This window comes from Hemicordylus capensis, chromosome 6 (assembly GCF_027244095.1).
Source record: "Hemicordylus capensis ecotype Gifberg chromosome 6, rHemCap1.1.pri, whole genome shotgun sequence".
NCBI lineage: Eukaryota > Metazoa > Chordata > Lepidosauria > Squamata > Cordylidae > Hemicordylus > Hemicordylus capensis.
Window position 1 is genome coordinate 118,041,263 of NC_069662.1, and position 71,819 is coordinate 118,113,081.

The 71,819-nt window shown below is 43.8% G+C and overlaps 3 protein-coding genes across 5 annotated transcripts in view; all 3 read left to right on the top strand.

Moving 5' to 3' along the window:
- Positions 1-17,920: 17,920 nt before the first annotated feature.
- NPVF (neuropeptide VF precursor) lies at positions 17,921-25,545 on the top strand. The gene is made up of 3 exons (XM_053262116.1): positions 17,921-18,072; positions 21,711-22,078; positions 25,314-25,545. Exons 1-3 carry the CDS (start codon positions 17,929-17,931, stop codon positions 25,405-25,407), a joined length of 606 nt encoding a protein of 201 aa, XP_053118091.1. The 5' UTR covers positions 17,921-17,928; the 3' UTR covers positions 25,408-25,545.
- A 5,447-nt stretch (positions 25,546-30,992) lies between these two features.
- C6H7orf31 (chromosome 6 C7orf31 homolog) lies at positions 30,993-55,678 on the top strand. Of its 3 annotated transcripts, XM_053262113.1 has the most exons (9): positions 31,081-31,122; positions 33,395-33,654; positions 37,754-37,924; positions 45,039-45,068; positions 46,515-46,627; positions 50,220-50,308; positions 51,713-51,878; positions 53,737-53,828; positions 54,813-55,678. In XM_053262113.1, the coding sequence occupies exons 2-9, from the start codon at positions 33,521-33,523 to the stop codon at positions 55,614-55,616; spliced, it is 1,599 nt and encodes a 532-aa protein (XP_053118088.1). In that variant the 5' UTR covers positions 31,081-31,122; positions 33,395-33,520; the 3' UTR covers positions 55,617-55,678. The 3 variants fall into 3 exon arrangements, with proteins under 3 accessions (XP_053118089.1, XP_053118088.1, XP_053118090.1); XM_053262114.1 differs by lacking the exon at positions 33,395-33,654 and having other exon boundaries at positions 30,993-31,122; XM_053262115.1 differs by lacking the exon at positions 31,081-31,122 and having other exon boundaries at positions 33,605-33,654; positions 37,735-37,924.
- Positions 55,679-64,174: 8,496 nt separating this feature from the next.
- Positions 64,175-71,819, top strand: part of LOC128330005 (cytochrome c, somatic) — a 9,584-nt gene continuing 1,939 nt past the window's right edge. Inside the window, exons 1-3 of the mRNA XM_053262117.1 lie at positions 64,175-64,332; positions 68,226-68,402; positions 69,308-71,819. The exon at positions 69,308-71,819 is cut by the window's right edge and continues 1,939 nt beyond it. Of these exons, the coding sequence (XP_053118092.1) occupies positions 68,234-68,402; positions 69,308-69,456 (318 nt within the window). The 5' untranslated portion in view covers positions 64,175-64,332; positions 68,226-68,233 and the 3' untranslated portion in view covers positions 69,457-71,819. The remainder of the gene's footprint in view (positions 64,333-68,225; positions 68,403-69,307) is intronic.

Here is a 71,819-nt window from a genome sequence, read left to right on the forward strand (position 1 = left end):
GTTAGGGCTACTACTCCATTTATGTTCTAGGATTGTTTTCAAGTGTTTAGGCTCTTTGGTGTCTAATAAACTTTCCTCATAATGAAGAGTCTAAAAATCCCTAAAATATAAACTGAGTATCCAGTTGCTTGGGGGTCGGGGGGGGGAGGTAGTTGGAACATGGGATGCCACTAATTCCCCATCCCCACCTGCAAAGCAGTGGAGTCAAAATTTCAGGCCCCAAAATGGAAAATGGAAAATTTCCATTTGGGGTATAATGAAATATAGGAACATAGCAACATAGGAAGCTGCCATATACTGAGTCAGACCATTGGTCTATCTAGCTCAGTATTGTCTTCACAGACTGGCAGGGGGGCAAGGAAGCTACCAGAATTTTTTCAAAGGATTTGGGCAGAGGGCTGATTTTTGGAGATTTGTTGAAGTTTATGGGTCTTTAAGGTTTTTCCCCATAAGGTGTAATGGAGGTTTCAGCAGCCCGATAACCGCACTTGGGGGGCGCTGGGGTGGCCCAGAGCAAGTGGCGGTGTAGTGAATAGAGGGTGCCAGCCACCCCCATAGGTTGCTAACCCATGGGGTACAGGGTTCTGTTGTTTCTGAGGTGTTCTGAGTGTAGATTCTCTGGTAGCAAATGAGAGTGGATTCATGGTTTGTATTGAAAATCTAATTTGCAGCAAGGAAGCTACCAGAATTTTTTCAAAGGATCTGGACAGAGGGCTGATTTTTGGTGATTTGTTGAAGTAAGATTTGGATTCAGATTCAGTTTGTTACCCCTCAACCAGCTTATAGTAATAATTTTAGGGAATAAATAACTTTATGGAATTTATGCCATTTTCTGGTGAGGTTGATATGGAAAAATAGATTTGGGTGTCATCGGCATATTGATAACTCCCTATACCAAATGATGATCTCTCATAGTTGTTTCATGTGGGTGTTAAAAAGCATTGGCAACAATATTGAGCCTGTGGAATTCCATACAATAACTCTTGCTTTGCAGAGCAACAGTCTCCAAGTGACACTACAGTATCTGGAATCTACCCAAGAATGGAACAACTGTAAAACAGTGACATCTAATCCCAACTCTCTCAGGTGACCCAGAAAAATACAATGGTTGATGGTATCGAAAGCCATCGAGAGATCCAAAAGGATGCGCAGAGTTGCATTCCCTCTGTCAATACCTAATTGGAGATCATTCATCGGGCTGACCAAGGCAGTCTCCACCCCATAGCCTATCCTGAAAGCTTGTTTGGAATGTATCTAGATAACGTATCTCCTCCAAGACTGCCTGGAGCTGAGAGGTCACCACCTGCTCAATAGGGATGTGCACAAAACCAGTTTGCCTGGTTCAATTTGAATACAAACCAGATCTGAACCAGCCATGTTCAGTTCCCCCTCCTCCGCCCCAATGGGCCCCTCGGTTCAGTTTTAATTCAAACCAGTTTAGCCACAGTTTGGGGGTGCCAGGTGCCATTAAATTTTGTTTTAAATAAGTTTGACTTACCTCAGCCAAGGGCTTAAGTAGCCTCAGTGCGTGCTGCTGAGACTGCAAGGGAGGATTCTGGCATTTCCCCCTTCCCCACTGGCCTCCCCCTGAGTCTCCAAGGCCGCTTTGGCCCATTTTGGGGGCATTTCAGCCCTATTTCTTGTTGTAAACCACCAAGAGATGTGAGTTTTGGGCAGTATAGAAATATGTTGAATAAATGAATAAATAACAATAATAAATATTTAAATGCAGGGTGACCATTTCTGGGCTGCCATGCATGAGCATGGGCCATTTGCATGACCAGATCATGACCCGGGTCATGCAAATGGCCCACATGCATGCATGGCACCCCCCAAATGGTCACCACACATGCAAACAGGGCTGAAACGGGCAGAACTGGCCCATGGAGACCCGGGGGAGGTTGGCGGAGAGCTGTTGGAGACCTCCCACGGCCACAGCAGCAACACCCCCCCCCCCCCGTGGCCACTGAAGTCCTTAGCAGTAAGTCAAACCTTTAAAAAATAAATAAATATTAATGGCACCTGGCACTCCTGAACCACTCCTGTACTGGGCCTGAACCAAAAACAACCTCTGAACTGGGGGCACTAGGATACTAAGTAAATTATCATTGTCTTGAAACTTTATTCAGAGCAACATTTTGCAAACCAAGAAAATATCAGGATGTAGTTCAGCAAGAATGCTGTACAATACGTAGACTGTGTAAAAAATGACCTGGCTAATTTTTCAATGAAAAAATGTATGCATTTTTAAATCATGCTATTTCAAAATGAACCATAAAATAGGTCATTACACACTAGGGCAAAATGAATATGTTATGAATTATTCAACTTTATGGAAATCCTTCTATACTTATTGGTGACATGAGTCATTTAACGTCTATCATTTTTGTGTGATGTGTTGTTAATAATGAATAAGGATTTATCATTATATTAGTATATGATATGCAACGAACAATATTAAAACTTGCTTTTCGGCTGGAAACAAGTGATTTATGACATAGCTGCTGATTTGCTTAGAAGACTGAGTTGTTCTTTTTATTACTACCGATCACATTTTCATGCCGTATAATACCAAAGCTTGTATTCTGTAGGCCAAAAGTTCACCATATCAAGTATGTTTCCTGCATGACTCTGTTAATAGCAACGGAACTTGCATGGGAACAGAGCACTATTATTCCCCAATGCAGCTGACATCATTAACCAGATCTCCATTTGCTGTACATAATCACAGTAGCCAAGTAGCCAAAAAGGCACAGGTATCACTGAAGGAAGAAGAATGTATTCAGTATTTTTCATATTTTGAACTAAGCAATCAGTCAATCTCTATTATGGTCTTAGACCAGCATAAAGTAAAAGGAGCATGTAACAGGTGGTATTGAAAGCAAATAAAATCAGTTAAATATGATAGAGCCTATGCGTATTAGCATAAAGACTGTGAGGTTACTATAAAATTACTATAAGATAGCTATAAGGCTTCTGTGAATGGCTGTAAAGAGGGGTCTTGTTTTTCTAAAAACATTTTCTATCCCGCTCTTCCTCCAAGGAGCCCAGAGCGGTGTACTACATACTTCAGTTTCTCCTCACAACAACCCTGTGAAGTAGGTTAGGCTGAGAGAAAAGTGACTGGCCCAGAGTCACCCAGCAAGTATCATGGCTGAATGGGGATTTGAACTCGGGTCTTCCCGGTCCTAGTCCAGCCCTCTAACCACTACACCACACTGGCTCAAACTATACTTAGGGCTAAAATATATAGGATACTGTTGAAAGTTACATGCAATAAAATTGCTGCAATGCTAGAATCAGTAAAACAATGTCTATTACATATTAAAAGATAAACTGAAACAGTAAAAGCAGTAGGGCTGAATAACTGAAGAATTAGTTTTTGCTGGTGGTCAGAACCCAGCGAATTCTGCATGCTGCTGCACAGAACCTGGCAACTTTGTATGCTAAGTGGGATTACAGTCTGAAAGTAATAGAGAGATATATGATTGGTCTGAGCATCCTGGCATCCTGTCAAGTAGTGGGAGAATAAGGGAATTGTAACCCAAGGAAAGTAGGTGGGAAGAGGAGAGTCCAAGTAAGGATAGTTTTGCAGATAGAAATGGCTTCCATGTGGATTGGAAGTCATCCACCAATATTGAGGGGGCTAGGCCCGTTGGAAGGAGGGATTGTCTTAGCCAGTAGTTGAGTATGGACAGCCAGACTCTGGCCTCTACTTTCACCAAGCCTGCTTCCAATCATAGACTGGCATTAAATTTGCAAAGGGAGGTGAAGTACTGCTCTTAGAAATTTGGACTGGACAATCTCTATAGGGGCAACACTGGGAAAAGGGCCAAGCTAAGCACCATATAGAAGTTGTGCCATTGAATTACCTTCAAAATGGCCCCTTTTTTATCAAAAGGATTTTAGGATAGCAGTGGCGCTTCTCTGGCTGATTGGGGCAACATAACTATCATGGGCCTTCCTAGACCCAGAAGGGTGGAAGACCACCCCCAAGTATTTGAAGCATGAGATGTCATCCCCGCTTAGTGTGTCCTTGGTGTCTTAGCGAAGACCATGATTTTGGTTTTATGGTAATTGATTTATAGTAGATCTTCCATGCAGTATTGTGCAAGGGCCCTCAGTGCTCTTTTAAGTCCTATGGGGGTCCTTGAGAGGATTGCTGCGACATCAGCATAGAGCAGGGTGGAGATATGTTTCTCTGCCAACTTAGGAGGGTGGAAATCTGGGTTGTTTAGGTGACTCACCATATCATCTATAGAAGTTGTTCCACCATGTCATTTATAGAAGTTGAAGAGGAGTAAGTGTGAAGCATTGTTTGATACCCTCATGGGTTGGGATGGTGTTAGATAAGTGTCCTTATATAAATTTCAGGGACGTTTCATCATGCAAAGTATGAATGAGAAATAGCAGGCGTCGGTCAATCTAGGAGACTTCCAGTTTTTCTCATAGTTTGGATTGTGAGATGGAGTCAAAAGCAGATTTGAGATCAATGAAGACTGCATACAGGGAGATTGAGTGAGTGGCGTATTGTTTTTTTTGAACTAAAATATTGTTAAATCTTGTATTTAATATAACACAATAAATTATATATCAGCAAAGAATCTTATGGAGCTTGCTTGATATCTCACAAATCAGTCCAAATAATAATAACAACAACAACAACAACAACAACAACCCCCAGTGAGGCACTACCTTGGCGTGGTTGTGGGGCTTGTGTGCTCTGAGGAAGGTGAGAGCTATGCCAGGGGTCTAACCATACTGGACAGGTCTCACCAGAGGAGCCAGTCAAAGAGTGCCTCTCCCATCAACAATATGGTGAGACGTAACTTTAATAAATCTATACCGGATTCGTCGTCGCCCGGATCAACAAGGACCGCGCCAGGTGCTATAGTCCCTGGACATCTGTTGGCAAGTGGGCAACAGGACTCAGGATCTTGAGTTGAGCAACCAGGGCTGAAGAAAGCAAAGTTACTGGAAGAAACGTCGCTTAACCGAAAAAAATATACGAAAAATGCCAACAAGGAAATAATGATCTGCTATTACAAGTCTAGTCCACTAGAAGAGGTTATTTAAAAAGAATGTACCAAATTGGAAAGAGAAGCATCGAGATACAGAAATAACAGAACAAAGGCTAGCAGACCAGAGAAGATACATAATAAGAAATAAAGTATTCACAGGAGTTGAGCTGGAAGAACTGCAAAGAGCAACACAGGCTCAAGATATGGAAGAACTACCACCAATTGAAGAAGCTGCTCAGGCGCAGGTGGAGGAGGTGTTGGAAATCGAGGATGCCACTGTTACTGAACTGTTTCAAAATCAAAACCAGGCAACCACCCCTTTGCCTTCACCTCAAAAAACCAAATGCCGTTTAACAGAAAAGCAACAAGAACTAAAGCAAAAAATAACTGAGCACATGAACCAAACAACCACCAGGGTTCGACTTCCAGCTCTAAAAACAGTTGCCAAAAAACAACTTGCTCAGGCATTAAAAGATGTCAATGCTGCACTTGCAGAAATAACAACAGATAATTTGCAAGAAACAAACCAACTAATGTACAGTGCAGCAACAATAACAACACAAGAGCTCGGATATAAGATCAGTGGACCTGTCAAAAAAGAAAGCAGTACATCACCTAAATGGAAGATTAGATTAGAAAATAAAATCTCCAGGCTTAGATCAGATGCTAGTAAATTGAAAGATATGAAAGACAAGAAGCTGAAGAATGAAAACACCAAACAGTATCTGATCCAAAAATACCACCTAGATTCAAGGAAAATTAGAGAAGTCCTGGAAATAATAAAGCAGCAAATAACAGCAGTGTCAAAGAAGATTAGCAGGTATGAAGACAGAATTACACAACACAGGCAGAATCTCCAATTCCAGTCGAATCAGAGACGTTTCTACCAAAGCATAGAAGGAGAAACTGCAAGAAACGTAGAAACACCAAATAAACAATAAACAGTGCAATTCTGTGGGAAATTATGGGACAATCCAATAGATTATAATAAAGAAGCAGGCTGGATTAAAGAGGTCAAAAATGTAACCAACAAATGCAAGATCTAATAATAACACCAGAATTAATAAGTGAAAGAGGAAAGAAAATTAAAAAATGGACTGCTCCAGGCGACGATGAACTGCATGGCTTTTGTCTTAAACACCTAACAAGCCTTCATAAACAACTATCAAAACAGTTCAATCACATTTTGCAAGGAGGTGATATTGAACAATGGCTAACAACTGGGAAAACTCATCTCATCATGAAAGACCCAGCAAAAGGTGCAGTTCCAAGTAATTATAGACCGATAACCTGCCTTCCAACCATGTTCAAATTATTAACTGGAATAATAGCAGATGAAGTCATGCAACACTTATTAACTAACAAACAGCTTCCAGTTGAACAGAAAGGAAATTGCCCGAATACCAGAGGCACAAAAGACCAGCTGCTGATTGACAATATGCTTTTAGAAAATTGCAAGAGAAGAAAAACCAATCTAAGTGTTGCATGGATTGATTACAAGAAAGCCTTCGATTCATTGCCTCACACATGGATACTAAAATGTTTAGAAACAACTGGTGTCAGCAAAAACATTCAGATGTTTATAAAAAAAGCAATGAGCATGTGGAGTACACAGTTAACAATCAATGGAGAGACACTTGGACAGGTTAGCATTAGAAGAAGCATTTTTCCAAGGGGACTCACTATCCCCTCTGTTGTTTGTAATCACCATGACCCCACTTTCACAAATACTAAACAAACAGGCCTCGGATACCAAACATCTAAAACATCCAGTAAAATCAACCATCTGCTGTACATGGACGATCTGAAGTTGTATGGAATTCCCAGTCAGAATTCGAATCACTGCTAAGCACTGTCCATATATTCAGTAGCGATATAGCAATGGAGTTTAGACTAGACAAGTGTGCTGCATTAATAATGAACAGAGGGGAAATAAGAAAAACAGAAGGAATAGAACTGCCCAATGGAAGCAAGATCAAGAACCTGGAAGAGAAAGAACATTACAAATACTTGGGCATTCTCCAGGCTGATAACATTGCACACCCTGAAGTTAAAAGAAAAATTGGAAGTGAATACATCAGGAGAGTTAGAAAAATCCTCAAGTCCAAACTCAATGGTGGGAACACCATACAAGCCATAAACACCTGGGCTATACCTGCTATCAGATATACTGCAGGAATAATAGACTGGACCCAGGCTGAGCTAGAGACGCTGGATCGTAACACCAGGAAAATCATGACCATCAATCATGCTCTGCACCCCCGCAGTGATGTAGATAGGCTATACTTCCCTCGCAGCTCTGGTGGAAGAGGACTGCTGCAAGTCCATCAAACCGTAGAGGAGGAGAAAAGAGGCCTTGAAGAATATATCAAGGACAGTGAAGAAGATGCACTTCAAATGGTCAATAACGCGAAACTATTCAACGCCAATGAAACAAAGCAGGCCTACAAGAAAGAACAAGTCAAGAACTGAGCAGAAAAATGGAAAAATAAGCCCCTGCATGGTCAATATTTGCACAATATAAGTGGAAAATCAGACATCACCAAGACCTGGCAATGGCTTAAGAATGGCAACTTGAAGAAAGAAACAGAGGGTTTAATACTGGCTGCGCAAGAACAGGCACTAAGAACAAATGCAATAAGAGCAAAAGTAGAAAAGTCAACAACAAACAGCAAGTGCCGCCTTTGTAAAGAAGCAGATGAAACAGATGACCACCTAATCGGCTGCTGTAAAAAGATTGCACAGACTGACTACAAACAAAGGCATGACAAGGTAGCAGGGATGATACACTGGAATATCTGCAAAAATTACAAGCTACCTGTAGCCAAACATTGGTGGAACCATAAAATTGAAAAAGTTGAAGAAAATGAAGATGTAAAAATATTATGGGACTTCCGACTACAAACAGACAAACATCTGCCACACAATACACTAGATATAACTGTAGTCGAGAAGAAAGAAAAACAAGTCAAAATAATTGACATAGCAATACCAGGGGATAGCAGAATAGAAGAAAAAGAAACAGAAAAAATCACCAAATACAAAGATCTACAAATTGAAATTGAAAGGCTGTGGCAGAAAAGGACCAAAATAATCCCAGTGGTCATTGGCGCCCTGGGTGCAGTTCCCAAAAACCTTGTAGAGCACCTCAACACCATAGGGGCCACAGAAATCACCAATTACAAAAAGCAGCTTTACTGGAAACAGCCTATATTCTGCGACGATACCTATAACAACAGCAACAACATTGACAATAAAATTCTGGCATCCCAGGTCCTTGGGAAGGACTCCATGTCTGGATAAAACAAACCAGTCAATAACACCTGTCTGACTGTGTAAAATAACAACAACAACAACAAACCAGTCAATAACACCTGTCTGACTGTGTAAAATAATAATAATAATTCGATTTCTATACCGCCCTTCCAAAAATGGCTCAGGGCGGTTTACAAAGAGAAATAACAAACAAATAAGATGGCTCCCTGTCCCCAAAGGGCTCACATTATAAAAAGAAACATAAGACACACACCAGCAACAGTCACTGGAAGTACTGTGCTGGGGGTGGATGGGGCCAGTTACTCTCCCCCTGCTAAATAAAGAGAATCACCACGGTAAAAGGTTACTCTTTGCCCAGTTAGCAGGGGTCATTAGTCATTACCGTTTACATTTTTGTTATCAAATTGATTGCTATTATTTTGCTATTTTTCAAGCTAGCAGTCTGCCTGAGAGATTCCCAAATTCAAAATGATTTTGTTCAGCAAAGTCCAGTTTTTGCTCAATTGTACCCATATGGAATATATATAACTTTTTTACTGGTTACTGGGTTGACTAAAAATCATTTGTGAAGAGTCACATGTATGTGTTTGTCCTAAAGTGGCAATCAAATATTCTAACTTTTCTCATCATTCTTTCTCTTTTGTTAACTGAGTACGCAGTTTAACAAATATTCCTCTAATATAGGAAATGTTATAAGTATCTAAAAGTATGAAAAATTAAACATCCTGAGTCATATTGGGATAATAAATCTAGTGTGGTTGTATAAGCTGACCCCAGTCTTCCATACTAAAAAATAAAGTTTTCAAATATAAAAACATATTATTCATCTGTGATGCTCCCTTTCACAGTCATGGGTGCATGGTTAGAAAAAGACTGAGTAGTTATTACACATTTTTCAAGTTACCTATAAAAATTATTAGAAAGAAAAATATAGTCACTTCAAGAATAAATATCACCCTCTTCTGACATTGTTAAAAAGGGACAATGTACTCATCCTAAGAGGGAAGGGAAGTCCCACCCCACATCATCCCCCTCATCCCCCACTTCCTGCATCACTCATGATTACATCATTCATCTGAAGAGGCTAATGCTCTGAGTATACAGCAGGGTGCTTCTGTGATCAGGGGGCATGATCTGGGGGCACAGTCAGCAGCAGAGCATGCGCTGACACTGGAGCAAGAGGCCCAGGAATCTTTGCCCCTCACACACGGTCCATGGTGGCTATGCCACTGATCTTTTAGCCTATTTGAATTCATTTTTTGCTTATTCTGAGCATAGAGAATAGTATTTGGACATTCGGTTTGTGTTTTGTTATAGTTGTAACTGGGTGGGATAAGAGGGTAATCCAGGCCAAGTTTTGCAAGGGGTCCACAGAATAAAACTAGGCCACTGCAGCCTGGTTTGTGTGGGTCTGAAATAAAAAAAGGTGTCTACCTTCGGACGTAGCATGAAACCTCGGGTAGACGAAACTGTGGTTAATCTGTGAGCCCATAAATCATCCCACAGACGGCTGCTGAGCTGTAGTCTCACAGCCTCCATCTTGTGGGCAGAGGGGCTCCTCCTTCTTCCTGGTCCACTGAAGCTGCATCCCAGCAAGCTTTACAGCGCTCACTTCGCCAGGCTGCAGGCAAGGTGGCAGGACATCAGTAGAGTGGCGACCATTGGCCATGATCTTCAGGGGAGTGTGCCCAGCACCATCATGCCTTTTTAGCATCCATCGCCCATCCTCAGCAGGAAAAGGGCATTTAAATCCATTCCTCACATTCACAAGGAGAACTACTGATATCAGGGGATGCAGAGGGGCTCTTACTCCTGGAAGGGGTCCTGATGACTTTCTAGGAGGGAGCATGTATATGAGTGTGGGCAAAGGATCTTGGGGTTTGGTCCACTGTGACAAAGGATGCTCTTGGAATGGTAGACCTTGGCCAAGTTGTCCAGGAAGCCCCAACATACTCCTGTTCCCTGTATCAGCTTGCCAGCCAGGAATTAGTCCTCTCATGAGAGGGCCAGCCCACTGGGAGGCCCAGAGTTTCCATGTGCTCTGCGTCTCTGTCAAACTGCACTCTCATGGGGTAGGCCATCCAACTAGGTCCACTGATGTGGGGCCCCTGGTATCTCTGTTTGACAACAGAACTCCTACTCCATACCTTCCTCTCTCCACTAAACCCTTATAGACCCCCAAGTAGTGCAAGGAGTGGACTCCATATGTCCAGGCAGTTCCGGGTGGGCAGAATGGCCTAACATCAGTGATGGCTTCTAGTGCAGATTCAAAATTCCTGGGCTGGGACCAGCACTGCAGGATATGTAGATTTGCCACCATGGGAAATCCCGGGTCAGGGGAACTGCCATTTTGAGTGATCCCTGCCAAGCCAGGTGGCTGTGCTGGGCAAAAAACCAAAAACAAACCATGCCTATGCATTAAAGGTTGTCCAGAATAGTGCTTTGTCTCCTGCTTCCCACCAGTCACCAGCACTAGGAATGTGCAAACAGGTTCAAATCCAAACTGGTTCAAATTTGAACTGGTTCATTTTGAAGGTTTGAGTTTGGACCAAATAGGGCATTGATGTGGCAATGCTGGTCCGAGTTTGAACCAAACAGAGCCTGGTTCTATTCAAAACATCCTGGAGAACTGGCATCCTATTGACCCTGGGGGAGGGACAATGGTAGGGGCTCCAAAGGAAGGAGATTCAACTTCTTCTTAAAGGCAAGCCCTGGCTACACAATCCCCTCAAGAACCACCTTCAGCCATATGGTGGTTCCATCCTTGTATGAAAAATGCAGGGAGCTCGTGTCAGCATTGCCTGGCACCAGCGTGCATTTCACCACTGATGTGTGGAACAGTGTGAGTGGAATGCACACTGCTTTCCTCTCCCACACTGCTCACAGGTGGGGGCCAGAGAGATAGGGGACCTCTGGTGCTGCCTCTAGCTCCAGCACATCCTACCCCACATTTTGGCTTAGGTAGGCCATCTTGCACGTGGAGACCTTGGATGTCAAGCACACCAAGGAGGAGATGGCAGCCGTCATCGACCGCCAAACTGAGGAGGGGATAGGTGGGTTGCCACACCTCAGACAGGGCTTCATTGTGACAGACAATGGCTCCAACATCACCGCAGCAATAAAGTCTGTGTTGGAGTGTATGAACATCCGGTGCATAGCACACACGGTCCATCTGGCTGTGAGGGACACCTTGGCCTCAAGGAGGCTAAGGCATCCAGGGACCAGGGCTGTCTGTTTTAGGGTGCTGTTGCTGCCACGGCTGCACTTGTGGACAAGGCCCACAAGATTGCAGCTCACTTCCACTGGAGTGAGAAGTTCAGGCACTTGCTCTGCGAGTGGCAGCGTAAGCATGTCCTTCCTCACCATCTCATCCCAAAAAATGTTGATACCCAGTGGAACTCTACCTTCCTCTTGCTCAAGTACCTGTTGGAGCAGGAGGTAGCCCTAGACTACCTGGCGAGGAACGAGGCCTTGGACATGTGTGACCTCTCCATCTTGGAGTATATGCTCATGTCCATGATGGTGTTGGCACTTCTTGCACAATCCAATGCCCAATACCTGGAGGAGCCTGTGGAGGAAGACCCAGAGATGGGCTGTGTGCAGTTCTGGGCAAGCAAGTCTGGCCAGATCTAGCGCTGGCTATTGTGCACCTCCTCTCCTGCCCACTAACCAGTGTCAAGAGTGAGCAGGTGTTTTCATGTGCTGGTGACATGGTAACACCTGCTCAGTCCCAGTTGGACCCTGTCTTGGCCGAGCAGCTGATTTTCCGCAAGGTTAACCACCCCGATCTGGAAGTTGAGCTGGGCAAGTGATTGGCCCATGGTTGACCCATGCTGTTGGTCACCTGCCTGGCAATAGCTTCCACTCATCCTAAGCCTCCCTTCTTTTTTCTTCAGCCGTGCCATCTCGCAACGTGCCTCTAGTGCTGTGACATGATATCTGGACACACACACAAACACACTGGCACCACTCATAATGCTGAACATCCCCTGGTTCTACCTAGCCAGCAGTACTCGGGGGGCTGTGGGCACACACATAAACTCTAGCCGGGGGTTGTGTCAGTGTGTGGCACTGTGTATGTTTGCAAATATGTAGATTTGGAAGTATGTAAATTTGTATATATGTAAATTTTTGAATGTGTACATAAGTGACTTGGGGGGAGACAGTGGGGACTGTAAAAATGTGGATTTGTAAAAATGAAAATCTGCAAATGTGTAGAATAAAAGTATAAAGATGTAAATGTGTAAAAGTGTAAAATATGTGAGTATGTAGAACTAGCTGCTGTACATGTGTATAAATGTTGTGCAGATATTGCGCAGGTGCATGCGTGCATGTGCGTGTGCGTGCGAGCGTGGAGGTTTTTGTTGTGTGGTTATGTGTGGTGGAGACCAGAGCTTTCTTCCTTTTGTGTATATAGTGTTTTGGAAGCTTTGGTTTGTGTAGATAGTTGGTGTGTAAATACTATAGCTGTACAGATGCATGTGTGTATATACTTGTATATAATGTATTTGTACAATGTGGCCTCCCTTTTCCCCCTCTTCAGTTTAGTTCTAGCACACACATGCACATGCACATGCACATGCACACACCAAACATGCATGCATTGCCAATGATGAGTAGGTGGTCTGGTGCCACCACATGTCTGGGGCCTGTGTGGCCTCCAGCAAAGATATGGTGGACCTGACAGTTTGAGGTGGATTTCCCTTTATTGTAGACGCATGGACAAAGAGAAGAGCAGGAAAAAAAACCTTAAGGTGTGCCATTTTACTGTAAGTTATCGTTCAATGTGGTGTGTTTGCCTCGCCCTCTTTCTTTGCAGTTTGTGTGCTGGGTTGGTTTTGCTGCCTTGAGCTGTAGTGTATATTGCTAGGTGTTTGTTTGTGACTGTAGTAGTCTTTGGATTTGGTTTGTTTTTCTTGGTTTTACAGATCTGTCTCTGGGGTTGTTGCGTTTTTGGTTTGCAGTTTGGTGTCTTTTTAGTTACGTCACTGCCTGTTGGATGGAGGTGTGCTAAGGGCACAAAACCGAGGTGGGTGGTAGGTACCCATGGGTGCCAACTACCACCAAACCCCAAAGCAATTGGGCATTCCTGTGATTTTTAATGATTTTTTAAAAAGATTTTTCAATTTTTCAATTCTTTTAATTTCTCCCATAGGGGACAATAGGGATTTGAGGTGACCTGGCTGGCCTTTTCCACCCCTTGTGGGGTACGTAGGTGCTCCAAAGTGGGTCTGGGGGTAAGGCACATTGGGAAACTACTCCCCCCTCAAACCCCGGGGTGGTGGGGTGCATGGGTTTGTTTGTTTTTTAAGGAATCTTTTAGTTTCTGGCCTGTTTGACAGTTCTATCAATGAATAGATGGATGGATGGATGGATGGATAGATAGATGAGGATTCATTAAATGAATGAATGTGGATTCTTGGTTGCTTTGTAACTTATTTTTTTCAATGGATTTATTGAGAGAACTGTCAAACAGGCCAGAAACTAACAAATTCCTTTAAAAACACCATACACCCCCCTGACATGGAGCTTGAGGGGGAAGTTTGGGCCTGATTTAACTTGCCCCCAAAACTACTTTGGGGTGCCCAGGCACCCCCCCAAGGAGGAATGGGGCCACCTCAAATCCCCATTATTCCCTATGGGAGTAATGTGAAAATTGGGAATATCTTCCAAAAAAAAAAAACCCCACACTAAAAATCACAGGAGTGTCCAAGTGCCTTAGGGTTTGGGTGGTAGTTGGCACCCATGGGTGCCTACCACCCACCTTGTTTTTGTGCCCCTAGGTGCTCTCCATAGGGAATCATGGGCCAATTCAAGTCCTCATTATACCCTATGTAGATCCTTTTAGAACTGGTTTGAGTTTGGCTCAAATTCAAACCGAACCGGGGGCAGGGGTGCATGTTTGAGCAAAATCAAAACTGAACCTACCCACCCTGGTTCGAGACTGGTTCAAATTTGAACAGAACCACCCAAACCGATTTTGTGCACACCCCTAACCAGGACCAGGAAAAGTGTTGCTGAGGTACCCTTCCCCGGGACTTGGAGGGATCTAGCAACCAGGCTGGGCAGCAACAGCCCTCCAGCCCTCATGCGTGCCTCTATGACATGTCACTCTCATGAGAGAGCAGTCCTTGGGAAGATGTCTAAGGTTTTATCATGACACTTGGCTTTATTGTCCAGTTAATGTAACCATAACCTAGGAGTAACCTAGGATGGTTCTTCTCATGAGGTATGGCCGATATGATATGCTTGCACCCTGGGGGAAGAGGCTGGGCCCCCTTTCCCACACAACGTGTACAAAAAATAGAACAGAACCACTCCAGAATTCCAGGGGCTGTCTTTTTACCCAGACTTTGCCATGACTCCATGTGCTTGTAAAAACACTTCTTCAGCCCTTGATTGCTGCAAACCAGTCCTGCTGTGCCCATCTAGTCATCCCATCCTTTTTGTGCAGGTTGACAAAAGGGGGCCATAAGACATAGCGGAAAGCGGGCTTCCCCCAATGTGGTTATCTGCCCTTACATGCATTGAAGCTTGGGACGTGGTGTGGCATCGCTGGGCAATGTCAGGAGGAGTGCGGGGACTGTGGAGGGCAGGGCAACTGATCAAAGAGGCAGCCAGTGAGAAGCAGGGCAGGCAAAGAGCTGACATGTTTCTGGGGGCAGCCACAGCAAGGAGCCCAGGTTACGACGGCAGCAGAATTCTCCTGGGTTAGACTTTAGCATGACCTTCACCAACTGCTGGGCTCCACTTTTAATCTTCACAGACTATTTCCCCCCAAAAAAACAATAAACTTTACTAGTACAATATGTCCCAGCAACAGTGTATGTTAAATTTACACAACATATCTATGAACATTTTAAATGCATGTGTCTCTTTTACAAATATCAGAATAAAGACTATTTAAGATATCTGCCTGATTTCCCTCAATGAGCAACTTCTCCCTAAACTCTTAGACAATTGTTTCCCCTTCTTGTCTGCTCAAGTACTATATGATGTCCATTGATCTTTTAGTGTTTAACTTATGTGAAAAGCTAACCCAATCCCTCATGTAGAAGTTATAAAAATCCAGTTTAAGTAAATTACATTCTAAAAAAGAATGTGTGTGTGCGTGTGTGTGTGCGCGTGCGTGTGTGTGTGTGTGCGTACCCTATCTTTAATTTTATATTTGCAATAAGGGCTGTATCAGCCTGCTGTATATTTTCTTGTGTATGGCAATGCAATTCTTAACTCTATCCCCTTTGTTTTCTTCTATATATTAAGTAAAAATCTTGTTAACATTTTGATACATCTCTGAATATTTCTGTTAAACAATTTTTTTAAAAATATACTGGATAAGATAAAATGTGTTTTTTTTGATCTTGCAAAATATTAAATGTTTGTTTGATTGTTTGTAATTTCGATGAAATTCTAACTACTTTCTAGATATCTGAGTTATCACCTTTCCCCCAATCTTAGATCTCCACTTCTTTCACCCTTGTCCAATAAATGGTGTTTCCTTCGCTAACCTCACTCTCAGTCTTTCTTCCATATTTCTTTAAAAAAATTATTGCTAGTTTCTGAACCAATTAGATCTTTAGGGGGAAACTCCTGATCCTAAGACATAATTTGCTTGTGATAAAGAATGCATTCATAGAAATTATTTCATTATTCCCATTATTAGCAGCCTTTTCACTGCTTCTATCCTTTTGGGAACAGTCATGTTGGGAAAAGGATTGGTCTGTTCACTCAGAATGTGCTACTCACGTCTGACTCCACCTCTTATTTTCTATTTGGGCATTCACTGTCACAAGCAAATCACTCCTCCGTTCAACAGAATCAACCATAGGGCAATTTCCCACAATTGCCCGACAGTCAGTAAGGTGAGAACTGGAGGTTCCCAGTGAGCATGTGCTGTTGGCAGGTTTGTCAAGTGGAGCTGCCAATCTCCAATCCCCACACTGCATTACTGAGATTTGTCTGATCTCAGATTTTCAGTTCTATATTGGGCATAAGTGATAAAGGAAGGTGCTGAAAGGCATCACCTCATATTGCATGAGAGGAGACAATGGTAAACCCCTCCTGTATTCTACCATGAAAACCACATGGATCTGTGGTCGCCAGGAGTCGACACTGACACAATAGCACAATCTTTCCATTTTAACTTCTCTTAACTCACTCAGTTTGGAGCAGTTCCTTTTGTTCATTCACATATTTTCCCTCCACTTAGGAATATGCAAATCAATTTGAATTGATTCGACTCAAATCTGGGTGATTTGAGTTATTTGAATTAGAATCAAATCACTCCTTAGATTTGAATTGAATTTTTAAATTCGATCCGAATTTGATTTGAGAGCCATTTGGCACCTTTTTTAAACCATTCAGGCCCCCTAATTGGTTAAAAAAGGTGCCAAACAGGGTTGAATTGATTCAAATTCAATTTTGACCTCCACTAGCTATAGATAAGCATATGTGCATTGTAAAACACTGCAAACAAGTAATGATTGTATCCAATTCTTTTTGGATGTTGAACAGACATGCATGTATACTTCTGCTCACTGATCACACACACTCACTCAGATACAATTGTACATACACCCTGTTAAATTGGAATTCAGGAATTATGGATCAGAGGGCAGAGTGAATCCACAGAACAAAAAAAAAAGAGCAGAAAAAAATGCTTTCATCCTGAGCCCCAGTTAATCAGCAACCTTTTTAGTGCTACGCATAAGAAACAGGATGTCTAGGTCTGCCCCCTGCCCACTGCCCAAAACATCAATCTGTATGTGGAGTGGAATCCAGAAGGTCAGTCCATTCATAGAACCTGTCTCTGCAATCAATTTGCACTTGCAAGATCAAAGAATATCTGTTGGTAATTTTGCATGTCTAAGAAGAAACTACCATACACTTAGGAACATAGGAAACTGCCATATACTGAGTCAGACCATTGGTCTATCTAGCTCAATATTGTCTTCACAGACTGGCATCAGCTTCTCCAAGGTTGCAGGCAGGAATCTCTCTCAGCCCTATCTTGGAGAAGCCAGAGAGGGAACTTGAAACCTTCTGCTTTTCCCAGAGGGGCTCCATGCCCTGAGGGGAATATCTTGCAGTGCTCACACATCAAGTCTCCCATTCATATGTAACCAGGGCAGACCCTGCTTAGCTATGGGGACAAGTCATGCTTGCTACCACAAGACCAGCTCTCCTCCTTCTACTATTTCATTCTTATATTAAAAAACGCTTTGACATTTTATTTCTAAACAATGATGACTGGAAGTGATGCAAGCAACAGAATAAGATGCTTTTGTTTAAAATGAAACATAAGACAATTGTGTTGGTCCAGATTATATTATAACCCTAATTAAAGCTCTTTAATAGGCAAGGCAAATAGTTGTAAAGTCATCAGCATTTCTCAGTGGGAAGCACTTTTGTTTAAACAAGTTCACAAAACAAATTCTCTACATTTTCCCCATATTTAATTAATGAAATATAATTCCACTCTATGCATTCAGGAAACATCTCTAATTCATATTAAAATGAAGGTTCGCGTCATGGTAAGAATTTTTTTGTTGTTGTCTAAGAGTATAAAAAGATGGTAGCTTTTTCTGCTGTCCAGATTTTGATCTTTTATGTAAATACTGTTTTAGGTGAAATGAAGATGATCTCAATGAAAAAATCAATCTTATTTACTTTAGCCACATGTCTTCTTTTAGCCTCAAAAACTACCTGCCTCGATGGATCAGTAATGACCAGCTTGCAGAGCAGAGAAGAATACAGTGATGATACCTATTCAGAGGTAAGATGCTAAGAAACTGCACTGCTATTGTCATATAAAGAGGTCCATTGAGAAAATATTGAAACACATCTATTGATCAAGTTATAAATTTGTGTCTGTAGTTCAATGAAGTAAAACCTGTTAATCTTAGTTCCCTGCTGACTGGACTCCAGTGCTGACTGGAGGCACCTTATTAAAGTGGTAATGTATTATTTAGCAGGGGGAGAGCAACTGGCCCTATCCACCCCCAGCACAGCCTACCTCCAGTGGCTGTTGCTGGTACCGATCTTATGTTTCTTTTTAGATTGTGAGTCCTTTGGGGACAGGGATCCATCCATCTTATTTAATTGAAATAATTCATCTATGTAAATCACTGTGGAAACTTTTGTTGAAAAGCAGCATATAATTTATTATTATTTATTTTATTTATTATTATTAATTATTATTATTAATTATTATTATTATTATTATTATTAATTTCTTGTTTACACAGGCAGACAGGTGTTATTGCACCCCTCAAGTGCTCTACTGCTCAGGGTGGCTCATAACAATAAAATAGATACAAGACACAATAAAAGTAATAAAATTAACCAAGTTGAACAAACAAGTTAAGGGTCAGGTTAAAACCACACTTATTATTAGGTTCGAATTACAAGTTATTTTAAAAGCTAAAAACTGAACATTATAAAAAGCTAAAGAACCTACCAGATATAACAAAAAATGGAGCATTAAAAGGCCTCTTTAAAAAGGTGTGTTTTAAGTATTTGTTGTAATGGCATTCTGGAGTAGCTTCATCATTTTTAATACATTTTGAAATTGTCATTTTGAAGGAGAGGTGTACCAATGTTCATTTTCAGGCTATTATATAATTCAGGCATCTCGAAGTATAAGAGTCTCACATTTCAGGGCATGGGAAAGTACCTTAACACATTTCAAAACCTTCAGTGAGGGCCAAGAACATTGCATTATGTAAATATTATTTATTTATTTATTTATTTCATGTATGACATTTATTACATTTATAAACCGCCTCATCCAGAAGCTCTGGATGGTGTACAACTACTTTAAAAAGACATAAAAACACACAATTCAAAACACAGTGCTAAAAACAATATAGAAACAATTCAAAAACAATTAAAACCATTTAAAACCAATTAAAATACATTTAAAAACAACAACACTTTACAAGCCTTGGAAGGCCAGGCCAAAAAGTTTTTAGGGCTCTCTTAAAGGCCAAACGCGAGCCTAAACTGCGGATATCTGCGAGGAATGCATTCCATAGACCAGGAGCAGCTACAGAAAAGGCCCAGTTCCGAGTCACCACCAGACACACCGGTGGTAACTGGAGATGGTCCTCTTCAGATGACCTCAATGAGCGATGGGGATCATACCAAAGAAGGCGCTCTCTAAGGTAGCCTGGACCCAAGCCTTTCAGAGCTTTAAAGGTAATAATCAGCACTTCGTATTTTGCCCGGAAACATATCGGCAGCCAGTGCAGCTGTTTTAAGACAGGGAATAATATGATCTTTCCGGGTTACCCAAGAGAACAATCTGGCTGCCGCATTTTGAACTAACTGAAGTTTCCAAACTATGTACAAAGGCAACCCCAGGTAGAGCACATTGCAGTAGTCGAGCCTGGAGGTTACCAGCTGATGCACCACTGTTTTGAGATTGTTCTCTTCAAGGAATGGACGCAGCTGTCAAATCAGACAAAGCTGATAGCGCTCCTGGCCATAGCCTCCACCTGAGATACCATGGTGAGGCCTGGATCCAAGAGCACTCCCAAGCTGCGTACCTGTTCCTTCTGGGGGAGTGTAACCCCATCCGGCACAGTAAGATCTAACTCATCCCTTAAATTCTGATCCCACACAATGAGCACCTCCGTCTTGCTTGGGTTCAGCTTCAATTTGTTATCCCTCATCCAGCCCATTATTGCCTGTAGGCAGGCATTTAGGGAGTGAATGCCATTTCCAGAGGAGGAGGAGGAGGAGGAGGAGAAATAGATTTCAGTGTCATCAGCATACTGATAACACCCTACACCAAATCTCCTGATGACCTCACCCAGCGGTTTCATGTAAATATTAAAAGCATTGGTGACAGACTGGAGCCCTGAGGGACTCCATACAATAGCTCCCATTTTAAAGGGGAACTATCACCAAGCCCCACCATCTGGAATATGCCTGAGAAATAGGAGCGGAACCACTGCAAAGTAGTGCCTACTATCCCTAATTCCCCCAGGCGATCCAGAAGGATACCATGGTCGATGGTATCAAACACCGCCAAGAGATCCAAAAGAACCAGCAGAGTTACACTCCCTCTGTCAATTCCCCAGTAAAAGTCATCCATCAGGCCGACCAAGGCAGACTCAACTCCATTGCCCGCTCTAAAGCCAGTTTGAAATGGGTCTAGATAATCAGTTTCCTCCAAAACCTCCTGGAGCTGGTTAGCCACCACTCTCTCAGTCACGTTACCCAACCATGAGAGATTGGAGACCAGCCTATAACGGTCCCTCACTGAGGGATCTAGGGAAGGCTTCTTAAGAAGTGGTCTAATAATTGCCTCCTTCAAACAAGGAGGCATCCTACCCTCCCTCGGCGATGAGTTAATGATATTAACTAAGCCATCCCCAACAATCTCCCTGCTAGATAGAAGCAGCCAAGTCGGGCAAGGATCCAGAGAACTAGTAGGAGGCCACACTGCCCCAAGCAGCTTGTCCACGTCATCAGGCATCACAGACTGAAACTGATCCAATCTAATACTGCAAGGGATTGCTGGACACCACCTTAATAGACTCTGCGAAAACAGTGGAGTCCAAGTCAGCCCGAATACAGGAAATTTTGTCCGCAAAGAACCCATTAAAAGCATCGCACTGTTTCCCCCACAAATCCAAGTCTAAAGAGGGAAAGGAACATGCCATCACCTTTGACTTAGAGAGCAAATTCGATTTTGGGCTAGATGCATTGTTAAAAGGTGTGCTTAGGAGCAGAACTGCCACTGAACTATCTGTGTCATTAGACTCAACTCATTGGAAAAGTCAAATAAAATAAAATAAAATAAAATAAAATAAAATAAAATAAAATAAAATAAAACATTATTGAAACAACAAGTAGATCTTACCTAAGGTCTGGAGATTCATTACTGTACTTACTGTGCATTTCCCCTGCAAACCGTTCCCTCCATCATTTGCGAAGCCCTACTGCTTAGCTTAGTATTCATCTAAAACATTTTAAAATGTTTAGCTCACTGTTGTCCAATAGTTGCTGGACCCTGGTAGTTGCTGGAACAACTACTGTCCAGTATGTCCTGTAGTTGCTGGAACGATCGCTGTGATATGCTATGATAATGAACTGGAGAAAGTATCTCCTCCCCCCGCAAAAAAAGCCCATTAAGATGTTTGCATTAATTACTTTTATGTTAATATTCTTTGTCTTATGTTTTTATTAGATTGTCAGCCTGTGGATGGTGTTTGTTCTTTTTTTTACTTAGCTACTACAAAATGCCTAGTGTCTTTAAGGTGTTCTATAGTTTTATCATTATTATCCAATGACAATTCTTTTCTGCAATGGCCACAACTGCAAAAGCCGAATCAGCATCTCAGAAAGGTAACATGTCACTAGTTTATCATCACCAAGAAATAATTTTCTTATTTTTACTTTTAGTCTACTGAAGACATTATAGAAGAAAAGCAGAAAAACCTGAACCTTGAAGACCTGAAGGACTGGGGATTGAAGAACATCATAAAGATGAGTCCAGCAGTGCACAAGGTGGCGAGCTCAGTTGCTAATTTGCCACTGAGGTTTGGCAGGAACTTTCAGGAAGCGAGAAGCATCAAACCAGCAGCCAACCTGCCTCTCAGATTTGGACGAGCACTTGCAGAAAACCTTTCAAGACAGGCCCTTCCTTTCTCACACAGGCTTGAGAGGGCTCCGGTGGTCCAGAGTGCCATCCATTCTCTTGCCAACCTGCCACAACGATTTGGAAGGTCGCTTATCTTCAGCCTACCTCAAGAGATCCAAGGCAATAATAGGTGAATAGTTTTTAATACTCTTGATTAAGTTATTACTGAATTCAATTATGGCATGTCTTAACTTAATGTTCATTTATTGAACATGAATCCTAAATTCATTGCTAAATCAGATTGGCATAATCTTCATACTTCTGAATTTGACAATACAAGGCAGACAAATAAAGAACATATTTCTGGAAGTCTAAAGCAGATCATCCAGGATTTGTTCAAGGACTGCCAGTCTGAACAAAAATAGGAGGATTCCAGAGATTATATTTTTAGAGTGATGAGGCTGTCCAGAAAGCATCTTTCCTACAGTCAGTCTATATGTACCTTTCTTCACTGGGGCTGAGGGGAAAAAACAGTTCTGCAAATCTGAAGCACAGGCTGGCTGTGCTCTTTAGTAACCTTTGAATGTGTTAACCTTTTAATTGCTGTTTAAACTTTTTTTAAAAAAAAAATTGCTGTAATCTCTGAATGTGTTAAATCTTTTAATTGTTGTTGTAATAGTTGGTTTTATTCTGTTTCTATTGTGTTTATTTTTGTGAACCGCCTAGAGCCTTTGGAGTCAGGTGATATATAAATTAAATAAATAAAAAAACAAACAACTGATTGGCTGGGCCCACTGGGTCATCAAGAAACCTGCCCGCCCCTCAAACTCTGGTACAGTTTTACACTCAAACTTGCCCTTTTTCTTAATTAATAAGGTGACATTCATTTATATACAGGACTTGTAAAAAAATTGAAAGATGGCTAACCTGCCTGAGGGATAAAACAAATGGCTTTCAGCATGTGATTATTTATTTATTTATTTTTACATTTATATCCTGCTCTTGCTCCAAGGAGCTCAGAAGAACATGCTTATTTTTATCCTTACAACAACCCTGTGAGGTAGGTTAGGCTAAGGGATACATGACTGGCCCAGGGTCACCCAGTGAGTTTCATGTGATAGGAACATAGGAAGCTGCCATATACTGAGTCAGACCATTGGTCTATCTAGCTCAGTATTGTCTTCACAGAACAACAGCGGCTTCTCTACGTTGCAGGAAGGAATCTCTCTCAGCCCTATCCTGGAGAAGCAAGGGAGGGAACTTGGAACCTAGATACTCTTTCCAGAGTGGCTCCATCCCCTGAGGGGAATATCTTGCAGTGCTCACACTTCTAGTCTCCCATTCATATACAGCCAGGGTGGACCCTGCTTAGCTAAGGGGGCAAGTCAAACTTGCTACCACAAGACTAGCTCTCTTCTCCAAAAATAAATTAGCTTCACACACATAGGAACATAGGGAGCTGCCATATACTGAGTTAGAACATAGGTCCATCTACCTCAGTATTGTCTACACAGACTGGCAGCGGCTTCTCCAAGGCTGCAGGCAGGAATCTCTCTCAGCCCTATTTTGGAGATGCCAGGAAAGGAACTTGGAACCTAGATGCTCTTTCCAGAGTGGCTCCATCCCCTGAGGGGAATATCTTGCAGTGTTCAGACCTCTAGTCTCCCATTCATATACAGCCAGGGTAGACCCTGCTTAGCTAAAGGGGCAAGTCATACTTGCTACCACAAGACCAGCTCTCTTCCCTCTAGACCAGCATGTTTCCTGCCCTCACCCCACCAAACAAAGAATTTATCCCTCACCCAACCTCTCCATCATCAATACTGGAGCGCTGGCTGAATCATAAACTTAAAGTTAAAGTGAGGCTGTGGTCCAAAGCACACTTGCTTAAAAGTATGCTCAATCGAAACTAATACGTTGGTGGTAGTATGCTTAGGATAGAAGCAATGCAAGAATATGTCATTTTTTCTTCTTACAGAAATCTATCATGTGGAACAAAGCCTTCCCACCACCACCTCAATGTATTTGGTCCATTTGGTCCCTCCCCCCTCCCCATTTTTTCTGATACTGCTGCTACAAAAAACAGGTAACTAAGGTAGGCAGCTGGGCAAGGGCAGGAATGCTGAAAGAGGCAGATCTACTGCTTAGTCTTATGGTTCAGAAGCAGACAGAGAACCTCCTTCACCTAGGGATGTGTCTCAGGGTGTGTTTTGAGGAGAGGAGAGGAAGTGTTCAAGATTCTCCATCCAATAATTGCCCAAGAGTTCCCTGAAAAGCATAGCCAAAAAGGGCATGATGATCAGATCTAAACATGATGAGAGACTTGAAGGGGCAAACCTCTTTCCATACTAGACCACTGTTTTCATTGCAAGGCCCAGGTTTAGTGACAACTCCCATCAACCCTCAGTGTGTGCAGCTCTCTGACTAATTGTTTATTCGGTCTGTGTGAAGCTTTGGCTCAAGCTGAATATTCCACACAGGTCCCTCCACCACATGGGCATGACCCTTCCCACTGAGCAGCGCTCAGCTTTGTCCAGCATCAACTTGGAAGGCACACATGAGACACTGGAAGGTTTAGTCCTCCCCAGCCAGGGGCAGAGGGAGACCAGCGACGGCCTGCGTTCAGTTCACCACCACGGCCCTAGCCCCGCCCCCTGCATCAGACGCATCTGACAACAGACGCAGGGCACATGGCTAAGCCACACACCCTACATCTGACATCAGACACGGGGCGTAGCTTAGCTCACAAACGGGGCCCCACAGCCCTGTTTGCGAGCAAATTCCGACCAGCACTGCATCACAGCATGGCAGGAGTGGCTCTCCCTGCCTTTTTACTGTGAATGCGGCGCTGGCCAGATTTTGCTTGTAAACAGGGCTGCAGGGCCCCATTTGGAAGCAAAATAATGCCCCTGCATCTGATGTCAGATGCAGGGGCATGAACCCTTTCACACAATGGTGACTCCGCCCCTGTCCCCAGCACTTTCCCCTTAGAGTTCTATGGGTGAAATTCCTGGACTTGTAAACGAGAGATAGCAAGATTTTGACTGGAGGGAGCTCATGATACAAATTCCAACATTCAAAGCATACTGTTTTATTTCAAGTATGGTTCAGAACTCTTTAGCTAAGTCTGCTTCACCACTGGCCCTTACATGCCAGTCCCCAAACCTTCCCTATGCCCCCCAAAAGACCCTTGCTTTGGAGAAAGGGGAGGGGGTAATAGGAGGGCTCCCTTCCAGATGCCATACAAGGCCTCTCCTTAGCTGTAAATGAAACGTGTTCATGGGTAGTCATGGAGCTTGTCGTTTTCTTTTTCATGTGAAAGGCCCTGTTAATGTGAGGGCCAAGACAGAGGGAACACACATCTTCATCTTTGCAGCATGTGCCTAATTTGAAGCTGGTTTCACCCCACCCTTCCTTCCTTCCAGATTTGGCGATTTAAACAACCTTATGAAAAGGGAACCGGATGATGAAGAAGAAAGCCAAGATAACTGGAAGTTTTTGGCTCAATCTCCTTACTAAAAAGTTGAAGCAGAGAAACAGATAAAGGAAAGAGAAGAGCTCTGCCTTCAAATTATGATGTCAGTTGTCAAGCATTTGTCTTTATGCAAGCATTTGCAAGGCATTGGCGGTAATTGTTGTACTAATTTATTTCTGTATCTGAACAGCAGATGCTGCACAGTTATTGTCCAGTCATTTGTAAATACTATTCTGAAAAATAGTATACTGTGTAACTGAAAGTAGTGTAAGCAAAATTAAAAAATGCCACTACATGGTGTCTAACTTCCATATGACATACTGTAATAATCCTAGTTGTGACACTGAGTCGGTGTCGACTCTTGGCGACCACACAGCCATGTGGTTTTCTTTGGTAGAATACAGGAGGGGTTTACCATTGCCATCTCCTGTGCAGTATGTAATGAACCCTTTCAGCATCTTCCTATATTGCTGCTGCTTGATATAGCTGTTTCCCATAGTCTGGGAAACATACCAGCAAGATTCAAACCATCAATCTCTTGCTTCCTAGGCAAGTTACGTCCCCACTGTGCCATTACAGTTGTACACCAACTGTACCCAGTGAACCAAATTGGGTATAGTTGTAGAGACACATAGGGACACCTCAACAGTGTAGTTTGTGATGAAGTCATCCACCCCAGTTCAAGATGGTGGGCGTGTGAACATTTAAGGCTGAAGTGGCCCAACGTGAAGATGGTAATTATCAATTAAGTGTTCTCTGCTAACAAATTTCACTAGGTATGGCAGTGACTATAGCCTTTTTCAGACAACCAAAATCAGGGTGCGGGGAGTGTCCAGCCAGCCTCCAAGCCGTGTGTGCACTTTCAGTAAATTGTAGTGTGTTGGCAAAACAAAAGAGGAGGAGGAGGAGGGGAAGATGATTACCTGCTAGCTGCAATCTGGGTAGGATCTCTGGGGGACCTTACTTCATTGTGAAAACTGTCCATTTATTCCTTCCCTCTGCTTCCTGTCCTTCAACCAGTTACCAATCCACACATGCAGAGGGGCTCTTACCCCTGGACTTCGGAGCCGAAGACCAGGGCCTCCACACCTCCTGGGGGCCCCCAAATCCTCTTTAGTCTGTCCTGGGTGGTGTGGTTTCAAGACCCTACATGTTAAAAAATGATGCTTAAGTTGCTCCAAAGGCTGTTAGGTCCAGGCTCCAAAGTTACCTAGGTGTGCTTCTGCACACATGAAGCTGTCCCTTTATCCCATGACTACTAATTTTACTTAAGAGCCTTTGGTGGGGAACTTTGTCAAAACCTTTTTGGAAGTAATTCAGTAGTTATACAAGTGGCAAGCAAAGTCACTTGTACAGGCTTCACTTGCCCCAAAATGTATCCCAGTGCCTAACAAATCTAAACCCCTCCTCTTGGTACCACCGTCTCATACTCGCATTGGGACCCCTCAGCAATGCCTGTCTTGCTGACCCTGCACATGGAACAAGCAGCACTTCAGAGAACGCTACCATAAGCGTCCTAGATTTCAAAATGCTAGCTAGCAGCCTAAATTTGGCTTGCAGGACCTGCTGACTGCATTTCCTAACATCGTTGGTGCCAACCTGCACCATGACAGCTGACTCCTCCCCAGCACTGCCTAACAGCCTACTTAGATGCAGTGTGACATCTGCAACATTTGCACCAGGCAGGCAAGTCACTATATGGTCTACATGTGGGTCACAGACCCATATTTCTGTGCCCCTAATGATCAAATCACCCACTACAAGGAGTCCCCACACCCACCCACCCACCCTGGAGGAGTATCCTCTGTGCAAGAGGATATGGTTGCTTCACACAAGGAAGGGGTCCCTGCTAAGGAAACATCCCGCTCTTCCTCAGACTGAAGCCCTCCTTTTCTGAAACCTTCATTCTCCATGAAAGCAGAAGCACTGTCAGCCTGAGAGTGGGATGCCTCTACCACATCCCTGAACATCTCATCCACACCTCTCTGCCTTCCTAAGCTTCTCCAGGTCAGCCACCTTGGCTTTGAGCGAACGAACTTGTTCTCCAAGAACCAGGAACTCTTTGCACCCAGCACACCCTCAGGACTTCTGCCCCTCAGGCAGATAGTCATACATGAAACACTCTGCAATACACTGGGAAGCACTCCCTCCCCTGCTGGCATTCTACCTTCATATTGGCTATTTAGAATACATAGGTTTTGTTTACTTGAATAAATGACTTGGGTGCAGTTGTCAGCTAATTAACAGTTCTAAGCTATGTCCTCCAAATAAGTTACAGGAGTGGGGTAGTACTCACCTTCTCATCATGCTGCATGTCTACTCTATGATGAAAGGGGACCACTTGTGTGTCACCCCAACAGGTTCCCCGCCAAACCACCGCTAAACTCCTGCAAAACTCCTTTCATATCTGTTTGCAAATTTCTGTTCACAAATCTCTACTGGTCTGAGCCTTGTCTTCAAGAACTACTGGCAAACTGAGTAACTTCAGGAATGTGACCCCTCCCGAAAGCTGAGTCACTCACCTGGAGCTTAGCCCCCACTTAGACTAACTGCTTTGCTCTGTCAAAAAAAACACAAACCCACTTCCAGCCAGCCAGAAATCAAACCCTAAAAAATGCTAACCCTAACAAACTTAGCTTGTCCTTTCTTGTTGATTGATTGTTGATTGATTGTTTGTTGATTGATTGATTGATTGAGTGATTGATTGTTGATTGACTGACTGACTGATTGCCTTGCTACGCAATTCAGTTGTTATTTTAGTGAGATGATTTCATGATGTTCCCTGTAACAGCTTCTCCATCTCTAGCTGCCTTTAAAAAATCATTTAAGACACATCTGTGTTCTCAGGCCTTTTTATATTTTCATATAGATATAGATATAGATATAGATATAGATATATATAGAGAGAGAGAGATAAAATTTTTTATTAAGTTTGATTTCTTGTTTTAAATTGTGTACATTGCCTTGTGATCTAGGTGAGATCTAGGTTTATAAATGTAATACATAAATACATAAATAAATATTTGAAACAAACCGGAGTTTCTGCAAGATTAGCCTGTGACCACTAGAGTGCAGAAGCTGCCCATTTTCAACTGAAATAGATGGTAAAGGTGCCAGTTAAAAGGGTCATTTTCAAGCATTATGTTTTTGAGGGCATGGAAGCAATATCTGAATTTACAGGTAAATACTCTGCCTATATATTCAACATGATTCTCTGACAACACAACAGGCTCATGAAACCCCTGAACCAGTTCTGAAGCAACTCCACATGTTTTCAGGTATATAACACTGTTGTGTGTGTGTTTTTTTTAAAAAATCTCAATACATAAGTGACAATGACAGGAGTTCACAGACTTTTCGTATAGTTCGGAAACTAAGGTCAACTTTGAGCCCCCTTTTCTACAAGGGGAGGGTGTATAAGGGGCGGAGCCACCATTGAGCAGAAAGGTTCAAAAAACCCAGCTGGCTAAGAATGGTTCTCTGTCTCAGAATGACTTTTGGAGGGCTCGCATGGGCCCTCCAGAGACTGAGCCATGCCCCCATTGCACGTGATGTTCACAAACACTCTGTGAACTCCTGTCATTGTCACCACTGTGTTGAGATTTTTAAAAACAAGGGTATCATTGGCACGCATAGCTTCTGCATGGCAGGGACACCGAGCCTCCGTTCCCTGGCTCCTCCACTGGAGGGGTATGGAATCTTCCACAATTATTACAGGCAACACTACATTCTGCTCACCCAGCCAGGAGTCATTGGGGTCTTCTGCCTTTTCTCTGTGATGTCACTCCACAGCTAAGCCACCCATTGGCTTTCATTCAGGTTTGTGGTCAGGCATGGAGTGGGACCGCTGGTGGCCTGTGTGCGGCCGCAGCAGTGGCCCAGCTGACCCCGCCCCCCACTCCTGATGCCAGACGTTGGGCTAGCCATGTACCCACATCTGACGTTAGACGCGGCGGGCGTGGTCTGGCTCCTGAACAGAGCCTTGAGGCTCCATTCGGGAGTTGGAGTTTAACTTCCAAAGGGGCCATGCGGCCCCCGCTCAGGAGCGAAACTAGCACCCCCGTGCCTGACGTCAGACGCAGGGGGCGTGTCGGGGCCACAAGACACGGCCCCTGATTGGGCACAGCCCTGGTTCTTTGAACCCGTTGGCCCAATGGTGGCTCCGCCCCTGTTTGTGGTGCAACAGCCAACTACAGTCTTCTTCAAACTGTCCCCTTATCACTTACATACACACACCACCATGGCATTCTATAGTATGACACTATACTCCTTGTGGCAAGGATTTTGCTCCACACTGCCTCCCATGGTAATTCATCACATTGCAGCACCCATCCAGATTCCAGGCCCTATGCTGACCCACCCGTTGGAGCCAGCCATCCTTCCTGTGTGCAGGGAGGCCAATATGGGAGGCTTTCTCTCTGGAGCAAGTTGGCTCTTGGTCATCTACTCAGCTTGACCTTTGGCTTGTTCCTGATTTTCCCAGTCCCACCATTGGACTTGCACCTCATAGTAAGTGCTGCTCATGACTTAGCTTCTCTCTCACTCACACATTGCTGGTAGCAATCAGAAGGTCTGCACCTTAAGTTCTCAAAGAGGAAATGGGAACTTGAGAACTCAGGAAAGCAACAGAGACCTGGGTTTCACTATTGCAGGACTGGCTTCACAAACAAGCCTGGTTATATTCAGTTTATGCACCAAAAATATTAACACTGGTTTTGAAGAATTATGGGATGTTTTTATCATTCCGTTCATATATAAAAAGAGTACAAATCCAAGCAGCATTCAAGCCCTAATTGTGTTATATTCAACACTCATATGACAAGAATACAGTGTACACAGCTTCAGGTCTGTACACAAGTACAGTTATTCTCACATTACGCTGAACACAGGCAAGGGTGCAGCTATAATTGAGCTAAAGGGTTCAAAGAACCTGGGCCCCCAGTTCCTGAGGGCTCCACAGCCCCAGCCCCAGTGTTCCCTCTAACAGGGATTTCCAGATGTGGTTGACTACAACTCCCACAATCCCCAGCCAAAGGCCACTGCAGCTGGGGATCCTGGGAGTTGTAGTGAACCACATCTGGGAATCCCTGTTAGAGGGAACACTGTCCATCCCTCCCTATTTTCTTCATCATCTCCCTCACTCTGAGGGGCCGCCAGAGAGAGGTGTGGCCTCCTATCCCCTAGCTCCACTCCTGAACACAGGTACAGCAGTACACTTCCTAGCTGCACTGTGCATTTTAGGGCCATATACTCAAGTTCACTTTTAACATGAACACAAGTACGGACATTCGCACAAAAACATGTACCACCATACAGATATCTGTATACTCGTACAACATCTGAATAGGGCTTCACTGAAAATGAAAATATATTCATTACTCTTGGATCTCTCTCTCTGTTTCCATTGTGACAAGACAGAGGGACAAAAGTTGTGCCTGAAAACAAAATTAGATTAGATTTCCCTTCCTTTAGTTTAATTAACTTTCCTTCTTGTTAGGTTAGTCCTGATAGCATAAGTAAAGAATTTCTCTCTCCCCCCACCCCATCTACAGCAATACATTTCACTCTTCTGCAGCCATTGGTCTATAATACATTGTGCCAGATTAAACATGTCCGTTTCAATCTTGAAGGGTGAAAAGCAACTGCCAGTACAACATATTTCAGGAGGAGCCAATGACCAAGTCATTGTGATGTCAGACATTACTTGGAGGACAGGCCAGGAAACAACCACAGTACACTGGACTGCAATAAACTGAAAGGTAGGTTGGAGGCTTAAAGCTGGTTTCTCTCTTCTAGCCATTGTTTTGTACAGGAAGTCCGCAACTTGCAAACAGGTCGATTTCTAAAAGTTCGCTAGTAAATCAGATGTTCATAACTCAGAACACATATAGCTCCCAAGAGCACCAACTTGTTTGCATGTGCCGGTTGGCATTTTTAAGTTGGGGACTAGCTGTAATCTGTTTCTGTGTATGGGTGTTTATAAGTTGACTATTTGTAACTCAGGGAGTGCTTGTATGGACTTCACGACTGCACAGAATGAATGGAAGATGGGAAGAGAACTAATGATTTTTCACATGATGCGTGTTAGAAAATGTCACTAGTGATTTATGGGCACCAAGTGAACATATGACTATAAGCTGCCTTATATTGGATCAGAGCATTGTTCCACTTTGCCCAGTATCACCTACTGTGACTGGCAGCAGCGCTTCAGAGTTTCACGCAGAGGTTGTTTCCAGCACCTGATCTGGGATCCATTATCCAGAGATGCTGGGACCGTCTGCATGTAAAGCAGGTGTTCTACCACCGAGCTATGTATGGCACCTTGGGTCTCACTCAGAGCTGTGCTTCTATTCCAGGTTTTCAAGTTCTAGATTTAGGCTCAAACTAGAGCCCTATATCCAGCCATTATTACTAAGATGCTGTATGTGAGTACAGTATGTAATACAAGGCCAGAAGTCCCACTCCAACCCTGTCAGTCATTCATGGCAGCACACTGCTCCTAGTTAGAAGAGCTCCTGGTTAGAAGATCCATAAGATGCTCATGGATCTGAAGATGTGACTGGAATCGCCTGCCATCAAAGAAGTACCTGCCATTACAGCTATGGCATTCAACTCTTCAGAGGGACACCCTTCCAGCCATGAGCATCTCACTGCCACAAATGACCGATGGGGTCAGGGCAGGGATTACAGCCCCATCTTACAAACTGTACTTGTGTGCAGTGTCTTCCTGCACACAAGTACATCTGAATATAATATCTGAATAGGGTTTAGATCCTCCTTCTTCAATCACATCAGGAGCCCCATTGGCTTGCTTGCCTTTATTTCTGTAAATAGTACATGTGGGGACAATATGGATCAGGACCACAGCGGAGGAGAGCAGGTTTTAACCCCCATGCAATCACAATCTGGGTCGCCCCTTCCCTCTGTACATGCTATTTGCCCTAGGGGGACGCTTCCATTAGTTCCAGTGGGAGCTTTTTCCCCTAAGGGAAATAGCATGCACAGAAGTGAGCAATCCAGGTTGAGACCATAGTAGGGAGCAGGATTAAAGCATTCATCTCCACACACCATGGTCCTGATTCATACCCTGTATCCTGTGCATGCCGTTTATAATGAGGGGAAACAAGCATACTTGAGCCAATAATATGATTGAAATCACATCTACTTTGTCCCCAAGTATATAATAAAAAAGACACTAATACAATAGTGACATCCCTGTTAGCAATACTGGACAAACAAAACTTTTGAATGTGTGGGGCTACTACCACAACTATTTCTTAAGGAAAACAAAAGCAAGGACCAATGCTCATGCTATGGTCACCATAGCAAGATGGACAGTTCTCCCAACAGCAACTGTCTTCCATGCATATTCCATTTGGTACAAGTTGAAAGAGGTCTCCCCTCCGCAAGAACTTCATCCCTTCTAGGGCTGTGCATGGAACTGGCTGGCCCAGTTTGGTTCTAGTCTGGACCGGACCTGAACCAGACCGGACCAGTTTGGTCCGGCACCCCCTCGAAACACACACCCCCAGTTTGGTTTGGTCCAGTGGGATGTGTGTGTGTGTGTGTGTGTGTGTGTGTGTGTGTGTGTGTGTGAACTCACCCCCTCTGGGGGACTTGCTCTAGGTGGCTGGTGGAATCCGCAGGGGTTCCCCCTCCACCTGCCAGCCTCCTTGCTTCCCAAACTGGCCCATTCAGCCAGCTCTTTGGCCCATTCGGGCCTTCCCCCTCCAGCACAGCATGGAGCCTGCCACACCTGTGCAATTGGCCTCTGCATGGCCTAGGTCATGCCACTGAACCACCCAACGGGGTGGTTCGGTTCGACCCCAAACAGTTGAACTGAACCGGTTCAACATCAAACCTGTTTGCACGTATCTAGTCCCTTCTGTTATTGTTCATATATTCTCACTAATACCTTTGCAGAGCAATCAGGACCTTGCTTATTTGAAATGGTGCCATTTTATTTTAGAGGAGATTTCTGGGGAGGTGGTTATTAGTTTTAAGGTTTTCATTACTTTATTGTTGTTTCAGAAATGAAAGGAGTCAGGCACTGTTGCAAATTCAGTTCCAATTACCTATTCAAACAGCAATTATTTGTTCAGACTACACAAACGTAGAAGATTGTACATCTATAAATCCTCTCTGTAGCTATTAAAGATGGAGGTGCATCCAGGCATGTCATATTACAATAATGTACAAGATGGAACAGCCTTAGAGATAAAAACTTTAGAATCTACTCATCACCTGACTCCACTGCATATTCCTCCAGGCCCACCTATGCCAGCAGATAGGTAAGAAATAGCAACACATTGTTGGCTTCTCTTTCTTCCATCATTTGTGTCTAGCCAATTTTCTTTTGTCATTTAATACTTGTGATTACAATATGTACACTTACTTGAGCGTAGGCCTTTTGAATCTGGATTCATTGAAACTTACTTCTGAGTAAACCTAGGATTGGGCTATAAATGGCAACACATCAACTAGTAGACATTTAACATGTGCTTTTTATCAGTTTATGGATGTGTAGACTGCATCTTATGCACGGGCCAGAGTGTAAGACTGTCCTTGAAGGATGGAAAACATCTGGGTTTTCTCTGGCAATCCTTGTTCACACATAAATGTTGCATGAGGCAGACTATTCCACTGTCAAACAGTTTTTACTATTAGGAAATTCTTCCTAATGTCTAGCCTGAATCTACTTCCTTGTAATTTCAACTCACTGGTTCCAGTCCTGCTCTCAGGAGCAACAGAGAACAAGTCCACTCTTTCTATGTGACAGTTCTTAAGATATGCCCACTTAGTCTTCTCTTCTTCAGTCTAAATGCACCCAGCTCCTTCAACCATACTTCATAGCCTCTGTTTTCAGCCCAGCTGTATAACAACTAAATCTACAGAAGGAAAAAGGTATCTCTGCACCAGCACTAGGAGTATAGGTACCCATACACTTGTTAGATCTGCACAATAATGTTTAGGTTTGCCTGCCCGCATTCTCCACCAATAACTGTTACCAGTTTTTATAGCTGCATACACCTTCTCCACCAATAAATCTATTACCAGGCTGTGGTAGTTACCACTCTTCATGACTATGCTTTGGCTTAATATGGTGAATTAACTCAACTTAGTGAAAACTGCAAACAGCCAAATTATACACTGAGGTATCAGAAAAAGCTGACTGTGAACAATAATCCTTATCTGGAGTACTCAAAAGGGCACAATAGAGTACAAGCAGGTTTCTTACAAACAAAACTGAGTTTTATTAAAGAACAGAGATTTACAGGTGAAAGGCAGAAGTTAGCACCACAGCAGATTTGCTGACAGTGATATTCCCTTAGGGGGTTAATGTTCTGAGAATAGCATAGTGTTGCTGCTAATATACACTTACAGGCTAGCGCCGAGGGACAAGAGATACAGTTGTGGGCACTAGGAAATGGGAGCGAGAGAGAGGGACAGAAAAAGTGACAATAAAGAAATAGTTCTATAGCTACCTGTCTTCTAGCTTTGCTTTGTACTAAAGCAATGAGATGGGAGATTTGCCTGGCAAGGGAAAACTCCAGGCAGCTAGGTTCTCAGCTTGCAAGTTATTGAGGGGGCCCCAAAATAGTGATTTCAGCTCAGGCTGATTTCTCAGGCTTGGGACTAGGACGCATTCACAGTATGCACCCTCCCCCCCAGGCTTTCAGTGGGGTGGATGTTTGGATTAGTGAGAGATGGGCATCCTCAATCCTTGGGAACAGAATGATGTGAAGCTGGGTGAATCCTGTATCCAAGAACCGTACAAAGTACTCATTCTAAGAGGGTTTTTTTAAAAAAATATCCTAAAGACTGAGCTTTCGAGGTCAAGCAGAGGCGTATCTAGGGAAAATAGCACCTAGGGCAAGCACTGAAATTGCACCCCCTGTCCAAACATCTGACACCCATCTTTCAGATAACTTTACTATAATATCAGCTGAAAAATATAAGTCAAGCTCGTTAATCTTTTAAAATTTCAAAAACTATTTAGCAGTGGATGTAGCCAGACCAGAAAATGCTGGAAAACTACCAATTTCAGTATGCTGGGGCTCATGAAATACCCAAATACTATGTGGAGGTGTACTTGGAAAACTAAACAGAAGTGACTATCTAATTCTCTACTATGCATTGTAGCATCACTATTACATAAGTTTTAAAAATAAATGGAGAATTTGGCTTTTCCCAGATACTCTGTAAATTATTAAAGGATATGCAGAGTAAACTGTGTCACTGCTTGGAATATATTCTAGTATTTCAGAAAGATAGCTAAAATGAGAGAAAGAGAGCAAGAAACTCCCAGTGGACCTTAATACTAAGGATTTCACACTGATTCAAAGACAAACTCACCATTAATAGCCATATTATTAAGACACCACATTTAACTCACTTATCATAAGAAGCAAAGTAAGAGCAAATGAATACAATCTTAGCTCATAAGCTTCAGCTCAGTATTCACAAGCCCTGATTCTCTGTACATAGTGCTAAACTGAACATGTGTACAGTGACTTATATTATATTAAATTAATTTTTTTTTAACCTGTAGCCCCTTTGGGGCACTTCCTATAGGCTGTGGGCGGTGGGTGTCTGCAAAGGTTACCCCTCCCACCGCTGGCCTCTAGGACCTCACAGAGACCATTTGAGCATGTGCAGTGGCCATTTTTTAAAATAATTTTTTTAATGGCCACTGAAAACAAAATGGCCATCGTGCAAGCTCAAATGGCCTCTGTGAGGCCTGGCATGGCCTAGGGCCTCACAGAGGCCATTTGAGCATGTGCAGTGGCCATTTCGTTTTTGGTGGCCATTTTTTAAAAAAAAAATTAATATTAGGAATTTGCGTCCCCCCTTCAAGTGGCGCCCAGGGCACGTGCCCTGCCTGCCCTACCCTAGATATGTCCCTGGGGTCAAGCTTGAGAGGGCTCAGCACTTTCCACCTTGTAAAATTCTAATCTTGGTGTTGATGCCTTCCAGTGCTAGCTATTGTTTCTAAGGGAAACTCAGATAAACTGAATAGCCTGAAGGTGGATATCACTTTGGATGTTAGACTCAACCAGTGAGATTAATCTAATCATGAGGCTCTGGTCGTCAAGTCCAATCTAATCAGTAGTTGGAAAAATATTTTGTAGTTGGGAAATATATTTTACACTTTTGACAGGGAGTTTGCTCTGTTGAGGAATTGCTTTATTAATTATTGTCTTTGATTTCCTGGGGAGGCATCATAGTATATGCATACCAAACTTAGTTAATTTCCTATGGATGTTCTCTTAGACATTCCTCTTAAAACAAAAGGCTGAATAGGTGATCTCCCAAAGGTGAAAACTACATGGGGATGGTACCAATTTTCAGCATGACTCACTTGACTGAATTTAAAAGTCTTCTCTATGCAAGGGAATCTGTCCCTGGTTACTTGGTATGTCTGGGTGTTCGTTCATTAAGAGAAAGAAAATCTACATTTCAATCTCAGTGTTCCAAAGCTTTGTCTCTCTGGCACTATCTACATGCTCAGGGCAGTGGCTATCAGAGTGGTATTTCCTAGTCCCTTATGATTGCACTAATGACCTTGGGGCACTAAGAAGAACCTGGTCAGAAGGACTTATTTCCTTTCATTGAGTCTGGCAGCGGCTTCTCCAAGGTTGCAGGTAGGAATCTCCCCCAGCCCTATCTTGGAGATGGCAGGGAGGGAACTTCCTAAGAGGAATATTTTACAGTGCTCACATGTAGTATCCCATTCATATGCAACCAGGGTGGACCCTGCTTAGCTAAGGGGACAAGTCATGCTTGCTAGCACAAGACCAGCTCTCCTCCCATCATTACAGATATCCAAGATTCAATCTGGGGGTACAATGGAATGCAATGGGAAGAGGCAGGCATGGCAACAAGGTCGCTCTTTCAGCATAATAACCTGGAGGGAGAAGTCGCAGATGATTTATTAATATTTCCCTTGATTTCAGCCTACGCAGTATCATTGCCACAAAAAACACGATTGATCTTTTGAATTCTATTAATGTAAGGATTGTTTCAGGCCCACCTAGTCCAGCATTGTACTTCCAACCAGATTCAATAACAGAATAAATGAAACGGGAACTTTTAATGGGAACTTTTAATGGGAACTTTTAAAAGAAACCTAAAAACCTCAGATGTTAAAGTTCTGTTATTAAAATATTAAACGTTAAAAACATCAGATGTTAAAGTTCTGTCACAGAAACAATTTTCTTAATTGCCCAAAGACTGGCAATTTTAGTTTGCTGTGCAGGACATATTGCTTTGCCATAAGTTTTTGAACTAGGCTGATGGCAAAGTATTTTATATCTGCCCAATAACACTGTAAGAGTTTAGAGTGTAATTCCTGTACTTGCTCTTTCAAGAAGTTTGGACTGGTTTCAGATATGAAGAACTAAGGAATACATTCCAGTTGTGCAAGCCCGTCTTGAAAGCAGGACAAGAATCTGGAGGGAGTGAGCCCATGCTGCCAGAATCTCACAGGAACTATGAGCCACCTTATAAGTTTGATCATGAACACCTCTACTATGGCAGTACCAGGGATGCCCCAGTCAGGTAGGTTTTTATGTTCTGTGTCTTTCAACCATTTAATGTTTGTTTTTTTACAAGGTTAAAAAGTTCAAATGAGGAGCTTCTGGGAGAGCTCCAAAGGGTTCCACATACTCCAACCCTTTCAGTCACCTTTTTCACCATTACCTCTTTCATGATTCTGGGTGCTTTCCAGATTGGACACTACAACAGTGTCTCTATGTGTCCGTTAAGTCTTCTTCCGAACAGTCTGTGTTTTGACATCACAGTCACTGCACTGTCAGCAAGGTGCTCTTCACATTTCTGATGCCTTCTTTTGGATTTTATTGCTGCGTTGCAGTCCTATAACATTGCATGGGCAGCACAAAAAAGCTGTATTTTCCCATTGTGGAGTTTTCACAGGACTGCTCCCCCTGCTGGTGGTTTTGCACAACAGCCTTAATTTACAGTTTCAATGTGCTCTGACCACACTGAAGCATTTTACCGCTGTTGGGCGAGTAATCTGGAAAGCACCCAGGAGGCAGCAGCAATTGTGCTCCAGGCTGCTGTTAGGTGCCTTTTAAAAAATAATAAAAACCCACAAGACATCGGAGCAGGGCTGCACAACTTCAGCCTTCCATCTCTTTTTAGAATACAGCTCCTGTGATGAAATGCAGATCTCCATCTTAGCTCAATAGTGTCTTACACATACACTCCACTCTGAGTGCTCTGCATGGGGAACATCCCTCCCTTTTGAAGTGGGGCAGTTTCTTACTTTGTCATTGAAGGGACAAGGCCATCAAGGTACAGGCCTAAACCCTTATTCACAATAGGTAGCCGGCTCAAACCAGACCCACCTTTAGACATGTAAGTTTAGGCCCATTAAGTTGGAGGAGTCTCCGGTTTAGAGGGAAAATCTCAAATCCCAACTGGCCCCAAACCAGCATGACATCAGAGATATCAGAGGCACTCTTACCTGGACTTCCAGGCCCAAGTCCAGGGCCTCCACACCCACTGGGGGCCTCCAAATACTCTGTATTCTGTCCTGAGTTGTGCTGGCCAAGCATGACCTCTGCTTTAGAGACAGAGGGGGGAGTGGGGAAAGAAATATGTGGGATGTAAAGTAAAGTGTGCCGTCAAGTCAATTTTGACTCCTGGTGCCCACAGAGCCCTGTGGTTTTCTTTGGTAGAATAAAGAAGAGGTTTGCCATTGCCTCCTCCCGCGTAGTATGAGATGATGCCTTTCAGAATCTTCCTGTATCGCTGCTGAAATGTTTCTGCTGATGCATATTTGCATGAATATACCTGTTTTATATCCTTATATGCTTGTGAGTTCAGTTGCTGTTTGCATTTTCAAGAACCCACATGTTTAAAATCCTGTCCGGGGAGCAGGGGGGGTGTCTCCAAAGCAGGGTGGGGGCTCCAAAGGCCTTTAGGTGATCCAGGCTCCAAAATTACCTAGGTGCACCCCAGAGCTGTGTCAGGATTTCTCATTGGATCCAAGAGCTGTCTATCCTGGGAAGAGGAAGACAACCTTTCCCCTCCCTAATGTCTATAAAAAGAGATGGCAAGGGCCTGGCCAGTGTTCACCATTTTCCATCTGCCAACGGGTGTTCCAGGGGAGAGGCTGCAGATATTAACCCTCTCTCAGCCAAGGACCTGCCTACTGTTGGACCAAGGTAAAACTCGGTCCGAGTTAGTTAATGTTTTAAGGGGACAACTTAACTTAGCTGTAACTGAATTTTATTATCATTTGATACAGTGCCACTAAGTTACTGTTTTGATTTTGTTATATTATGTTGACTTATGCTTTGTGTGTATTTTGACTGGTCGTGGACCATAATAAACTATTACTTACTAATGTTTTTGTATTTTCTTTTGAATTCCCATGTGCCTTTCTTTACTTCCATTTCCCCCTATTTTCCCCAATTCCTTGTTCTGTGTGCAACCCGTTTCTTAATAAAGTTAATATACTTAGAAGTGGCTTCAGTCTGGTTTATAAAGTTCTGGAGGGTTACTTGAAAAACTCTTCCCCATGTGTCTCATAAGGTCATGCACTACTGTTGACTTTTTAGAACATATTCTTATCTGGAGCTGGGCTGCATGGAACTCAGCTATATAGTCATGCAAGTCCTAAGCCAGACAGTTCTAGGTTGTTGAAGCCATGTCTAAGTCTGGTCAGTGGCTTTAGATCAGTCTTCAACTGGTGACAGCCTACCTCGCAGGAGTGGCATGCTCCTAGATTGGGATCAGAGCAAACTTTCTACTGAGGGTAGATCCCAGCAAAGCATAGAGTAACTCATGACTCATCACAGCTCCCATAACCCCAACATAGTGGTCAATAGTCAAGGATTATGGAAATTGCACTCCAACATCTACAGGAGGGTGTAAATTGTGTAGTCCTGCTCCACAGTCAGGAAAGGAAAACATCACCTTCACTCTTATTTGGCTTCATATGTCATCATGACATCATCATGAAACCAAATCAGTGAGGGCAATGCTTTTTCACTGTCTTGTAGATCATGCAAACCTCACTCTAAATGTGTGTATCTTTTATCTTGTAGATAAAAAGACAGCCCTTTTTTCTGGTTTTTAGCCAATGAGCTGTCCCTTGCTCTTTTTACATTTTTAGCTGCATTTGTTCTGGTTTTATTGAATTGTTTTTCTTTTCTTGTTAACCACCCTGGGGTCTAAGGATGAAGGGCAGTATATAAATATAAAATAAAATAAAAAGGGAGTGCCTAATACCAGCCAGGGATGTGATCACTGGTCAAGTTCACCCCATAAGGAACTCAGGAAGCTGCCTTATACTGAGTCAGACCATTGGTCCATCTAGCTCAGTCAGGGGCGTAACAAGGCTGGAGTGGGCCCAGAGACAAAATTTTAAAATGGGCCCCTCGCTGATACACACACTTCACAATATATAGTGTACTCACACTCACGTCCCCATTATGCCAGCTTCTCTAGAAAACTCCACTCCCTCACTTTAACCCCGTCCCTCCACCCTCCCATGGGGAAGAGCGCTCCCGGCTCAGAGTTGCTTCTGCAGACAAGGACTTTGCTGCATGCATGCCGCCTTTGCTCCGAACTTGGGGTTGGCTTTTCCACGGCACCGAAGCCCTGTGGGTGTTGGGGAGTCATGTGACTTGCCTCTGGGGGGCCCCTCGAGGCATGGGGGCCCCTAGGCAGCTGCCTCCCCTTGCCTAATAGTAGTTACGCCCCTGAGCTCAGTATTGTCTACACAGACTGGTAGCGGCTTCTCCAAGGTTGCAGGCAGGAGTCTCTCATAGCCCTATCTTGGAGATCCCAGGGAGGGAGCCAGCTGATCAGACAGAGGTCCATCAAGTCTAGCATCCTGCTTCTCACAGCAGCTATCCAGATGTTTTCAATAAGACATCTCCCTGCAACTAGGGGATAAAGACAACAGCCCTCCCTTCCTCCTGCTCCCCAGCAAGCAGGATTTAATAACATACTAGCTGGGCTGGGCACAGAGCATCTGCACCTCTAGTTTGCCGCAGCTGTTTTCTCTCCCTTACCCTCCACCCCCCCCCTTCTGACACTTATTTTCCCTGCCGGCCAGCCAGCAACCCGGCCACCTGCTGCCCACCACTTCCCCTGCCCACCAACCGGCCTATCACCTCTCACCAACTCCCGCTGGTGGCCACCTCCTCACCCACCCACCTTCTCGCCCACCTTCTCCTCCTCTTGACCACTGGCCGGCCCACAGGCCAGCCAGCTGTTTCCTCCAAGCAGCCAGCCAGCACGCCGCCACCACTGTTTTCTCCCCTGTCCCCATCACTATCCAGCTCACGAACTCTCGCAAGAGCTGCCACACATGGGATTAGCGATGGGTATGCCAGAGAAATATATATAAAGATGCATCTGAATCAGAAGGTTTAATATAACCAAAATGACTAACAGCTATTGGTGGACTGAAATATCTGACTTTAAATAGTATATAGAGGTAGGGTCCACACCCACCCCATCCCCCCACTTTGAATGCAGGTGTTCAGCACTTCCAGAGAACTGGCTGTTAACTGAAGAGAGCTGCTCTTGTGATAGCGAGCATGATTTGTCCCCTTAGCTAAGCAGGATCCACCCTGGTTGCATATGAATGGGAGACTAGAAGTGTGAGCACTGTGAGATATTCCCAGCAGGGGATCAAGCCACTCTGGGAAGAGCATTTAAGTTCCAAGTTCCTTCCCTAGCATCTCCAGGATGGGGCTGAGAGAGTCTCCTGCCTGCAACCTTGGAGAAGCTGCTGCCAGTCTGTGTAGGCAATACTGAGCTAGATGGACCTATGGTCTGACTCAGTATATGGCAGCTTCCTATGTTCCTAAAATATAGCCAGTTTAAAACCTTTGCTAAGGATGAACTGATTTTGCATGGTGCAGGATTAAAATTGCACTATTTTGTTTTACCACCTGGTGGCACCAAATCCTGGCACACGTTTTACAAATAGAAAATGAAAAATAAAACCTAGGCTAAACTTAAATACTTAAGTTTGAGTATTCAGAACATTTAGAAATAAGTTAAAGTTCTACAGGGAATACTTAAGGTCGGTTTTCCCTAGGAACAGCTAGCAAAGTCTTAGGAATTGCTAGCACAGCCCACATACAGTCCTGAGTTGGGTCCCTGAATAAAGTTCCACTGCTAAATTTCAACAATGCAAAGACAGTCCTGCATGAAATAGACACACTTCTCCTGAAGTGTCTGTAATGCTCCTGGTTGTATCTGGCTCCAGCCAGCTTGAAACAGCAGGCTAGAGCAGGAATTCCCAAGCTTGAGTCCTCAGTTGTTGCTGGACTACCACTCCCATCATCCCCAGCCACAGTTGTGTCTGGAGATGATGGGAGTTGCAGAACAACAGTATCTAGGGACTCAAGCTTTGGAATCTCTGGGCTAGAGAATGTAGGCCTGGTCTACCGTGGAAGAGAATGAAATGGTAGAATAGGCTATACCACTTCAGACTGCTGGTGGGAGGGGGAATATGCCTGCATAAAAACATCACTGCAAGTAAAATATGCTAGTACATATGAGAGAAAGGTTCCAACCCACCCTGCATTACATTATTACTTCTCTGCTGGCAGGAGAGTCGTTTATGCAGGGGTTAATTCATAAATGTGAACCATCACCTAAAAAGAGGTTGGGAATCCCTGATTGGGGGGGGGGGGCATTCATAAATGTGAATGGCATTGGGAGGGTTAACCCTGATCTCCCATACTGTTTTTTCAGTTAAAATGGTGCCTTTCCCCAAAGCTGCTCTTTGCCCAGTAATATGTGAGTAAGTATCTTACGCAGTCTGTGAGCCATCGTGCTCATTTCCAAGCCAGACAATTCAACCAATGTGAAGGTTGGTGAGTGTTTAACTGAATGAGTTGTGTTTGTGTTTCATTTCTAGCATTATGGTCTTTGACTTGGAATGCCTGCTTAAGATATTCTTGAAGGGTGCTGCTGGTTTTTTATATCAATTATTCAAATATTTCCTTGTATAAAGACATTTTTCTTTCTATTTGGCCTTGTGTATCCGATGTTTCTTCTGAGTAAATTTAACAGTTATATTTTAAGTACTTAACTGCCTGTACCTATAGCCAACTAAATTCTTTCAGTACTGATGTTTCGTTCTCCCCCCCCACCCTTTCCTTTAAAAAGGTGCATCAAGCAGGCACTAGCCTCTTTTTTGTACAGACCTCTTCAAGAAACCTTTTAACAAAACAAAAGCAGCACTCAGAGTAATAACTTTCATTGCCTTAAATATCTATTGATCTCTTAAACATGTCTGTTAGCTATAGAGCTCTGTAGTATAAGGGTGAAATCTACAAAGGTCAAAATACATAATTTTGTTGTCAGCCAGTTACAGCTGCTCTGAACAGTCCAGTAACCTTCAAATCATGTCCAGCCACCTTGGCCTTCCCATTCTATGGGTTTGCAGTTGTATGGACAACTTTCTAGTGCCAAAGCATATGAAATATGAACTGCTAGTATCCATGGATACAATCCTCTGATTCTTTGGCTACCATATGCATGATTACAGAATATATATATAGGAGCTTAACCCATGCAGAGCATCTGCATGCCAGTACTTGATTGCTCCCCTCACCCACTGCCACAGCCCCCCTCACCTCAGAGATCTCTACATCCTCACCTGAGCTGCGCTCCTCCTCCTCCTCCTCCTCCTCCTCCTCCTCCTCCATCCGGTTGCTTCCATCCCCCTCACCCTTCCTGGTCACTCCTCCATCCCTTTACTCCATCCCCCTCACCCCTCTTGGTGGCGGCTGCAGCATTGCTGGCACCTATTGGCCAAGCTGGAGCCCCCTATCCCCAGAGACCTCCCCACCTCAGTCCCGCTCCTGCTCCTCCCCACAGGAGCAGCAGCAGTTGACCAGGCCCTTCCTCGCTGCCGCCACCACCACGGCCACTCATTCCCCTTAGGCCACTGACAGGCCCAGGTCAGTCCTTTGCCTGCCTGCCTGCCTCTGCCAATGGCCTCGGTAGCCCCAAACAGCATCAGTGGTTAACTGGGCCCTTCCTTGCTGCCAATAGGTATCGCCATGGCCTCTCGTTCCCCTCAGGCTGCTGACAGGCTCAGGCCAGTCCCTCGCCCTTCCTTCTTTCTCTCTCCCCCTCCCTCCCTTCTTTTTCTCTCTCCTCCACTCGCTCTTCCCCTGCATCTTTCTTCCCTTCCCTCCTCTTTCTCTTTCTCTCCCCCTTCCTGAGTTAACAGATCTTGTTCATCTTGTTTCCTCTTTCCTCCCTCATGGCCCCTCTCTTCGCAGACCCCTGCCACTATATATATATTCCTCTCCTCTACAATCAAGAACATCTTCCAACCAGTAACAGTTGCATTCCAGCTGACTTTAACCATCACAGGCTCCTCCTCCCTATCTGCATATGGAATCCCCACTGCCCAATCACCATGGTGCCACAGGTTCCTCCTCCCTGTCTGCATATGGAATCCCCACTGCCCAATCACCATGGTGCTTCTGCTCCCACAGGGTCCTCCTCCCTATCTGCATATGGAATCTCCACTGCCCAATCACCACAGTGCTTCTGTTCGCAAACTCTCATGAGAGCTGCCATGCACAGGATTAGCCACGTGTACGCCTTAGAGAATTATATATAGAGATACTTAAGTGATTGACTTTTCTCTCTGCCATTATAGACTTCCAGACCTGCCAGAGAATTCAGTCAAGTAGGTATATATGTATATTATATTATATCCATCCCTGTTAAAAAAGAACATTCTGTTTTATTTTTACAGTACCCTGCAAGGAGATGAAAAAATTATCACTAATGTCTTGTTTCTTGGTCAGAATTATCTTGGCTAGAAACAGAATTACTCTCTTGTTATCACTAATATCTCTTTTGAAATTGTTGTCTTGTTTCTTGGCCAGAATTATTTTCAGTTTATTTTTATCAAAGACTTGTCACTTTCAAGTCAATAGATTGTGTCCAGTCTGTAGCAATCCAATGGAAACTTCTCATGTAGAAGTCCTTTTGAAAGGAATGGAAATCTTGCAAAAATATAAACTTTGCCCCTGCACAGCTCCTACTTCTGTGAGGATTGTGCATTGAGAGGCTGTTGTGCCCTTTAATGAAGTCAGACATCACCGTATGGTAGTGGCACTTGTGAGAAGACAGTTTCATAGTTTTGTCCTTCCAGTGTACCTTGCTTCTTCCAACATGGAAGGAGAGCTGGTCTTGTGGTAGCAAGCATGACTTGTTCCCTTTGCTAAGCAGGATCCATCCTTGTTGCATATGAATGGGAGACTACATGTGTGAGCACTTTAAGATATTCATCTCAGGGAATGGGGCCGCTCTGGGAAGAGCAAAAGGTTCCAAGTTCCCTCCCTGGCATCTCCAAGATAGGGCTGAGAGAGATTCCTGCCTGCAACCTTGCAGAAGCCACTGCCAGTCTGTGTGGACAATACTGAGGTAGATGGACCAATGGTCTGACTCGGTATATGGCAGTTTCCTATGTTCCTGAGTGCAGCTGTTCCCATTCCTACCCGTCCTGAAATTTAAAGTTCAAAAAGAAATAAAGCAAGAGTTCATGTGCAACCCAGTCCTGAATTTTACTCAGAAGTCAGTCCCACTGTGTTCAATTGGGCTCACTCCTAAGTGTGCACAGGATTGTAGCCTTGTAGTTTCTTTTTAGAATGTGAGCCCTTTGGGGACAGGGTTCCATCTTATTTGTTTGTTATTTCACTTAAACTGCCCTGAGCCATTTTTGGAAGGGTGGTATAGAAATAAAATTATTAATTATTAATTATTATTATTAATCATTATTATTATTTCTTGTTCACACAGTCAGACAGGTGTTATTGGCTGGTTTGTTTTATCCAGACATCGAGTCCTTCCCAAGGGCCTGGGATGGCTGAATTTATTGTTATCATTATCATTATCATTAATAATCATCATCACCCGGAGGAAGAAGGGCCAGTGTGGAAAAACTTCATGCTAGGGAAAGGGAGGCAAGACAGAATGAGCTGGGATTCTTTCCCTCCCACCCTCCACCGCTATACCTTATTCTAAGGAACCACATTTTTTTTTGTGATATTAACAATATCTGAGAGAATGTACTACTACTCGCTTTGTGTCCTTGTCAAATATTTATAAGATCTATTGTGTTCTCTAGATGTGCGAGCAGACCAGAACATAAGCTACCCATTCAAAGTACTCATCTTGTTGAGAGCCGCTATCGGCCTTTTCATCCCTACATCCATGCTTGTCGGAACCTTAACATCAGAGGTAAAGCATCAATCAGTTGATTTAGTTTAAAGATGCTTTCCATGTTCTCCAGTGTCTTTTTGTTGTTGTTAAGAAGCCACCTAATGGCGCAGCTGGGAAATGACTCAATTATCAGGCCAGAGGTTGACAGTTCGAATCCCCGCTGGTATGTTTCCCAGAGGGCAGCAGCGATATAGGAAGATGCTGAAAGGCATCTCAAATTGTGTGGGAGACGGCAATGGTAAACCCCTCCTGTATTCTACCAAAGTCAGCCACAAAGACAGGGCTCTGTGGTCTCCAGGAGTCAACACCGACTCGATGGCACACTTTACCTTCAGAGAAGGTATGATCAACCCCAAGGTTCTCCAGTTGCTAGAAGGCAGAGCCCCACCAGAATACTTAAACTACAACACAATTATCCAGTTTAAAAGCATAGATATGCTTGCTGGCATCTTAAGCAGCTTTTAATCATTTAGGGCTAATGACATTAATCAGCAGGTCAAATTGAATTAAAGAGCTGGTCTCTCTAGCCACCCATCCTCACAATGCTGAATAAGAATGCTTAAGTAGGCAGTGTGATTGTTGCCTGGTTAACAAACAAGATTTGCAGCACACCATACAAAACTGAGAATTGGCATTTCAGCCACCCCAACTTGTACATTTTCCATTTCTGACTGTTCTTTATTTCTTATTGGCTCTAAGAGGTATAGAGGTGGACAGGCGTTCAAGCTCTATTTTTGCATTGCAAGAGACTATCCAAGGACAAGTTCTATTCCAAGCAAAGCTTATCAGTTTAAGAATGATGGCCTCAAGAATGGCATATAGCCTCTCTTGAGGAATTCTTAGGCTCTCTTTCTTATTCCCTCTATGTGTTCCTTTATTGGCCAAAAAAAAAAAAAAAAATCATCACAATTGACTATACTGACAGAGCTGCAGCTTAGAAGACTATTACATGATTATCCCTGCACCCAAATAATTGTTAAAAGCACTCTGCAAAAGTGAATATATATTCTGCTATGTACTCCAAAGCCACGAATCACAGTATGGTGTAATGAACTGAGCCATGTAAAGAAACAGCCACAGCTGTTTTGCTTCTGTAGGTAAACACTGTTTTTAAATATGCTGTTGTAGACATGTGTGTGTGCATACACACACACTGATGGTGATGATGGTGATGATGATGATGATGATGATTTAGCATAAGCTGGGATTGTATTTCTTTCTCAAGTATATTCCTGGTTGCAGCTTGTATCCTACCAGTGAATGGAGTGAAGGAGAGAAACGCACAATTTTCTCTATGGAATGATAGAAGCAGGGAACAAGACTGGGATAACAATTGCTCACATCAGTCTTACATTAGATCAAAGCTAAGATAATTTTACAGATTCCAGGAGCCCTTGGAATCCCCCTGCCCTGAATAGTTGTCTTGTTGGTATGGCCCATTGGGCCGGGCCAGCCCTAGCTCACAGGAACACAGGAACACAGGAAGCTGCCATATACTGAGTCAGACCATTGGTCTATCTAGCTCAGTATTGTCTTCACAGACTGGCAGCGGCTTCTCCAAGGTTGCAGGCAGGAATCTCTCTCAGCCCTATCTTGGAGAAGCCAGGGAGGGAACTTGGAACCTTCTGCTCTTCCCAGAGCGGCTCTATCCCCTGAGGGGAATATCTGACAGTGCTCACACTTCTAGTCTCCCTTTCATATGCAACCAGGGCAGACCCTGCTTAGCTTAAGGGGACAAGTCATGCTTGCTACCACAAGACCAGCTCTCCTCTCCTAGAAAATCTTGTCCTAACTTGGAGAAGCAAGGGAGGGAACTTGAAACCTTCCGCTCTTCCCAGAGCGGCTCCATCCCCTGAGGGGAAGATCTTACAGTGCTCACACACTTCTAGTCTCCCATTCATATGCAACCCGGGTGGAGCCTGCTTAGCTAAGGGGACAAGTCATGCTTGCTACCGCAAGACCAAAGCTACTTCATACACTAAGCTAGGCCACTGGTGGTCATTCATACATGGTGCTGCTTTCAAAAACACAAGGAGGAGATTCTCACGATCCACCAAAAGCAGGCTAAGGGAGCCTAGCCTGCTTTGTGAGGATCATGTGCTGCCACAGGAACTGCATGTCTCCCAAGCAAAAAAACCCTCCTAATTCCCCCTCCCCTTAGACAAGGTTAGCGGAGCGAGCGCTCCACTAACCCCATCTATTTGATCGTGTATTGCTGCGCCGCGGCTCCACGCCACGGCAGCACATGAGGAGACCCCCGCCAGGAGGCTGAAACAAGCCTCCCAGCCCTCCTGGCCCTGGGGGTCTCTCCAGGATGCCCTGCGCACTCGCTAAGCCAGCCCGCTCTCCCCACAAACCCCATCCAGGGGAGTCTCACTGATGGTGAGACTCGCCTCAAGAGGTGCAAGCTTTAGCACTGCAACCAGGATGCTGCAATAACTATACTACAACTATGAATACTTATAGACCACTTTTCCACCAAAGTTCTCAAAGTTATTTACATAAATACATAAATAAATGAGATGGTTCCCTGTCCACAAAGGGCTCACTATCTAAAAAGAAGAACATAGTCACCAGCAGCAGCCACTGGAGGGATGCTGTGCTGGCGTTGACTAGGGCCAGGGAATTCTCCACCCAGCAGGCTTTACCGCAAGTTTTCTGGGAGGCTTTACTGTAATCTCAACGTTATCCCAAAAACCCAATGCAGAAAGTGGATTTTTTAATTTTTTTAACCCCGGATATAAATCGGACTGCACTCTAACGTGCAGTGAAAAACCCAGATTGTGTGTGAAGTGCTGCTCGATAGCTCAGAGGGACTTCAGGGTAAATCTGCCCAATATGTGAATGCACACCCTCCATTCTGGAGGGGATGCGAGCTAAAGCTGTTTTAAGAGCTGCTTTAAAAAGTCCTGTGTGAAAATCATCCCGTCGTTCTCCCCTTACTCAATATGAGAGAATCACCACTTTAAAAGGTGCCTCCTTACTCAGTTAGCAGGGCTATACAATGCACACCTGTCTTTCAGAATCACTGGCTGACCTCCTAACAAAGCATGTGTGCAAGAAGCCTCTGCAGGGAAAGGCTGGGAGCTCACGTGCAACTCCTTCAGTGTGTTGTTGCGCCAGAGGGTTAAGAAAGTCACTGACCTGCAATGATATGTTTCCAATCTTATACAAGGCTTCCAGAGCACAAGCAGAACTTGGAGGTCTTAGTCCTCTGGCACAACAGTGCCTAAAAAGCAGAGGAGGATTGGGGGAGTTGCATGTGGGGTCCCTCCACACCCCGCATGATTTGTTAGTCAGGGTGTCAGACACTGTTCTATAGAAACACTCAAGAAATGTCTCTGGCAATTCCTCCTTGCTGTGCCTGCAGTGATGGTATAGACAGACCAAGCTTTAAGAGATGCTAGGCCAGAGAAATGGAGCTGCTTTGGTTTCACCTTAAGTTTTGTTTTTAGTTGTAAGCAGCAATGAAGGATGTGAGAGGTGCCAGTTTTGTGTTTAAATTTAAGCAGAATTCTTGCAGCGTTAACTCAAGCTAGGAGAGAGACGTGTCTTAATACCTGAGCTTCTTGAATTCATAGAGCAACTGGTTTTGCCCTGAATTTTTCAGGTAATGCCTATAGAAGTGAAGATGCCAGCAAACCTTTGGAGATTAATATGGAGGCCACAAGGTGGCCAGGACAATATCGGTGCTATCATGTAGGTACTCACTGCATGGTTTATTTTATTATTTATTTTATAATAAATAATAGAGAGTGCCATTTTCTGCATGACCCCCACCACGCATTAAGGTCATCTGCAGAGGTCCGCCTCCAGCTGCCATTGGCTCATCTGATGGAAACTCAGGATTGGGCCATTTTCACAGCTGCTCCTAGGCTGAAAAATGTGCTCCCTACAGAAAGCCAAGGCTTAACATTACTGGCCTTCAAGAGAGTCCTTAAGTTTTCCTTTTTTTGGTCTGGCCTTCCAGGGCTTTTAAACTATTTTAAAACTGTTTTATATTGTTTTCTATTTTGGTTGCTTTGTTAGTTTTAATTGATTATGTTTTTGTTTTGTTTGTTTTGAACCACCCAGAGCCGATAGATGGGGCGGCATAGAAATATAATAAACATTCATCAAACAGTTGGCTTAGGAAAGCAAAACCATTCATTATAAACATAGTTGGTGGAAGTTGTTCACTGCCTGCTTAAACTATCAAAATATGTCTGCCGTAACAGAAGTAATGCCCACTGGAGTGACTAGGTGTCACTCATATAACAAGCATACTTAGTTACAAGTATGAGCAACATCTTAGTTATGTCATTTGTTTTCTCCCAACTAAGCAGATGTGAAGATTTTCTGTTTAATTTTGAAAACCTGATTGATTTCCAAATGTGTTGTGCAGAAGCCTCCCAAATGGGGTGGTACATAAGAACAGCCCTGCTGGATCAGGCCCAAGGCCCATCTAGTCCAGCATCCTGTTTCGCACAGTAGCCCACCAGATGCCACTGGAAGCCTACACACAGGAGTTGAGGACATGCCCTCTCTCCTGCTGTTACTCCCCTGCAACTAGTACTCAGAGGCATCCTGCCTTTGAGGCTGGAGGTGGCCTATAGCCCTCCAACTAGTAGCTGTTGATAGACCTCTCCTCCATGAAATTATCCAAACCCCTCTTAAAGACATCCAGGTTGTTGGCTGTCACCACATCTTGTGGCAGCATACGTTTTGCATGCAGAAGGTCCCAGGCTCAATCCCTGACATCTCTAGGAAAAGGCCCCTGTCAAGAATCCTCCAAAGCCACTACCAGTCCGTTTCTGTTTCAAAGGGGAGGAGTGTAGCTCAGCAGTAAAGCTCATGCCTTTCATGAAGAAGGTTCCAGTTTCCATCTCAGGTAGCAGGTGTTGGGGGAAACCACTACCTGGAGAGCTGTCGCCAGCCAATACATTGTAGCTGGAGATGATGGTAGTTGTAGTTCAGCAACATCTGGAGTACCACTGGTTGGGAATCCCGGCCAACGCTCTGATGCAGTATTGGCAGCTTTATAAGTTCACATGCACTCACTCACATAGTTCATTCTGCAAGTTTTGTAAAATACTTGTTTTGTTTTGTTTTGTTTTCCGTTAGCTTTCTCAGAGTCCTGGTCAGGGAAATGATCCAAATGCTTCACCTGTCAAGGTTCCTAAATCCGCTTGGAAACCTGCAGAGCTTAACATCTCAGCCAGAGCTGTCAACATGCTGGCAAATGTCAAGAAGTCCCTTTGGCTGTCAACTTACAAGCGGGACTACACAGGTACACTTAAAAATATATATATATCCAGAATGCTAGAGATCAAGACAGGAATTAAAGATATCTTAGTTCAGAGGTTCTCAGCCTTGGGTCCCCAGGGAGTTATTCACACATTGCTTTATGCCGCAGGGTATCCAAGGAGCTAAACTACTTTGCAGTAGATTCAAAACAGTTTAATTCAGGGGATTAGATGGACAGTTCACATAGTCATGGGCTCCTCCCCGCACTCCCTGTGATCTTTCTCCTATTTGCATTCCCACTGCTTGCTCCATTTTTTCCTCCAACCAATCACATCCCAGTTGGAGGTGCAAGATACCTCCCTTCAGTATTACTTTTTTTAAAGTTTGACAGCCAGCCAGATTTCCACAAAATTGACAAGACAAAACAACAGAACACTTAACCCCAACCTGCCAAATCTGACCCAGATCTTTGCTGGTCTTTAAAATGAACTTGCCTTTGTGAAATCATTGCTACCTCTCTGTAATGAAGAAAAATCAGTTGAGACACAAAGGGCTCAGGTTACATCTAATCTGCAGTCTCCATTGTTAAGTTTCCAAACATCTGCATGTTTGGGACCAAATTTGAGAGCAAAGGAAGACCCACATTTTGCATGTGCTTGCATTTAACTCAGGAATTTCTCCCTCCCCCCTCTCCTTCTGGATTCCCTTCACAGAATTGGATCAATCTGCCACAACCCCCGGCCGCCCCCAGCTCTTGTAATTGCAAATCACTCAAAGAACACATCAAACTGAGCTGTCAAACTCTCCTTTGCTGACACTTGGTGTTACGGAAATCCATCCAGCAGACATTTTAAAAAACAACAACACGAAAGTGCAAGTAAGCCGAATTAGCAGCAATGGCCCCTCCACACATAGAAGGAAAAAGTTGGAGCAGAGCAGAAGCCTCAGGGTTTTTTTCAAAAGCTGCTAGAAATACAGGATTTTTAAAAGCCAGACATACTTTGGGGCTAAGCCAGAATGCTCAGCCTCAATTCGGGGGGGGGGGGGGGGGACGGGGGACAGAGTCATGTCTGGTTATGTCTGGTCCCTGATAACCTGCAGGAACTTTGGGGTAAATGCAGCTAATATGAGGACTGGCCCACTCCATTTCAGAGGATATTCAAAGTAAAAGTCCCGTGTGTGAAACCTCCAGGTGTTGTTCACCTGTTCCCAGCCACAACTGTAATTCAACAACATATATAGGGACCCAAGGTTGGAAGCAGTATTCCCTGTAAGAGGGATTCTCAGATGCTGTTTACTACAACTCCCATAATCCCCAGCCAAAGGCCACTGCATCTGGGGATTCTGGGAGTTGTAGTCAACAACATCTGGGAATCCCTCTTACAGAGAACACTGGTTGGAAGCCTCTGTCTTAGCTGATTGATTGCACAGTTTTATTCCATTGATTATATTTGCATATGAGTATAAACAACAATTCTGAAGCAAAAGAAGTAGACTGTTTTAGATGGTGCATGTTTGTATCAGAAGAAGCCTTCTGTGGGAGAAAACAGGGGAAAATGTATCTTCAAAGATGGTGCTTGCCATCTGCAGGTTTGCTGTAGTTTGTTTTTAATACCTGTATTACAAAATATTAAGATTTGCTGGACAGTTAACTAGGGTCATATTTTTAGTCAGTCAATCCAACCAATTAAGATAATGGTCTGCTTAAATATACACCCATTTCCAAGGTTATCATACTGTTATCTGTATTATCAAATGTATTATTTCTATTGTAAGAAACAAAAAACAAAAAACCAAAGAAAATAAGAAAATAGAAAAGTTACTTCAGCCCTCTTTGAAAACCTGAATAAAAGATTACATTGTAACTTCCTCTATTAACATCAGTATCTGTTTTACTTAAGGCACAGGTCCCATGAACCCCTTGCTGTTGGATGACTACGATGCCAAGGTAATTGGCAGAGCAACCGGAGAACTGGGCAAAGATATCGAACTGGTATGTATGGCATCTAATAGCTTTCCAGACTAATCCTATATATTAGCTTTATTTTTAGCAGGACATCATTTTATTGATATGTGCTGATAAAAACCCTGCAAGAGACAGAGTCTAAAAGATAGTGAGGCCCTGAAAAGGACCCGAGCTTTATGATGTCTACTGTTGCTTTCTCCTTGCATTTACATAAAGATGCACTTACAATTCATTTCCTTATTTTCAAAGGGCACTTATCAAGGATTAAGCCATGCTTAAGGACATGTGTCCTTAAGAGACATATAATAAATTGAATAAATAAAATAAGAGAAGGACATGTGTATATAAAGATTCCTGAGCTACTCACCAGCCATCTTCTCAACAGAGGCTATTGTTTGCGGTGACCGTACCCAGCTGGTGATTTTAGATAGAAGCCTTGTGAGCATATGGGCACACCCCAGCGCCTCGGAAAGCTGGGCTGAGATTAATCCAGCTCTCATTGTTGTTGGCTTCACTGAAACTACAGTTTCTTCAACACGAAGCTATGTCCCATAGAGGGAGTGGGCAAAAAGCCAGGGTCAGCACAAGTCCAAGGGGATGCAAGATAACCCTTTAAGTCCTAGAACTTTCAGACGTTACATTCTCTTAGACCATTGCAAGGTGAGAACTGTAGTTACATTGTTCTGGGAAAGAATACATAACAACATCCAAACAACTTGACGATGACATTTTCCCCCACCCCCATGCAATATCCTAAACTGATGGCGGCAGTAATCAGTCTTATTTTTCTTGGTCAATGGAAGGCACCTTCCATTGAGAGAAGTGACAAAGATGAAGCTCAGTGGCTTTACTCAGTCTGAATCGTTACATGGGCTTTTCACAAATATCTCTTAACATACCCGCTTTTCCCGCAGTAGCGACACTCTCACAATATATGCAGATGAAGAGTTGCATGTAAGTGTACTTATTGTAAACATAAAGTCATCAGTTCCTAAATGATTCATTCCTCAGAGACAAACATTTCCATCACGTACATCTCAAGTAAGACCCTTAGAGGGACGTATCGCACGCTTTCTTCAAGACAGACTGCCTCACGCAGAAAACACGCAACAGCAAGATTCTGTGGATGTCCACTTCATACAAGGAATGCCTCCACTTCAGGATACAAACAACTCAGCTATAGGCAGTTACTCGGGTGGCGTATTGAGCTGTGGGGAAATTTTGCCAAAGGCACTTCAGCAGCATCCCAACACTGAGAACAGAACTAAGAGGAGAAACGAGAACTTGCTACAGAATCAGTCTCAAGGAGATTACCAGGGAGGAAGTGGTTTCCTTCCAGGGGAAGGGTTTCGGAAAATCACAGATACCTGGAAAACAGAGCACTTGTACCAAAGACAGCTTACAGTGCCCCCTGAACCAGAGGAACTCCTGAAGCCTCCAGATCCTATTTACTATGAAGACTTGAAGCCCTCCCGTTTAGACAAATACATCGTGTGGGACAATCCTGTCAGCCTCAGCAAACCAGGTGTAGAACATCTATGCTATGAAAAGCATGGTAACCTCCAGGATCTCCAGTATGCTTCTGACCTCCAAGACATCACAGACAGCAGGGCATCCCCAGGATGGCTTCCAAACTGCGGAGTGGAACGGCCTCAAACCAAATTGCTTGACATCCAGGATTCTTTTACAAAAACTGATACAATCAAGCGTTTCTATGAACTATCAAGAGGAGGAATTCGGGACCTCCGGGAGCATGACAGGGAAGGCAAAAAGCACAGATTCCAGGGTGTCATTCATGCCTATCTCTTTCACTGACACAAGTTGTCTTCCTTTCAAAAGCAGAGGATGGGAATAATAAATCTCATTCAAACCCTCCAGTTATTACTTGTGATTAGACATTTATTCAGTGTATATACCACTTTTCAGCAAAGAGTTTGCAAAGTGGTTTACATAGTAAAAAGGAAATCTCTTTCCAGAAGCACCCAGTACCTCCAACTGGGAACAGAACAGATGACCATGTCCAGGCAGGAAGTTAGGACTAGTCCTGACAAATAATCCCACCCACCCCGCCCAGAGATAGCTAGCTTGATAGCAGATCAGATGCTGACAGGAGGGAAGTTAATAGCTCCATGTCATGCTGGAGGAAGGGATCAAGTGGAGTGCCACAAGGCTCATTTCTGGGCCCTGTGCTGTGCAACGTTTTCATAAATGACTTGGAAGAGGGGACGGCTATCAAATTTGCAAATGACACACAGCTGGAAGTGCAGGGGGGTAGCCAACACCTAATAACACAAAATAAAGATTCAATCCAATCTGAATAGGCTGAAATATTGTGCCAAACCCAACAAGATGAAGTTCAACAGAGACAAACGGGTCAGGGAAATTAAAAGCACTAGTACAGAATGGATAAGTTTACCCCTGCTAACTGAGCAAAGAGGCACCTTTTAAAGTGGTTATTTTAAAGCAGGAGGAGAGCAACTGGCCCTATCCAACCCCAGCACAGCATTCCTCCCATGGCTGTTGCCGGTTTCTTTTTAGCTTGTGAGCCCTTTGGGGACAGGAGCCCATCTTAATTCATTATGTATTATTTATTTTTCTATGTAAACCACTTTGAGAACTTTGGTTGAAGAGTGGTATAGAAATATTCGTAGTAGGAGTAGGATGGGTGGCAGCAGTATGCGTGAAAGGGACTAGGTGTCTTATTGGACAAGGAGCTGAACATGAGCCAGCAGTGTGAGACAGCTCCTTAAAAAGCTAATGCAGTCTTAGGCTGCAGTAACAGAAGCATAGTGTCCAGATCAAAATAATTAATGGTTCCATTCTACTTTGTACTACTCAGATCCCTCTTGGAATATGTGTCCAGTTCTGGGCCCTGCATAATTTTTTCAAAATAATAATAATAATAAACTGGAATGAGTTCAGAGGTAGGTAACAAAGATGGTGAGAGGACTGGAAATCAAGTCCTGTGAGGAACGGTTGAAAGAACTGTTTCAGTATATTTAGCATGTAGAAGAGAAAGCAAAGGAGAGATGTAATAGCCATCTAGTAATACTGAAGAGCTGTTATAATGGAGGAGCAGGCTTGTTTTCCAATGCACCTGAAGGCAGGATTAAACCAATGGGCTGAAATTACAAGGAAGCCAATTTAGGTTAGACATTAGGAAAAATCTCCTAATTGTATGAGTCTGTTGTATCCGTCTGTCTCTTGCAGTATCAAGTCTTGTATCAGTCTGTCTCTTGCAATTGTATCAGTCTGTCTCTCTTTCAATGGCAGCCTCTCCTTCACTGAGATTTTCAAACAGAGGCTGGGCAACCATCTGTCAGTGATGCTGTAGTAGTTTCCTGCACTGAGAAGAAGGGTGGACTAGAAGACCTCCAATGTCCCTTATGATTCTAAAATGCTATTGTTCTGAGTTGCCCTCTTCCCTCAGTCAATAGCTGTTCTGGCTGTCTTAGCCTATATGGTGGGGCAGAGAGCAGTAGGGATGTGCATGAACTGGTCATTGCATGTGCATGAACTGGTCATTGCATGTGCATGAACTGGTCATTGCATGTGCATGAACTGGTCATTGCATGTGCATGAACTGGCCATTGTAGAGGTCTCTGAACCAGTTTTGAAGGTGGTGCCGGCTTGAAGATTCGACTCTAAGGGGTGGTTCTTTAAGGGTGGGGGCAGGTGCACTTCATCCCGTCGTTGCACTTCCCCGCCGGCGCTCGGTGTTTTGCAAAGTTTTTAGGGTGGCAGCATACCTTCCTGCAGCCCCTGCCCCCATTCCTGGCCGGATGCGGCCAGGAGTACCATCTGCATGTGCACCAGGTGCACATGTGCACACACATATTGCGCACGACATGCGCGATGTGTGTGTGCACGCATGTGCCAGGCGCACACAAAGACGGTACTTCCAGCCGCTTCCGGGAACAGGGGCGGCCCCCATATCAAAATGTGAAGGAGGAGCAGGCCACACTCCCTAGGCCCTACCCCCAACTTCTGCACACCTTCCAATCCTGGCCTCCCACATCTGCATGTTCAGTGGAACACTGGAAAAGAGAGATTACACATGTACATTTGTAGGCTCTCTAAGCTATCAGTTACCCTTCACAATTGAGGTTCTCAGTTGCATGGAGAGCTTATTCATGTATGACAGCAGGGCTGCAGAAATCCACTAGTCTACTCGCCTGTGGCGAGTGAAAAATGATGCCTGACTAGTGGGGGGGGTCCTAATGAGCAATGTACTAACATAGCTTGACAAGTAAAATATATTGTCTGGATGATAAACTGAGCCAACATTTCTTCACCGCTGTACAACAGTATGCATGTAGCTTCCTCCCTCTGCTGAATGTGTGGGTACTGGGGGCAGCCCTACTTCCACACATTGGATATATGAGCAGGAAAGGAAACATTCTTCTCAATAGGGCTACACAGAAGGTGCATTTAGAGACTCGGATGGTGTTCTTCACAAGCAGGGACTGTCCCACTCACTATTAAGTCAGGAAAGTTCCTCAGGCTTCTCCAGTACATTCATAGGGTTTACCCTGACATTGCCATGAATGGGAGAACCTCTATTCATATATACTTGGGATTATGCTGCTCAGCCTATGGGACTCTGCTAGTAGTACAATTTGGGACTCTGCTGCTCAGCATATGCTACAGAGTCCCAAATTGGGTCAACAAGAATTTCCAGTAAAAAAGCATATACCATTTTATCTGGGAGTTACCCCTTTTAGTAGAGTCAAAATGAGAAGGCCTGGTATTGCTAAACTACATAAGTATTTAGGGGAAAAGAACAAAAAATTAGGTAGTAAGTCACCAGCAAAGCACTAAACAGACTGTTTCTGAGGGAACACTACAAATGAATTAGGGAGCTTACTAACCAAATTATGTTTGTGGATATAGTTTTTCAGGGCATGAAGACAGGCGGGGGTGGAACCCCTAAATTAACCTTTGTTCATATTAGGGACCTCCATGGACTTCTACATCATGATCAAGAGATCCCAAACCAGTTTATGAACCCATTCACATCTCACGTGGAACTTTAAAATGTTGATTACAATTATGCTTAATCTACAGCATTTCTTGGTTAGTTTGCTGGACAGGATCAAGAAACCATACAATATGCAAATCTTAATAATCAGAAATTGTTCCAATATGTGCTTTTATTATGGTTCGTGGTACATGGTCAACACTTGTGTTTTGTTTCATAAGGTTCTCGTTTGGTCTTCATTTGGATACTAGACCAACAATGGCATAAACCCTACATATAACTTGCAGTCTATAATATACAGTCACACCTTGCCAACCACTTGTTTCCCAATTGCGGTTTTAAGTATGCATGACCGGGAAGCTGTGGCCAGTCTCGCCAACCGCCACCTGGGTATCCGCAGTTTGGCGAGATTTTTTAATTAATTTATTTATTTTAGTGTTGAATTTATATACCGCCTTTCATTAAAAACAACCCCAAGGCGGTTTACAAAAGTTAAAAAACATACAATAAAAATGACAATTAAAGTATTAAGCTAAAAATATAAAACAAATCTAACTTAAAAACTATAAAATACAAGCATAAAACTATAAATGAGTAAAAACACATAGAAGCAGCAGTAGAAACAGTCATGTAAAAGCCTGGGTAAAAAGCCAAGATTTAAGAAGCTTTCTAAAAACTGTGATGGAGTCTGAGGAGCGAATGGCAACTGGGAGAACATTCCAAAGTCTGGGGGCAGCAACAGAGAAGGCCCTGTCCCGAGTGCACGACAGCCAAGCCTCCTTCATTGTAGGCACCCGGAGCAGAGCCCCCTCAGATGACCTTGTCAAGCAGGCAGCAACCCTTGGGAGCAGGTGGTCCCTCAGATACCCTGGGCCCAAACCGTTAAGGGCTTTAAAGGTCAAAACCAGCACCTTGAATTGGACCCGGAAACGAACTGGCAGCCAGTGCAGCTCTTTCAGGATGGGTGTGATGTGCTCCCACTGGGCAGCTCTGGACAAAACCCTAGCTGCCACGTTTTGCACTAGCTTCAGTTTCCGGATATTCTTCAAGGGCAGCCCCACGTAAAGCTCGTTACAGTAATCCAGCCGTGACGTGACTAAGGCAAGGGTAACCGTGGCCAGATCTGCCTTCTCGAAAAAGGGACACAGCTGGCGCACTAGCCGAAGCCATGCAAAGGAACCCCTGGCCACCGCCTCCACCTGAGCTTCCAAAAGCAGAGCCGGGTCCAGTAGTACCCCCAAGCTGCATACTTGCTCCTTCAAGGAGAGTGCAACCCCATCCAGAACTGGCAAAATCTCCTCATCCTGATTGGCTCTCCTACTGACCAACATTACCTCCATCTTGTCTGGATTCAGTCTCAGTTTATTAGCCCACATCCAGCCCATCACGGCCTCCAGCCCCTGATTCAGGACATCCACCACCTCCCTTTTGTTAATGGGGATGCAATTTCCAGGGGTCAGGGGGGTGATTTCCGGGGCCAAGGGGGTGATTTCTGGAGTTTTAAAAAATTACTGTATTTTGCAGTCCTTTCGTAACCGCAACCCCCCTAAATCCATTTGCCATTGATTCCAATGGCTCATCTACTGCGAATTCGCCAACCGTGAGGTTTTCCCAGAACAGAACCCTCATGGTTGGTGAGGGATGACTGTATACAAAATCTCGCTCTAGCATTTTTGTGACTATTAGAATTTCCACCCGTCTTGCTCATAGCATTAACTAGCATACCTGTAAAAAGCACACCACCTGCAATTTTCATGCCACTAAGTACTGTGATGTGGATTCTTGTAGCGCACTTTGTTTTATTATTCTGAGTGATTGTGTACACACTTGGGCAGAGAGAAGCAAATACGTTGGTCATATGCACCTATGGTCATAGAGGTACACAATTACTCTAGAAGAAAAAAAGCTGCCACCTTGTGAAATGAAACTAACAAACGGATGCAATTGTCAGTTTGATCACTATGAGGAATGCTACTTGCCAGGCAGTCTGGAGATTATGCACTTTGCAAACAAGTGGAGTCAAGCAGGCTTGACTTTTCTTGCTTGGATATTGGAAGTAGTCCAGCTTCCTCCATTCACGTAATGGAGCATGAATTACCTGGCATGATACAGATTTTATGGTAACCATAAACATATACAAAAAGCAATGAGCACTGCACAGCTGATTGCATTCTACTGACCTTTAACCGATTCTGCTAGCACAATTTTCCATTTAGCTTCCTAGCTTCAGCTTCCCCATTTTAAAAGTGCATGGCAATACATTATTTTTAAGAATGCATAGGAATCTAACCCTACTAAGCTGCTTTATAACTGTAGTGCATACATATTTTCAGGTGAAATGTCCATCACAGGACAGTTGATGTTGGATGGCCTTGTGTGCGTATGTAGGCAGGGACAGTCCAGGGGAGGCAAGCATTAGTTGTTTTTGCCTACCTCCCTTTCCCTCTGCTTCTTCTTCACAAAACAAATTGGTGTCAGCAGGAGGTGTAGGAGGGTGGGGGTGGGGAGAACAGTCCATTTTCACACAAAGCGCCACAATCGCTTCTTGCATTTTTTACATCTGTAACATCAAACTCAAGTGTACATTTGATTTTAGAAGAATGTTTTAATTTATTATTTTAATTAGTACATTTATATACCGCTCCACACAAAAATGTCCCCGGGCAGTTCACAATATAAAACAGCTTAGTTCCGGGTTACCTTAGAGAGCATCTTCTTCTGCATGATCCCCACCACACATTAAATTCATCTGAGGAAGTCTGTCTCCAGTTACCATCAGAAGGTCTGACTCAGAGGCGCACCTTCTCTGTAGCTGCTCCTGGGCTGTGGAATGCACTCCTGGCAGAAATCCGTAGCTTGAATTAATTGTTGCCTTCAGGAGAGCCCTTAAAACCTATTTGGCCTGGCCTTCCAGGTTTTTAAAACTGCTTTACATGTTTTAATTGTTAATGGTTTTGTACTGTTTTTAAATGGTTTTGTAATGATTGTTTTTAAAGGACTGATTTGCAGGTTTTATTTTTGCTGCTGTACACTGCCCAGAATTGTTAGGATGGGGCAGTATATAAATGAAATAAATAAATAATGAAACCATTAAAACATTGACATAATTAAAACAATTTAACATACATTAAAAAACCTCTAAAACCAAAGCTTTAAAACTATAAACTAAAAGCCTGACTAAACACGTATGTTTTTAGGTCCTTCTTAAAAACAATGAGAAAGGGAAACTCTAATTTTGTTAAGAAGCGTGTTCCAGAGTCCCAGGGTAGCTCTGGAAAAGGCCCGGTTTTGAGTCACCACCAACCAAGCCAGTGGCAACTGCAACAGGACCTCCACAGATGATCTTAACAGGTCGTGGGGTTGATGAAGAGGGCACTTTCTTAGATACCTCACTCGGACCCAAGCATTTAGGTAACAACCAGCACTTTGTATTTTGCCTGGAAGCTTATTGGCAGCCACTGTAGGTCTTTTAAAATGGGTGTGTGAAGGAACGAGGCCTAGACCTCTTGGGTTTCTGTAAATAAATCCCTGTATTGTATCATCATGTATTAATATTCCCAAAACTCTTCTTGTAAATAAGCCCTGATAAATGAATTGTGCCATATTCATAATTGTATTGTAAACGGGATTTCTGTGCTTGCAAATCCCTGTGCATGGAGAAGAATGGCAGGGTCAAAAATTCATTCTTGGTTTTCTGTAGCTTCATTTTTGGTTTAGCATTTTGACGCTGATTTTTGGAGGGAAAGGAGATTTCAAGAAATGGAGGAAATCTTTGTTTGTTCTAATTGGATAGCTTAAAAAACTGTTGGGCCAGAGAAACTATATATTGGGAATGTTTTGAGAGGGAAGGGGGTGAAGTCAACAGAGTTCTGAGAAGTCCAGAAGAAAAGGGAGTCCAAAAGAAAAGGAGAACTTAAGACAGTCTGCTGGAGCAGGTCAGAGCTGGAGATTGCAGAAGAAGGAAGAAAGCCTGGAAGTCAGCTAGAGTGAGTCCAGGAAAGCAGAGAGTGAGCAGCCAACAAGATAAGCCAAGTTGAAATAACTAGAAAAGGAAGAGCCAGGCTGGATTGAGCCCCAGACCTGTGCAGAAATTAAAAGAGATTATCCAGCCAGCAAGTAGCTAAGAAGAAAGAAAGCACAGAGTAAGGACCAGTATAGAGCCAAGAAGAGATGGCATTTTCCCCTGACCTGCAGTTAATAACTGTTTTGAATTTGTATTTTTTTGCTGCAAAAGTCATGTTTTAATTTAACAAATTTTTCAAAAAAAAAAATTGTTATTAAAAAACCCCAGAAGCTTGTTGATTATCTCCACCCCATGCCTATATGCCTTTCCACACAAGTGAGGGTTGTTAGGGTATTTTGAAGGGACCCAGTCATACCAAAAGTCCACTTGGTGGCAGCAGTAAAAAGGTTAGGAAGAATAGAGGGCCATTCCTCCACAGAGTGTAATATAATCTCTACGGGCAACCCTGGAGACCAACCTGGCTGCTGTACTAACTGCAGTTTCCGGACTGCATACAAAGGCAGTCCAACGTAGAGCGAAACTGCAGTAGTCAAGCCTGAATATTACCGGCATACGCACCACTGTTTTAAGGTCATTTATCTCCAGAATTGGACATAGCGGGTGAAACAGCTGAAGCTGATAAAAAGCACTCCTGGCCACTGCCTCAACCTGAAGTTTGGGTCCAGAAGTACTCCCAGACTAGGTACCATCCCTTTCTGGGGCAGTGCAACCCCACCCAGAACAGGCAGATCTAAACCACTTAACAACTTCCTTTAATGGCTATGTTGCATCAACAATACTCACATGCGCAGATAATACAAAATGAGAAATGTTGCCAGTGTCATGTATTTTAGATTGTGAGCCCTTTGGGGACAGGGATCCATCTTATTTATTTGTTATTTCTCTGTGTAAACCGCCCTGAGCCATATTTGGAAGGGCGGTATAGAAATCAAATAAATAAATAAATAAATAATGTATGAAAACTACCTTAGGGCTCTTTTTCAAAGTTGCACTAGTAATCCTTAGTAATCGTTACGAAATCCTTACAATTTCGTAACGCACTCTGAAAACACTAGTAAATTAATAGAATGAAAGCGCCACCATCTCGTTCTACGTTGCCTGGAGAAAATATATCTTCTTTCACAGCAAAGTCTGACTATTTCATCATGCCGGGTGGAATCCCCGCTTGTGTCACTTTCATCAGGAAATCATGTGACACGCTGAGAAAGGAACACCCTACCTAGGGCGCTTTTGACCTTGCCCGCTTACCCTTTCACGCCGGCGCCGCTTCTGCCCACTTCCTGCGTCCTCCGTCATGATGAGTGTATTCTACCTTGCTTTTTAACGTCATGTGACGGTAGCCAATAGCAATCCTCTTAGCTGGCGTCCGATTGGTCCACCAAGAGGAATGGGTGGGTGGGGTTTGGTTGCAGAGACACCGGCTACATAATCCTGAGTCCTTGGGCTTCCTCGCCGGAACCTTGATAGTAGGAGTGACGAGCGTGCTGGGTTGCAGCTATTTCGCATCCCGTCCTCGATTTTGCAGGGTAAGAATTGCGGAGTTGGGGGGGGGGGGGGAGAGGAGAAGACAGTCGTTGGGCCTTCATAGCGGCCCCAGAATTCGAAGCGTGGGTCCCCTTGAGAGGGTGGGCGAGGGAGAGGCTCTGCGGCGCGGGCGGCCCGCTTTGTCTTGGCCGTCCCAGAGCACCCGGTCATCTGTGGGTCGAAGCGTGGGATGTATCGGTCCAAGGTCAGCGGGGTGACCTCGGCCGCGGGGTCCTGAGAGGTGAGGCCTGGAGTGGCCTCCACGTGGTGGCCATTGCTGGCAAAGGGCCTATTCAAGCGCCCGCGTGGTGTGGCGGCTGAAGGGTCGGGCCAGGGCCCGGGAGACCCCGCTTCAAATCCCCGCCGCGGGTGGCCTTCGGCCAATCACGTTCTCTTGCCTCAACGCCGGCCTTGTAGGGATAAAACAGAAGCCAGAAACGGCCGGCCGTCCCTCCCTCCCTCTCTAGACGCGGGCGTTCCCCTTTTCCCCGGGCCGTCACTCCCTCGCCTTGGCAGGGATGATAATAGCCAGCCCTTTCTTACCTAACATGGGATCGGCTTTTTGCCGCGGGAGATCGGGGGGCCGCTTTCGTGACCCGTGCGCGGTGGCTGCGGCTGGACCCGGACCGGTTCCGGGCAGCCACCCCTCTATGGACGCCGCCGCCGTGGCTGGTCTCATATGTGGTTGTCTGACGCCCTGACCCAAAGAGGGCAGCCTTAATATTCCTATAACGTCTTGATGACCCCGGAGGACCCCATGCCCTTGTGCCGACCTGGCGACGTCTGATGCGGATTAGAGCTTCCCGCCCTGCAGCGTGTTAAGTGCGGGCAGCCGCGTAACAACGAGGCAAGGGGAGACAGTTGTCTGGGGGCCCCACTGCCTGGAGGGGCCCCCCAGAGGCACCTCACGTGGCTCCCCATTGCCCCCTGCCCAGCCCCAAGGCCCCTCAGCCACTTGCCCTGTTCGCCCTCTCTCCTGCTTGTTCTCCTGGCCGGCAATCCAGCAGCCGACAAGCTGCAAAGAGCTCCTTTTCTCCCGCCTCTCAGCTGATCGGCGGGTGGGCGGGGCTTCCACGGAGGCCTCGTGTAGGCCTCTGTGAAGCCTGAACTCGAGTAGGGACCAAGCCAGCCAGGAAGGAGGAGGCAGCCAGAGTGGCCACCACTGTTCTCTGCAGCAGAAGACCCCCTGCTGCCAGGTAGAGTGTGAACTCCTTTTTGTGGTTACCTTCCCTGCCCCCCCCCCCCCCCGCAATATATAGGCATCTGCTTGCCATAGGGCTTTGATATGGGGGGGGGAAGGACTGAGAAGTCTCTGAATATTTATTTTTAAACAGCTTGGAAAATTTGCTGGCTTAAAAAAAAACTATCTAAAAAGTCCTATAAGTGGCTTGTTTCATGGCAGAAAATTACAAAAACTTCTGGAAGAAACAGTATTATATTTATTTTATTCATTCATTCATTCATTTATAAATGCACTTATGTTCAAGTTGTTTTGCAACCCAGAAGGTCTGAGTGAGAACTGTGAAGCAGGTGTGGTGCTTTTATTCTCTTTTATTTTTCTTGTGTGTGAACTGCTCTCCAGTAACTTGCAGGGACTTCAGGGTAAATCTGGCCAACGTGTGAATGCAGCACCTCCATAATTCCAGAGGAGAAGTGTGTTAAAGGGCTTTAAAAGTCTGGTGTGGAAAACCTCCTGCAGTCAAACTTGACTGAATTTGTTCAGAATTCTGAGAAAACAAACATAGGCTCACCCTGCATGGTTGAAAGTCTCCTTTGCTAATCTGCAGCAAGGGGTCCATTTTAATAATTAGTGTTGCTAGTGTGTTCTAGGAATTAAAAGTAGCACAAATGTATAGTACTCAATGTATATCACTGTATATTGTGACGTGTGCGTGTGTGTATTCAGTGAAATGTATTTCCAGGCAGCATACTTATTTTGAAATATCAGACTTAAATCCTTGGGGGCCTGGTGTGTGTGGAGGCCCTGGACTTTGAGTGGGGGGGCACCATTTTAAAATCTCATCTCTGGGCCCACTCCAACCTTGCTACGCCCCTGAGTGCGGGGGTGGGTGGGGGGGAGTCTGCTCCCCTGTCGCCGCCCCCCCCTTGTCGGTGAATACGAGTGGGGGACTGAAGTGGGGAGCTAATGAATTCATCATCTTGAGGATAATTACCAAACAGGGATCCTATGCCCGCTTGTGGCAGCTGTTCTAATCTGGGGATTCGAACGCATATTCTGGGTTATCTTGCTGCTTTATTCACAGTTTGTGAACTGTCTTGAGAACAGTGTTAAAGGCTGTCTCTGTGTGTGTGTGTGTGTGTGTGTGTGTGTGTGTGTGTGTATTAAAGACTGCTACACAAGGATTTTTCTCATTTTTTAAAATAAGATTGTGGAGGGAACTGAGCACACATTGCTCATTTTAACACTACATGTTTGTATCTATCTATATACACCTACTAATATACAAGTTATGTTGCACATAAGGTTGCAGAAGACTGAAGAGATTGTGTGTTACTGTAAACTGATGTCAGTACATTTGCTGCAGGGCCCGATCCTGTACATGGATCTAAGGCCCATTGAGTTCAGTGGATTGCAACCTCTGATTACAGATTCCCAAAACTGCACTTAGGCTTCAGTTACCTAAAGGCAATCACTTCACCATCTATAATTACATTATCTTGGCTATGGAGGTATCCTAGTAATATAAATTGCCAGAGTTCTGACATTTTATACACCAAAACAGTTCTTGAAAGTCATCTGCACTGATGGTTATTTTAAATTTGAGAACCATTGCTTTTCTGCTTGCTCAGACATGTAGTTAATGATATTACAGCCAGCTGTATTATTCTCCATGTTTTGCTCTAATGTATAATACCTGTTATTAGTAAAACACATCTGTGTTATTTTCTGGGTTTAGGGATTGTGTGTGTGTGTGTGTGTGTGTGTGTGTGTGTGTGAGTGTCACACACACACACACACACACACACACACACACACAGCCCTACTGGATGAGGCCCAAGGCCTATCTGGTCCAGCATCCTGTTTCACACAGTGGCCCACTGTTTCACACCAGTGGCACACAGATGCCACCACTGTTCTCTCTAACAGGGATTCCTGGATGTGGTTCACTACAACTCCCAGCATCCCCAATGCAGTGGTCCTTGGCTGGGGATTATGGGAGTTGTAGTCAACATCTGGGAATCCCTGTTAGAAGGAACACTGGAACCCACAGGCAAAAGGTGAGAGCATGCCCTCTCTGCTTCTGTTACTCCCATGCAACTGGTGTTGAGAGGAATCATGCCTCTGAGGCTTAGGGGTGGCCAACAGCCAGCAGACTAGTAGCCATTGATAGATCTGTCCTCCATGAATTTGTTTAAGCCCCTTTTAAACTCCATAGATTAATGATGCGCAAACCTTCAGTTTCATCGTATGACCCCTGGTTCTAGTGTTGCGAGAGGGGGGGAGAAAAATTTCTCTCTGTCCACTCTCCACTCCATGCATAATTTTATATACCTCGACCATGTCTCCCCATAGTCGCCTCTTTTCCATATTAAAAAACCCCAGATGCTGTAGCCTAGCCTCATAAGGAAGGTGCTCTGGGACTCTTGTGCACCTTTTCCAGTTCTACAATGCCCTGCTTAAGATACAGTGAACAAAACTGTACACAGTACTCACACACAGAGTCCCCAAGCCCAGAAAAGCACAGATATGTTTTACTATGTGTTATATACACACACGTATATGATGTGTGTGTTAGATTGGGGGGGGAGGGTGTGTATGTAAATGAGCACTAACTTAGGTGTCTATACAAAAGAATGCTTTGAATTGCTATCCCTTTCAGATATACCTCTGATTAACAAAACTGACTTTGAAATGTGTGTGTGTTGTTCTCAGCACTGACAATGGGAGACGTCGAGAAGGGCAAGAAGATCTTTGTCCAGAAGTGTGCACAATGCCACACAGTTGAAAAGGGAGGCAAACACAAGACTGGCCCTAATCTGCATGGTCTCTTTGGCCGAAAGACTGGTCAAGCTGCTGGTTTCTCCTACACAGAAGCTAACAAAAGCAAAGGTAAAATGGAATTCTTGCAAGTCACATGCCAGTACATCATCAAGCTGTTAACAGCCTAATGGTGAGGGAGGAAACGAACCTAGTAGCAAATGTATAGTTAAATGCCCCAACAGAATGGGCCCCCTTTCTAGTGAACAGGACATTCTGGTATGTACTCCTTCAGCATCCCAAAGTGTTCACACTTCCCAAATTCAACCAGCCCTGCTTCTAGCCCCTCATGTGTCCCGCTTTCCATATTTAGCTAGCCAATTCATGTCTGACCCCCCTGGGACAGTCTCCACCTCACTTTTTCCTTGTTGCAGCTCTGAGCGGCCACTTCCCCTTCATTCAACCAAAACTAAATTAATGTCTTTTCTGCATTCTTGATCCCCTCTACTGGCTGCTTTTCAAACATTTGCTGGGTGAATAAGGTCCTGTTACCAAGTAAGAACCTCCTCCTACTTGTATGCAGTTCAGGCATTGAGGTGTGGTAGTTGTGAAAGTGAGAACTGTTGACACTGTGAAAAATGAAAGCTGGAATTCTTGGGAGGTTTGTACATGCCCCAGTTACAAGTGGTAGGGAGGGAGTTAGTGTATATCTGGCTTTAGCATAAATCTTATTTAATGGAGTATGATATATTATATGTAACATCCATCAAGCAATGCTGGCAGCTTCATCAATTGAATTCAGTAAACAAAATGTTATTTAAACTGAACAAGTAAGTTAAATCTGACACAGCTGTGCAGCTGGACAGGACAGAGTGAAGGTGTTCTTAGAAATTACATACAAAGCATAGACACAAATTCCCTTGGTTAAGTTCCAAATAACAATTAAGGTTTATGTTCTTTGGGGAAGGAGGTTTACAGATTTTTATATATCATGCATTTTATTTTGTTAGATCTACAATAATGTAATTATTTCCTAGGTATAATCTGGGGAGAAGATACACTGATGGAATACTTGGAAAACCCAAAGAAGTATATACCAGGAACTAAGATGATCTTTGCTGGCATTAAGAAGAAGGGGGAAAGAGCAGACTTAATAGCATACCTTAAGGATTCCACTTCTAATTAATGGCTTTCTGCTGCCTTATTTATTTCACCAAACAAATAGAAATGACTCTCTGTGATGAGATTGGGTTTTAAACTTCTATTTTTACATACATGATATCTAACACTTCAAAAATCTTTCTCATCAGTCAGAGAACTTTGATCATGGATGGTTGTTAAACACCTGTATTTGTGTGTTAATGTATAGAAATGTGTAATTGGACTTCAATGAATACAGCCAGGATGACTGTAGTGTTTCCTGATCATGTAATTTAAAAAAAGCCCCCAATGTATCCTCTGCTTATTCTTTATAAATGGGTTCACACACACTTTTGAAGCAAGAGCATGGTGCTTTCCTAGTCTCACTATTTCCGGCAAGCATAAATTGCCTGAGTTTCTGCCCCCCCCCCCCACACACACACACTTTCACAGGTAGATTCCAGTAGCTTCAGCAGTCATTAAAAAGTGGCAATTCAGCTAGATAATCTAGTTGAAAGGAGTAATTTCATGAGACTTGGACCATTCAGTGACTGCAAAAGCAATAGAATACAATCTCCAAAGAGCGGTGGGTGTAATAGAGAGCTAGTACGTGCCCTGCAGAATGTATGTGCATTTGAAAAGCAGTTCCCCCACCCCATGCTAGAGACTATTTTGAAGCTCTCCCTGAGTTTCAAAAATGGTTTGCCATGTGAAGTTGGGGGTCTGCTGTTGTGGTGGGAGGGAAGATAGTAAAAAGGCCTCCTAGTTTTCTAAACATGTGGCTGTGATACACTGAACACATGGCAGAAAACTGGATGTCTTCTCTTCAAATGCATTTTCAGGATCATGGCCTTAAGTGAGAACAACTATACAAGGCCCCAAATCCACTTGTTTACAGAGTTATAATACACTCCCACCAATGTGCAAAGCCTTTTGTTTATGCACTAAAGAATAGTCCTTGCCTCGAGGATCTCACAACTTACGCTTTCTATAAAGAAAGAAATGCGAATATGAGAGACAAAAGTAATAATGGGTTAGTATGAGCAGATACTTGGAGTAGTTTATACATTATCTGAGGGAATGGGTTTTGGGCTCATGTAGAACTTTGAATATGAGCAGAGGTGTGTATGTGCACATGTACACTCTCTGTTCACACTCATGAGATTCCTGAAACAAGGACCATGTGAGCAAGACTACTTCTTTGGCAATGTAATATATCCAGTTCATACACATGTTTCTATGCTCAGCTAGAAAACTTGGGTTGTGCCCACATCACACCATGAAGTCATTCACACAATCAAAAACTTTTCTACCCAGGTTTGGGAGCTATGTGTGCTCCTAATTTTTGTTGTGTGGAAGCAAGGCAGGAGGAAAACCTGGGTAGAAGTGATTATGTGGAAGCAAGGTAGGAAGAAAAGCTACCCAGGTTTTCCTCCTAACTTGCTTCCACACAAGCAAAATTTGGGAGCACATAGAGCTCCCAAACCTAGGTAGAACACAAGTCTTTGATTGTGTGAATGAGCTCCATGTGTACAATTTATATATCTAGCTGGGTATCAACAGCTAGCCATCCAGAGGCTGAGGATGCAGATTGGTGGATTAAGCAAAATGTTCATAAAATTGGATTTTGAAAGAGAGAGATAATTGCTGACAAGTACTAATTTGAAACACATAGCAAGCAAGTATTAAATGGAAACATCTAATTTGGAGTTTCTAGGTGCATGTCCTTAAATCTGTAACCTTTAAGTAGTTAATAGACTTGTGTATATGTAGGTCAATGCTTATTGGGGATAAAGATGCACATTGGTTTGAGTGTTAAGATACTCTTCTAACCCCGTTTTGAAGGGTGGCTCCGTGGGTCTGCTGCCATGGTGCCACTGGGATCGGGCTCGATCAGGGAGGTTGGTTCACACGCGTGTACAGAAGCTGCTCCCTTAGTCCAGTTTTGCACATATGTGTGAATAGCCTCATAGTATAGCTACTGAGAGCAGAATGAGTTTTTAAGGACAACAGACAAATATGAAATAAAGGCAACCAAGACACATCATATAGTTTAAGCCATGAAAAAGATGCACAGCTTGTCAAATGCATTGTTACATGGTGGTGGTGTGTGGGGAGATACAAAGTTGGAAATAAACTTTTCACTGCCTATTAGCTATAGATACTGATATAGATATTAGCTATAGATAACTAAACCATTAGGATGATTGTGTCTTCCCTGTATCATTTCTATTATATATTTATCACTAGTCTTGTTTTAAAAAAACCAAATTCTAAAAAATCTGAAAAGTTTGTAGAATTATTAACATGCATGAGACCGTACAAAAAGGTTGCCTAGCTGACAAGAGAAATAAAGGATTTCTGAAATGACAGGTGACCATGGACTATAGGAGAAATGTAGTTTTGATA

Bases quoted from the DNA above. Each gene is read 5' to 3' on its own strand.
- C6H7orf31 (XM_053262113.1), top strand. From the start codon at position 33,521: ATGGAGGTGCATCCAGGCATGTCATATTACAATAATGTACAAGATGGA. The intron at 33,655-37,753 runs GTAAGAAATAGC...GACTGGTTTCAG, and splicing joins CCACCTATGCCAGCAGATAG to ATATGAAGAACTAAGGAATA. The intron at 50,309-51,712 runs GTAGGTACTCAC...GTTTTCCGTTAG, and splicing joins GACAATATCGGTGCTATCAT to CTTTCTCAGAGTCCTGGTCA.
- NPVF (XM_053262116.1), top strand. From the start codon at position 17,929: ATGAAGATGATCTCAATGAAAAAATCAATCTTATTTACTTTAGCCACA. The intron at 18,073-21,710 runs GTAAGATGCTAA...TTTTACTTTTAG, and splicing joins GTGATGATACCTATTCAGAG to TCTACTGAAGACATTATAGA. The intron at 22,079-25,313 runs GTGAATAGTTTT...CCTTCCTTCCAG, and splicing joins GAGATCCAAGGCAATAATAG to ATTTGGCGATTTAAACAACC.